At 31.9% G+C, this 59,640-nt stretch overlaps 6 protein-coding genes across 7 annotated transcripts; 5 read left to right on the top strand and 1 right to left on the bottom strand.

Moving 5' to 3' along the window:
* Nucleotides 1-657: 657 nt before the first annotated feature.
* On the top strand, nucleotides 658-1,553 carry LOC100306203 (RING/U-box superfamily protein). The gene has a single exon (NM_001248433.2). It carries the CDS (start codon nucleotides 834-836, stop codon nucleotides 1,350-1,352), a length of 519 nt encoding a protein of 172 aa, NP_001235362.2. The 5' UTR covers nucleotides 658-833; the 3' UTR covers nucleotides 1,353-1,553.
* A 4,060-nt stretch (nucleotides 1,554-5,613) lies between these two features.
* On the top strand, nucleotides 5,614-23,034 carry LOC100782540 (brefeldin A-inhibited guanine nucleotide-exchange protein 5). Its single transcript, XM_006600360.4, has 33 exons — nucleotides 5,614-6,112; nucleotides 6,306-6,378; nucleotides 6,549-6,777; nucleotides 6,886-7,007; nucleotides 7,092-7,150; nucleotides 8,485-8,542; nucleotides 8,623-8,707; nucleotides 8,806-9,009; nucleotides 9,084-9,142; nucleotides 9,236-9,305; nucleotides 9,385-9,453; nucleotides 11,320-11,442; nucleotides 11,523-11,576; nucleotides 11,662-11,750; nucleotides 11,875-11,971; nucleotides 12,084-12,182; nucleotides 12,291-12,482; nucleotides 12,609-12,719; nucleotides 12,808-12,992; nucleotides 13,186-13,809; nucleotides 14,001-14,418; nucleotides 14,960-15,199; nucleotides 15,299-15,422; nucleotides 15,515-15,663; nucleotides 16,340-16,696; nucleotides 16,955-17,121; nucleotides 17,207-17,469; nucleotides 19,247-19,419; nucleotides 19,499-19,612; nucleotides 20,107-20,243; nucleotides 20,347-20,677; nucleotides 21,496-21,591; nucleotides 22,561-23,034. The coding sequence occupies exons 1-33, from the start codon at nucleotides 5,998-6,000 to the stop codon at nucleotides 22,621-22,623; spliced, it is 5,349 nt and encodes a 1,782-aa protein (XP_006600423.1). The 5' UTR covers nucleotides 5,614-5,997; the 3' UTR covers nucleotides 22,624-23,034.
* A 1,718-nt stretch (nucleotides 23,035-24,752) lies between these two features.
* On the top strand, nucleotides 24,753-26,973 carry LOC100783080 (glucan endo-1,3-beta-glucosidase 5). Its single transcript, XM_003550539.5, has 2 exons — nucleotides 24,753-25,155; nucleotides 25,600-26,973. Exons 1-2 carry the CDS (start codon nucleotides 24,809-24,811, stop codon nucleotides 26,738-26,740), a joined length of 1,488 nt encoding a protein of 495 aa, XP_003550587.1. The 5' UTR covers nucleotides 24,753-24,808; the 3' UTR covers nucleotides 26,741-26,973.
* A 2,115-nt stretch (nucleotides 26,974-29,088) lies between these two features.
* LOC100783615 (uncharacterized) lies at nucleotides 29,089-32,794 on the top strand. Its single transcript, XM_003550540.5, has 6 exons — nucleotides 29,089-30,444; nucleotides 31,241-31,338; nucleotides 31,541-31,565; nucleotides 31,701-31,821; nucleotides 31,906-32,040; nucleotides 32,205-32,794. Exons 1-6 carry the CDS (start codon nucleotides 29,916-29,918, stop codon nucleotides 32,407-32,409), a joined length of 1,113 nt encoding a protein of 370 aa, XP_003550588.2. The 5' UTR covers nucleotides 29,089-29,915; the 3' UTR covers nucleotides 32,410-32,794.
* Nucleotides 32,795-33,541: 747 nt separating this feature from the next.
* On the bottom strand, nucleotides 33,542-43,010 carry LOC100811246 (alpha-aminoadipic semialdehyde synthase). Its single transcript, XM_003550974.5, has 25 exons — nucleotides 42,712-43,010; nucleotides 42,335-42,585; nucleotides 42,154-42,240; nucleotides 41,908-42,037; nucleotides 41,626-41,799; nucleotides 41,369-41,451; nucleotides 40,631-40,741; nucleotides 40,359-40,434; nucleotides 39,629-39,800; nucleotides 39,331-39,427; nucleotides 39,066-39,232; nucleotides 38,866-38,923; nucleotides 38,583-38,723; nucleotides 37,908-38,255; nucleotides 37,718-37,798; nucleotides 37,351-37,416; nucleotides 36,835-36,952; nucleotides 36,263-36,392; nucleotides 35,930-36,009; nucleotides 35,514-35,669; nucleotides 35,123-35,360; nucleotides 34,934-35,042; nucleotides 34,338-34,499; nucleotides 34,191-34,260; nucleotides 33,542-33,824 (listed from the first exon to the last, which is right to left on the bottom strand). Exons 2-25 carry the CDS (start codon nucleotides 42,572-42,574, stop codon nucleotides 33,772-33,774), a joined length of 3,147 nt encoding a protein of 1,048 aa, XP_003551022.1. The 5' UTR covers nucleotides 42,575-42,585; nucleotides 42,712-43,010; the 3' UTR covers nucleotides 33,542-33,771.
* A 2,093-nt stretch (nucleotides 43,011-45,103) lies between these two features.
* LOC100813383 (TP53-regulating kinase-like) lies at nucleotides 45,104-48,773 on the top strand. Of its 2 annotated transcripts, NM_001253085.3 has the most exons (6): nucleotides 45,232-45,609; nucleotides 46,809-46,922; nucleotides 47,031-47,309; nucleotides 47,423-47,536; nucleotides 48,291-48,363; nucleotides 48,449-48,773. In NM_001253085.3, exons 1-6 carry the CDS (start codon nucleotides 45,559-45,561, stop codon nucleotides 48,484-48,486), a joined length of 669 nt encoding a protein of 222 aa, NP_001240014.1. In that variant the 5' UTR covers nucleotides 45,232-45,558; the 3' UTR covers nucleotides 48,487-48,773. The 2 variants fall into 2 exon arrangements, with proteins under 2 accessions (XP_006600217.1, NP_001240014.1); XM_006600154.4 differs by lacking the exon at nucleotides 46,809-46,922 and having other exon boundaries at nucleotides 45,104-45,609; nucleotides 48,449-48,648.
* Nucleotides 48,774-59,640: the final 10,867 nt, after the last annotated feature.

Raw genomic sequence — 59,640 nt, forward strand, 5'->3', positions numbered from 1 at the left:
AAGCGTTAAACAAATTAATTTATATGCATCATTGGTATATACAGTTAACTAATTATTTGGAGGTTTTTTAAGGTAATTATTATAAAAATCTAATAAATTTATGATTGAATGGAAAAATAGAATATTTCCCCTTAAAACTGAGTTGAATGAAATTCATTCAGATACTATTTCATATGCAGAAGCGTAATATCTAAAAATAGAGAAGCAAAAAGATATTAATAATAATTAATAGAATCTGAAGATCCATTACCATACCTGATGATGCAACTGTATTAGTTGTATTGATAAAGAAAAATACCATGCGTTAACCCATCCCTCCTCACAATGGCCCCTAATCACACGCGGAAGAGTCTGAACGACTAGTCGGTGATGAGGACCCTTTATTCCTAATCACAAAAGGACGGTGGATAAAACATTTAATAACAAAAATAACAACGATAATTTGAAAAGGCAAAGCAAGCAAAAGGAAAGGCCACAGTCTAAATGTGTAAGATGCTAACGTGTTTACACGATAAAATAATTTATTTAATCATTTAATTTTTATTGTGTAAAAAAAATTAAATTAATAATAATTTGATCAATTAAATTAATATTTAATTCAATAAGTTAGATAATATTCTGTATTATATCTAACAGGAAAAGCAAAGAAGAAAGAGCGTAGAAGAGAGTGAAAGTAAAAGGAAAGCTAAAAAGAGCAGAGTAGCCTCCACTGCACCACCATCATATTTTGGCTTTATAAAAAAGCCATAGAACTCATTAGAACTTCCCCCTTTCCCCTTTCTTCTTCTTCTTCTTCTCTCTAATTTCATTTCCTTGATTATAGCTTTCAATTAATGGGCTTCTACGCTGAAGATCCTCTCTCAGGCTTGACAATAGGCCAGGCCATATATGAGGTAGCTCTCATGATTGCAGTTCTGAGATGGGTCTTGTGCTTGATCTTCAGAGTGATCAACGACAGAAGAACAACACAATCCGACGAGACCCCAACACCAGAACCATGTTCTCAGATGACAAGGGACAAGGACAGCATTCTTTTGCTGACGACTTTCGGAGAGATTAAGGAGAGGCTTCCAGAGACAGAGGAGACGTGTGCGGTGTGCCTGAGCCAGCTGAGCGTGGAGGACGAGGTTAGGGAGCTCATGAACTGCTACCACGTGTTCCACAGAGAGTGCATAGACAGATGGTTGGAACACGAACACGAGAATCACAGCGCCACGTGTCCTATCTGCAGGGCTCCTTTGCTCAGTTCTTCTTGCCACCACAGCTCTGCCACGTGTCTGCCTCCTCCTCAGCCTAGTTGGGCTGTGGAGAGACTCCTCTATCTCTTTGGAGATGATCTGCTTCCTTGTTAGTTACTTGTTTTCTTTGTAGATTGTGCAGAAAAAAAATAGTTTAGGGGATTCATTATTTGTTATGTTTATCATCTGAGCCTTGTAATTGTTGCTTGCTGCCACAAAATAACTAAACTAAGACACAAACTAGCTTCCTGTTTGTGTGTGTGTATATACATATATTTTTCACATTTGACTAATATTAATGTTGCCTTTAATCTCTTCAATTCTTCAGCTTTATGGCTTGTCTGTTTATTGTAAAAGGAACAAATGGCCTTCTTGTGCTGTTTTCCTTTTGCCCCTCCGTTTGATCACACTGGCTTAGAGGCTTAGACTAGTTTTTTTTTTTTCCTTGTCTGTTCTGTTATAGTACGTTTAATTAAATCACAATTTAAGGTGTATCAAAGTGAAAATAGTGTTATTGAAGTTGTATTGGATAGGCCAATTCACTTGGTGAATCAGTTTAGTGACCAATTCCTGTAGCCCGGTGGATAAATCGGTTAGAACTCAACTAACTGTAATTCGGGTTGCACTAGTTTGTGGTGAGGAACTTGTAAAACGAACCAGGTTTTAGTGCAAGTCTCATTAACTACTAATATACCTACCACTCTAAAGCCATCTCCAAACGTGATTCTAAGAGGAGTTTTTAGAAATTGGAATTTCGTTTTGAGTTTCTATCATTGTAACTTATTGATGTGGCTGTCAGATGTAGAACCGAAACTGGAACCTTCTCATCAGTCATCATTCTAATGGTGTTTTACTGGTAGAGCTAGTGGGGATAACGCAGTATCTTAATTAGATTAACGATTAGATTGAATAATACCAGGTGAAGGAGTAATATTTTTCATATAACAACTCATACAAGACATACAACATTTTTTGTGTCTATTTTACATGTCATATTTTTCTCTCTTAATTGTAATACAAATAACATTTTTAATAAATGAAATACACTCTCCAAGACAAAGGTTCGGTTATGAAAATGCACCATTTGCTGGAATGACAAAATCACTTTTTATTTGAAGGGTTAACACTGTCAGGTGTAGGTAATTTATCAGCACTAGCACACATTCCTTTCACAATTCTGATTTTCTCTCTCTCTTTTTCTTAGTGTCTTTTTACGATCATCCTCTCTTTATATTTCTTTTTTTCCCTTTCCATTGCATTATCCATCACATCTCTCGTTTTTTTTCTTCCTTTTCTTTCTTCCTCACATGTATGATCTATCTCACAAGTCACACCCACAAAGGGACATCATAGGTGATAGGACCATTCTTCCTTTTTAACACATTGTTTTATTTCTCAAGTGCTGCATTGCATGTAGTTCCACTAAATGGAGTAAGTAATGAAATTTAGGTGTAATTCACAAAATAACAGAGAATGTAATGAAAGTGTTAAAGAAGTATTCCTCTTTCTTTTGCTAAACTTGTTTGTGACTGATAAAATTTAGAAGCTTGAATCTGTTAACGGCTCAATAGAGATAGGTAATATGATAGGTAACTCTTCTCGAGCTTTTTGGAATAAAGCAAATGATTCATTTCTTCAATTATTGAGCAAGAGTACTAACATAATGACATAAGAAAAGAACAAAACTTAGACACTCACTGACATATCGCTCTTGGTTCGATGTCTAAAAAGTTCATATGCGCATCATATTCTAATTTCTAACCATAGTAGATAAAAAGAGATCGTACAAAATATAAGAATGCTACTTTGTTGGTATGATATTGGCATCATACTCCAGCACGTAAATATAACCCACCCCGTCCCACGCATAACTATAAACACTTAAGGATATGTTTGGATATAAGCTAGAAGTATTTTTGAGAATTTTTTATTTATTGAAAATATAGAGTTCATAGAGAAGCTCTTGAGAACATTTTGAGCTTTATATCAAAACATACTCTTAATGTCCTGTTTGTAGTCTTTTTTTTTCATCCATTTTTTCCTTGCTTTCTATGAATTGAAAATCATACTGACTCGACTCAATCAACTATTTTATAATTTTGTCTGATTAATAGTAGTATATTAAATGTTTTATTTGTAGTATTATTTTACGTTTCAGCAATAATGATTTAGTTTATATCCCGATGACATTCTGCTTTCTAAGATGAAAGTGTAAGTGCTTGATGACATTTAAAAATATGAATGTGCAACAGCAGCTCAATAGACATAAGCAAATCTTTTTTCCCCTGCTTTTGGAGCAAATAAAATAAAATGACGAGCAAGAGTTCAGTATGTTGGGATAATAACAAAAGTAAAAAATCAGACAGCCACCAAATCACATTTAATCAACGGCTTGGCAAAGCCATTCCATAAAAAATAGAGAGGTTATTACGTTAGTGTTTGACACGCCAACAAAAATATAATAAAATGAAGTATAATGGGGTATTCTTGTTTTATTATGTCTTTTTTTTTTTGTGAAAATATTCTTGTTTTATATACTATATAATTTTTTTAGTTTCTCAAGATATCCCGAAGTTAAAATTTAGGTAAGAAGATTTTTATTTAAGGAATTGATATTTTCAAATAAATACTGATTCATACATGCCTAAATATTAAATTTTTATCACTTATTTAAAGGACAATTAATTGCTAATCATAATACACCGTGTTATCAAATTATCCTATTATTTCTACAGGTCTTGATTTTTTGACTCATTATAAGATTAATGATTAGTTTGAGATTTAATCACATTTAATATATATATATATATATATATATATATATATATATATATATATATATATATATATATATATATATGTATGTATGTGTATGGTACATCATATATTTGGTTAAGTTCTGTTCCATTGAAACCTAGGCTACTTTAATTGAGTATTGCGTTTAGTGTGGGGCTAGTCCAGCCACACCGTTTTAATATATGTTAAATGACTTACATCAATAATTAAATGATAATCACAATTCTAATAGAGGCTTCTACTTTTTGTCTCAACGACTCAACGTCAGATACCTAAACGCCTTTTCTAATTCTTAGTACGTCATCTTCACCTTCTCACTCAATATTTATATCTATATTTCAAATAATTAATCAACTAACAAACTACGGCTTATGTAAGTCCCGCTGCATTGTAGACTGTGGTGGTATTGTATGATATATCAAGAATGCAAACCACACGGTGTTGTCACTTAATTAACCTTTTTCAACACAAATCATCTTTTAATCTTTAAAAAAGATTATCATTATTGTTGTTAGTCATTTCATAATATCAATTGCCAGCATAAAATAAATCTTCACCCGATCGCATATAAAAATCCAGATAGTTGTATGATGACATTTCGGACATAATGAAAAAATAAATTTCATGTTCATTCCATTAACAAAATTGTGGCTATATATCATAATTACAAGAGAGATCCTAGACTATATACAAAAATATATTGACATATATTCTAACACATAAAATTAAGTCTTCACCTGATCCCCAGTAAAATTTTACATATGCATGAATTGTTCATAAGAAATAAAATAAAAAAATATTGGTTTAAGTTATAATAATTTTTATCTATAATATTAGTTATCTAAGTTAACAATAAATAAATAAGAGAACAAGATAAAAGTTAAAAACGAGAATAAATAAACAAAATTGATGAAACCTGAGTAATGACTAAAGACTCGTCCGTTTTAAATCGTGTTTTTAAATCCATCATTAATTAGTTTCACGTTATCAACTATTTTAAAAATATAATTTTTACAGAGGATTAAGAAACCATGTATTCTAATTTATAATTTATAATATAGAAGCAAAATTTAAATATGAAGGTTAATGAAATGGGTTAAAAGAATATACCTAAAAATAGGTTTTGCATGAATAATATTATTTTAATACTTAATAACAAAAAAAAATATACTACATTTCTTAACACAAAATAAAAAAAAGTTAATCTTAATACAAACACCAGAATAAAAAAAAAGTTAATCTTAATACAAACACCTCCTTAATTTTATATATTGGATTCTCGGGTGTTTCTTTCTGTGCTTCCGGAATTGCTTCCTGCACTTCTTTCTGGAATTCCGGAAGCAAAATGGAAAGTGCGGTAAGAAATTTGGAGTGTGCAGGAAGCAATTGCCTGGATTCTCACGTTGGTGGTGGCCATGCATGATCTATACAAAAGCCCAAAGCCCCAAACACAGATCCGGAATGAATCTGATCAATCTCTAATACATTGTTGGCTCAAAATGAGAGAAAAAAATTAGACCAAAAAAATAATAATTAAAAGGTGAAAAAAAAAACACAAAAAGTGTATTGCACAGTAGCCCCCGTCTTCCAAAATTTAGCTACGACTACGAGACATGTTCTAAAATTTTCAGCTTGGGGAAAAATTAGAATAGTTTTGTTGGTTTTGGCTCTGCGTTACTAATACAGACATAAAAACATTTAAAGACAGATCTACGCCCTTCTTTCTCTCCATTTTCTCAGATCTCTCTCTCAGTCTTCCCAGCTTCAATTCTCCCTCTCCTCCGGCATCCAATTCCGTCGCCGCCGGACAACTCACATTCCCCGTCACAATACGATCTCGTTTCCGATTTCGGATCATCTTCAATTGCGATTCGCCCGCATTCCGCTTCCCAATTCCACGTCATCCGTGATCTGAACGCGCGTTGCACCGTAGCGCAATTTCGCCGCCTGAGAGTGAGACAAAATGGCCGGAGGTGCCGCCGGGGGTTTCGTCACTCGAGCATTCGATTCAATTCTCAAGGAGTGTTCTTCTGCCAAGAAGTTTCCCGAACTTGAGAAAGCTATTCAGAATTACACAGGTCACAGCCCTAGATCCACTGCTTCCTTCTCTATCTTACGCTTTCAATTCTATTTGATGCTTTCTCTTTTCGATTGTGATAAGATAGCCATCCGCTCCGTTGTTCGATTGCTGGCATTGATTCTTTAGTTCATGTAGTTGTGATGTCATTGATTATTTAGTTATGTTTTGTGTGTGCTCTGTTATCGTTACAGATATAACGAAAGAGCTCAGCCAGAAAAAGCAGAGTGAGGTCAATCAAGCTGCCCCTTCAGCTGAATCTGGGAGGTAAGATTTTTAGAATAAGCATACTTAGGATGATGTTGCGTTTTGAAATTTTGTAGTTGTAGGTTTGGTAAATTTGGGTATGGCAAATGGGTAATGGATAGTCCTTAGTTAGTGGAATGGGATCGAGCTTTCTGTTAATTCAATGCTTGGATTATATTGGTTTGTACTAGCATGAATGAAACTGAAGGTGGAGTGGCAACTAGGACAGAAGCAGATCAGTCACAGAAGGCTGAGCATGCTTCAGATGACAGGGCTAAGATTGGAAACATTAATGTTGTTTTGGCTAGTGCTGGGAATACACTTGAAGGAGCTGATGCAGAGCTTATTTTAAATCCTCTCCGTCTCGCGTTTGAGACTAAGAACTTGAAAATCCTTGAATCTGCTTTGGATTGTCTTCATGTACGTGCATGCTTTCTTGACTCTGATCAATAAGATGTTCAACCAGTCCTTATGGCACTTCTTCATGCTAAATAGTTCACTTACTATGCGTAACTGTTGTGAATACAGAAACTTATTGCGTATGACCATTTGGAGGGAGATCCTGGGTTAGAGGGTGGTAAAAATGTTCCATTGTTTACAGACATTCTAAACATGGTTTGCAGTTGTGTTGACAATTCATCACCTGACAGGTATGCAAACCACTACGGGTATTTAATGCTTACGAGATATATATTTCCTGTTATAACTATTCATTTTTAAAAACCAACATGCAGTACTATTCTCCAAGTGCTGAAGGTTCTTCTTACTGCGGTGGCTTCTACTAAATTCAGAGGTATGTTTTTTGTAAAATAAAAAGAATCCATTGTTTTGTTATCTATGTCTTCTGATAACATGTGTAACAGACATAAAATCTGTAATCAATAATATAAATTTCTGTTCAAGGTATCTTTCAATTTCTAGTGTGTGGTAAATAAAATAGAAATTCTTTAAATGCAATTTAAATTATTAATGCAATGTTTATTTAAAGCTTAGATGAAGGTTTTAGCTAAAGGAGCTTAATATGCATTTTTTTCTCTTCTGCTAATGAGAATTTTGCACACATTTGATGACCATAGCAGAGTTAGTTGGAAACGATGGTAAAAGAGTAGGCTCAGAATTGCATGTAATCTATCGGAAGGGCTAATTTACTTTGGTTTGGCTGCTTTTTTATTCAAGGGGAAATTCAATTTACTCGTTTCCTTATTTTTTATGTTATAGTACTGTTTTTTTCTCTGAGAAAGTCATAAGGGCTTTTGTCTAGAATTTGGCCATTAATCTACTTTGTGTTCCGTCTTGGAAGTATATCTCTCAGGGATTCACTTCCTTTAGACCACATATTTCTGTACCTTTTGATAATGTTTATCTCTTTGGGTTGGGAAGGATGTTTGAGGGGAAGTGTCTCTTTTTTAGAGGCCTTTGTTTTCCTTTAGAATATGTTTCTGGGATATAAACATGGTTTATAGTTGCAATTGAAGATTGACAATAGTTATTATGATTTCATGTTACTCAGGCAATTATTGATGGGTTGACTTGTTTGAAGAATTAGCTTGGATAATTTAATGAGCTAGGGCCTCTTTTTCCCCTTTATGCTGTTAGCTTCAGGGTTCTGCTGCTTGCCTCTAGGTTTTTGTTTGACTTGATTCTCTTCATTTTCTGGTACTTTTTTTTTTTTTTTTTTTATCAAATTCAAGTACTATGAGATTGGAAGTTGAGACTTGCAAGTGCTCCAATTAGGCATGATTGGAAATCAGTTGGTGCCAAACTATTTGTGTCAAGAAAAAGGGAAACAATCACTAATATAAAAACAAGATTACTAATGCATTCTTGTCTTCTTTCATGCATTATATAAAATAGAAAGATGTGTACATTTGAGGCTTAGACCAATGTTTGTGTACAAATTATTTGTACTGTACTGCATACATTTGTTGTGCTTTTCCTGCCCTTTTTCTATGCCAGCCTAGTCATTTATATTGGTGTTGTGGTTAAAAAACCCCCTGTTGATACCAGAAGATGTTTATAGTATTCTAAGATGCTTTGGACTGCTTTTCCTTTCTCTGTTTTTAATATATATATTTCTTTTTTCCTTCTTTTTTGTATGATTTTTGAATTTTTATTTACACCATTCAGTACATGGCGAACCTTTACTGGGAGTTATCAGAGTATGCTACAATATTGCTCTGAATAGGTATTAATCATTTCTATTCTGTCTTCAAGTGTTGTTATTGTTAATCTATAATACTGAGATTCATTGTTTTGGATTTGTAGCAAGAGTCCTATAAACCAAGCAACGTCAAAGGCAATGCTGACACAGATGATCAGCATCACTTTCAGGAGAATGGAAACTGATCCGGTGGGGCTTCTAAAATTCCTTAGTATTAAGCATATTAGCATATTTGACTTATGGCTTTTGTAGTAATTTTTTTTAGTATTGCCTAACAAAATTTCCAGGTTGAAGCGTCATCTGGTTCCGGTGGGCATGCAATTTCAAAGGCAGCTTCAGCAGAGAATTTAAACACAAAATCCGATGAATCTTCAATGGGAGACTCAAATGAAAAAGAAATGACTTTAGGTGATGCACTTAGTCAAGCCAAGGATGCATCTCCAACATCTCTTGAGGAACTTCAGAATCTTGCTGGAGGTGCTGATATAAAGGTAAATCAATTGTATAGTTATATATTGAACCCTAGCATGTCCTTATTATGACAAGATTGTGTTGTCTTGTATAGGGCCTAGAAGCGGTACTGGACAAGGCTGTACATACTGAAGATGGTAAAAAGATTACACGGTATGAAATATGAATATGATATAGTACCTTGAGATATCCATTGTATGATTTACTCTGAATAGTTGATTAACTATCAATCTTACTTTTGTCAAGTGGGATTGATTTGGAGAGCATGAGTATAGTACAACGTGATGCTTTGTTGGTATTCCGCACTCTTTGCAAGGTTGGTTCTCTAACTTTAACTATAGCTTTGTGGTTAATTTCTTGTGAACATTATATATACTTCTTAATTTATTTGACAGATGGGTATGAAGGAAGATAATGATGAAGTTACAACGAAGACGAGGATATTGTCTCTTGAGCTTCTTCAGGTTATTCAGTGATTTCAGCTTCAGTTACTAGTTAGTTAATAGGTGCAGGATAATGCATTGGAATATTTTATTACTTGTAGTCACGCAGAAGTAATTATTTGCTTTATTTTAGTAATTATGAGCCAACTTGTTGGTGCATGGTACATTTTATTTTATGTGGCAGACTTTGGCCCTGTTTGGATAAGCTTCTTTGTAAGCGCTTATAGGAGACAAAAATAAGAAGAATTTTTTTTCCCACAGTTAAAATCAGTTTTTTGGAGAAGTTAAAATTGTTTAGTTTATCCAAAAATCTAATTTTAATTTATACATAAGCTAATTTTAGTTTATGAGACAATCTTATTTAATCTTTTTTGGAGATTCTTAACCAAATAAGGCCTTTGTGTTGTTCAATGATGTTACCCTTGGTTGAGATCTAGAACGATATATTGTAGTTAGAAACTGAGCGAACCACCTAAATAACTGTGTCATCTGGCAGCTGGTTAACTTTCAGGTTAACTGTGGAACTGCCAACAAAACCTAAGAGTAACTCAAGCATTGTTATAATGCACTCTAACACAGAGAAACAAAATTTATAATATTTTGTCTTGGTGTTGTTATTTGTATTTAATGCAGAGCCTTATGCAAGGATGACATCATAATTTTTATTTTTTTATCATTCTTTGAAATATGTCATCTTTCTATTTCTTCTTTTATTAAATTACTGTAGTATACTAGTTTATATACGGGAAGTGGTTTGCTTGAAAGAAATGCTATGTGTGCTGGCATATGATATTTATTATGGGAAGTCTAATTCTATATGAGTTGGGGTGGACTAGTTTGAACCAGTTCATGAAACTGTTATTACTGCAATCCTTGTGTGGTAGAGACCAAAGACCATGCAAAAGAAGATAAAGTAGTATTACTCAATATTAGCAAACAAAACATGAGTATTTCTCTCTCTCCCCTCGGCGTAATAATCATCTCCTAAACATGAATATTGAATACCCATTCCAGCATAACTAACTTGCCAAGTCAGCAACTTCTCATAGCTTCTCTCCATGTTACCCCTGTTTATCTCTTCAGGTATACTGTATACATTACATCTTCCATACCCTGAGCCCTTGATCTGGTCCGTTAACCAGCTAGTCTTGATTTTTCCCAATAGTCTCTTTTTTCACATCATTGGGCCCAACATTGTAGCTAGTAGTTGATTTCTTTACCTAAATGATAAGTAAATACAGAAATTCCCTTCTGGATTCTTTCAATAAATTATATTATCTATTAAAGTTAAAACCAGAAATAGGTGAATCAATATACATATGGAAATGCAAGTATAGTCTTGTACTCTTGTTATAGAAATTGTAAGGGTTGGGAAAGGTTACTGCTTGTATAAGTAACCTAGTATTATTGAATAGTTAGTTATTAATTTTAATTTTTTATTAATTAAAAATAAGAAGAAAGCTTCCATGTGAATGATTCCTAGTAGGTAGACACAGAGATTCCTTCAAGAGAAAATACATAATGTAAACGAATACAAAATGAAAGGCGAAGAATACAAGAGATGGCCTCAATAATTCAGTGGGTCAAGATCTTAAAAGGCTCTCAAAAAAGAATCCACTGTACCACTACCAGCTACTGCTATTGTACTGTTGGTTCAAGAAATGATTTGTTGAGCAGAAAATAGATGACACAACTGGTTTTTTATTGTTGATTAATATAATTTTCAGTTCTGCCCATTATAAGGCTAGACTATATCATTAAGTGGGAATAGATAGGATAGGAGCATATATTCCATCCTTGTTCTTCACATTTGATATTCAAGCTTTTCATTCTTTGACAGTTACTATTTTGACTGTTCAGTCACATGCTTGTTATGTTATTTTTCAGGGTTTGCTGGAGGGAGTCAGCCACTCATTTACAAAGAACTTCCATTTTATTGATTCAGTGAAGGCATATCTTTCATATGCATTGTTACGAGCTTCAGTTTCACAATCCCCTGTTATATTTCAGGTTTTCTTGAATTGCATTACCTTTCTTTACGTAAAGTATCTATATGTGTAAATTGTGATATTCATGTTCTTTCTTGGCAGTATGCAACTGGAATATTCTTGGTGCTGTTATTGCAATTCAGGGAGAGTCTCAAAGTATGTATGCCATTCTGTAGATTTTGCAGAAGCTTCTTAATGTTAATTTGATGTCTCATTTGTTTTTACACTGTTTTGTTTCCAGGGTGAAATAGGCATCTTCTTTCCATTGATTGTTCTTAGACCACTGGATGGATTAGAATTTCCTGTCAACCAAAAACTTAGTGTTCTTCGGTATAATGTTCTTCCTGGTTGATTAAAATATTGCTTGTGTTATAAACTTTTTGTTAATGAACTTTCTTGTGTTGTTTGCCATTTCTTTTCCTCATTGTTAATTTGGTTTAGTGTGGGTTTGCAGGATGTTAGAGAAAGTATGTAAGGACCCACAGATGCTTGTTGACATCTTTGTGAATTATGATTGTGATCTTGAGGCACCAAACTTGTTTGAACGAATGGTATTATCTTACAGAGCAATCTTTTATGGCATTATAGACAGCATGAAAATTAGTTATGTCCTCTTTGGTAAATATAATAATAATCTCTGTTATTTTCCAATTCAATTTGTAGGTTACTACTCTGTCCAAAATAGCTCAAGGAACTCAAAATACCGATCCAAATTCTGCTGCTGTTTCTCAAACAGCTTCAATTAAAGGCTCATCACTTCAAGTAGGTTTAGTTGTTGCCTTTTTGTTTGAAATCAAATAATTCATTGAGTGGATTCTTTTTTTCTTAATAAAGTTGCTGATTGATCCCATTTTCTTTTATCCTTCCCAGGGTCTTGTGAGTGTGCTTAAATCACTAGTTGATTGGGAGCAATCACATAAGGAGTTGGAAAAGTTAAAGAATAATCAACAAGAAGGGATTTCAGCTGGAGATTCTTCTGAAATAAGATCCAGGGAAGATGTAACCAGTGATTTTGAGAAGGCTAAGGCTCATAAATCCACATTGGAGGCTGCCATTGCTGAGGTATTGATCATGTTTTCTTTAATCTTTTTTAACAGGGAAGAGATTTGTCTTGACTTTTCACCTTCTGTTGCATAATATGATCAGGCTATTGTTGGGGGCTGACTTATGGTTTTAATAATCTTTTAGTTCAACAGAAAACCAATGAAGGGGGTGGAATATCTAATATCAAATAAGTTGGTGGAAAACACACCTGCTTCAGTTGCTCAATTTTTTAAAAACACTCCCAATTTGGACAAGGTTGTGACTCTTCTCTTGTACTGCAATTTAATTTTTTATCTACACATCCAAGTTTGGTCTGGAATATATAACTGTTGGTTGCTTTCAGGCTACAATTGGTGACTATTTAGGTCAACATGAAGAGTTTCCCCTTGCTGTGATGCATGCTTATGTAGATTCCATGAAATTTTCTGGATTTAAATTTGATACTGCAATCAGGGAGTTTCTTAAAGGGTTCCGACTTCCTGGGGAAGCTCAAAAGATAGATCGAATCATGGAAAAGTTTGCAGAGAGGTAATGGCTTTTCTGTACTTGCAAGTGTCTCAGGGTGTTTTATAAGGTGTCAAATCTTGGTTGATTGTCATGTCATAATGTCTACTTACACTTTATATTTCGTGGGCATGATACCTTGCATGGTTGTACCTGTACTGATAATTTATATCTTTTGTACTAATAGCAGTGTCTTTGTGCATGTTGTCTATGACAGATACTGTGCAGACAATCCTGGCCTTTTTAAAAATGCAGATACAGCTTATGTTCTAGCTTATGCTGTTATTATGTTAAATACTGATGCTCATAACCCAATGGTGTGGCCCAAGATGTCCAAGTCAGATTTTGTTCGCATGAATGCCAGGGATGATCCGGATGAATGTGCTCCTAAAGAACTACTAGAAGAGATCTATGATTCCATTGTCAAAGAGGAGATTAAAATGAAAGATGACACATCTTTAATAGGAAAAAGCAGCAGACAGAAACCAGAGGGTGAAGAAGGACGCCTTGTCAGTATTCTTAACCTAGCACTCCCAAAGAGGAAGTCATCCGGAGATGCGAAGTCTGAAAGTGAGGACATCATTAAGAAAACACAAGCTATATTCAGGAATAAAGGGGTGAAAAGAGGAGTTTTCTACACTGCCCAGCAGATTGAACTTGTAAGGCCTATGGTTGAAGCCGTCGGGTGGCCTTTGCTTGCTACTTTTTCTGTAACTATGGAGGAAGGTGAAAATAAGTCTCGTGTTGTTTTGTTGATGGAGGGATTTAAAGCTGGCATACATATTACGTTTGTGCTTGGAATGGATACCATGCGTTATGCATTTCTAACATCTCTGGTCAGGTATATGTGTTCCTGTACCCCCCATCCCACATCCCTCAAAAAACTGTCGCTTTGATTATCGTAAGTTATTTGCTTTTTCTTTATTTTGACATGCTAGGGAAGTAGCATGCTTTGTGCATGAGTACAGGATGACAACTTTGATGTTTGGTGCAGTTGACAATATTCATTTAGTTTCTTTGTTGACACCTCAGGTTTACTTTCTTGCATGCCCCCAAGGAAATGCGCAGTAAAAATGTGGAAGCTTTGCGGACACTGTTGGTTCTATGTGACTCAGACATGAACTCTCTTCAAGACACATGGAATGCAGTTCTGGAATGTGTTTCTCGCCTCGAATTTATAACGTCATCTCCTTCAATTTCTGCCACTGTTATGCATGGGTCAAACCAAATCTCCAAGGATGGTGTTGTTCAATCTCTGAAAGAATTAGCTGCGAAACCTGCGGAACAAATTTTCATGAATAGTGTTAAACTACCTAGCGATTCAGTTGTGGAATTCTTCACTGCTCTCTGTGGTGTATCAGCTGAAGAGCTAAAACAAACTCCAGCTCGTGTCTTCAGCTTGCAGAAGCTTGTTGAAATTAGTTATTACAATATGGCTCGTATACGAATGGTATATATTTTATCAACTTACAAGTGCATATTTTTCCTTGATCATTTTGACATTTCATGTCTTATAAATTGCATTTGGTAGGGTTTTCTGCTTACTTTATCTTTTGAGCTATTGGACTTATATTATTATTAATTTTTGTTTTCAATGTCTTGGCTCAAATGTATTGTTTTCCTAGTGGAAAAGCCTTTTACATTTATTAATTGGATATAGTTTCTGCAATATATAATGTTGGGAAAAACCCAAGTCTTGGCTAGAGATGGTGTCAAGATAGAGTATATAAGTGGGGACAACCCTCACCCTATTAGCTAGCTTTCGGGGTTGAGTTAGATCCGAACTCACATTCTAAGATAAAATGAGTGCACAATTGCACATATATGTACATGTGTATGAATTTTTTATAACTTCTGAGGAAGGATTTGAAAATGTGATTTTGCTCAAGCTATCTGTTACCAATATCATTGTGCTTCCATCTCCTGTAATAATATTTTCTTTTGATGCTGCTCTGAATGCATTTCTAAGCTCTCGTTATTATGCTTTTCAGGTCTGGGCTAGAATCTGGTCTGTCCTAGCAAATCACTTTATATCAGCAGGGAGTCATCATGATGAGAAAATTGCTATGTATGCCATAGATTCTCTAAGACAACTTAGTATGAAGTATTTGGAGCGTGCTGAACTGGCCAATTTCTCTTTCCAAAATGATATTCTTAAACCATTTGTTGTTCTTATGCGGAATAGTCAAAGTGAATCCAAAAGGAGGCTAATTGTTGACTGCATTGTCCAGGTGTAGTGGGCATTAGTTCTGAGTCCTGATTCTTGCATTTGAGCTCAATATCATTGGATATATTTACTAAAATTTAGCCAGCACTGTTTCCTATCGCAGATGATAAAATGTAAGGTTGGAAGCATAAAGTCTGGGTGGCGTAGTGTATTTATGATTTTTACAGCTTCTGCAGATGATGAAATGGAATCAATTGTTGATAGTGCATTTGAAAATGTTGAGCAGGGTAAGAATAATTTTCTTTGTCTGTGTCATTGCAGTCTAAGTCTAAGTCTACTATTGCATTTGTGGTGTATCTAACGCATGGACATTTTACAGTCATCTTAGAACACTTTGATCAAGTAGTGGGAGACTGTTTCATGGATTGCGTGAATTGTCTGATCAGGTTTGCCAACAATAAAACTTCGCATCGTATTAGCTTGAAGGCTATTGCACTCCTGCGGATCTGTGAGGACCGTCTTGCAGAGGTTTGTTGGGTTATCTGTAGGAAATTACTTTTCTGAATAGGAAGATTACACACACCCATTCATACATGCACACATCAAAAGAATGAAACTGGGTAGACGTTTATATCAATGTCCATCCACTACCCTTATCTAGGATCTATTTCTATGGTATGTTTTTCTGGGGGTTTGATTTCTCAAAGTACAGAGATGATACAATGTTTGAATATTATTTTTCCAAATCATTGATCTTTTCATAAGATGAGACCTTTTAGTGATATTGTAAATGCTGTATAGGTCCTATTGTAAGTAGTATAGACCTGTGAGCAGCTTAGTGCTACTACCTATGCACTTTATGAATACCTTTCTGTAAAATGTAAACATAAATCATTAACAATGAAAACATTCGTATTACTCTTTCTAAATTTTCTGAACTTCTGCATGGTATCAGAGTTAACACAAGAAAAAAAAAAAGCTCTGGCTTGATATTGCATTTATATCTGCCATTGTTCAAAACAGATTTTTATGGGAAAACTAAAGGGATCATGCTAACTTTGCTCCTGATTTTGTGTAATGTATGCTGAAATGTACATTGTTTCAGGATTTGGAAAATATTTATTTATTTTACTGTCAATTATTGGTTCCTTTCCTTGCGTTGATGCCCCTTTTTTAAGTGGTTTTAATTGTTTGTCTGCTTAAGGGTCTTATTCCTGGAGGTGCTTTAATGCCTATTGATGCTACTTTGGATGCAACTTTCGATGTAACTGAGCATTATTGGTTCCCAATGCTGGCTGGTTTATCTGATCTAACATCAGATCAAAGGCCAGAGGTCAGAAGTTGTGCACTTGAAGTCTTGTTTGATTTACTGAATGAAAGAGGTAGCAAGTTCTCCACAGCATTTTGGGAGAGTATTTTTCATCGAGTTCTATTTCCAATTTTTGATCATGTGAGACATGCTGGGAAAGAGGGCTTTGTTTCTCCTGATGATGATTGGTTTCGTGAAACAAGCATACATTCGCTTCAGCTGCTATGCAACCTTTTCAACACATTCTATAAGGTAAAGAATTAACAGTATTGTTTTCTATTCCAGTAACTTTAACAAGCATACATTTGAAATTTTTGCTTATAAAAAAGTTAGCAGACATGGTCTTACAGTTTTAATTGGAAAATTGCCTGAGTTGACTTTGTTAGTTTCTTGTATTAGATGCTTTTGTTATCTTATAAATTATGTATGAAATTTAGGCCATTCTGTTCAGCATTTATCTGATTGCTGTTAAATTTTAAAAAGATTACTCATGAGGAATCTTGTTTCCAGGAGGTTTGTTTTATGTTGCCTCCACTACTGGGTCTGCTGTTAGATTGTGCCAAAAAGACAGATCAAACAGTGGTCTCAATATCTCTTGGTGCTTTGGTGCATCTCATTGAAGTTGGTGGACATCAATTCAGTGAAAATGACTGGGATACGTTGCTTAAAAGCATAAGGTGTAAATTTTTTCCTATTTTCTGAAGATCCATTTTTGTTATTCTAATATCAACTGTAAAACATTTATTTAATCTTGATCTCCAGAGATGCTTCATACACTACACAACCTCTAGAGCTGCTTAATGTGTTAAGTTTTGAAAATCTGAGGAACCATGGAAGCATTATTAGTGATTCTGAAGGCAACACAGGTGACAGTGGGACCACGAGGTCTATTGACAATGAGGTAATTGGTGACCATCAACTTGATGTCAATAGTAATGAGAAATTGTCCCCACTGGCATCCTCAAATACAAATGCTGATGGAGTGGAAGATTCTGTATCACAGACAATTGTAGATCAGTCTGAAGGTTAGTTTATTTATTTATTTTTTTGTTTCTAATTTTTAGTTGGGTGCGTATTTAAACATGTGCATGTCTTTAGTCAGATAAGTGAGAAGTGATATCAATTATCAAATAGATTAGTCTCACAAAAATTAGCTTACTGAAAAAAAGAATAAAAAAGTGAAATATTGCATTCAAAATTGCCACATCTCATGGTGGGGCCTCAGTGACTACTTTTAGGGGTGGTTATGAGTCGGATTGGATTGGAACCATTACATTTTTTATCCAATCCAATTAATTTTAATCAATTTGGATAAGATTTTGTCTAGTTTAAGTCTGTAATCCGATCCAAACCAATCCGATTATAAATGGATTAGATCGGATCGGGTCATCGAATTTATTATTAAAATAATAAAAATAAAAAAATATAAAAAATTAGGAAAGTGATTCTAATAGTATGCAATTTAATACATTTAACTCAACTATTTTTTTACTAATAGTCTAATATTAAACATGTTCCATTCCAAGTTAAAAATTAAACTATGTTATAATTATATTAATAAACTAATGATTGATCAGTAGCATTAAAATGAAAAAAATACAATGAAATTGGGTGGATCAGATTGGATTTTCAAAAGCAAAATTCGAGAGCCTATTTGAACTCACTGGATTTGAAAATTTTCAATCGGATCCGAACGTTGGATTGGTTTGGATTCACCGGGTTATCGGATTCATCCGAATTCGTGGCTGCCCCTAACTACTTTAAATAGAAAAATGAAGTGTGGATTGGACATTAAATGATGAGAAAGTCTTGTATAGACACAGCCCTACCACATCATCTTTAGACACATCCAATAAAAAATTTACACATCATTAAAAGTTAAAAATTACACACCATCCAAAAATAAAAACAATATCTCTCTCTCCAATCCAACTGTTTTTGTCTCTTTCTCTCTCGCACACTCTCTCCTCTTACTTCCTCCATCCATGAAAGCAAAACTTCACAGGCACCAATGTCCTCACAACATCAGACAGAGAGTAAAAAATGTAAATCATCCTCCTTGGTGCCTCCCAGGCCCCCTTTCCTCTTCGTTTACTCTCTTGGACACAAGAGGCATTCCTCTTCCAGCATCATTTACCAATTTTTGTGTGGACGTTGGCTGAGTTCTGGAACCCGAATCAGAGAACGAGAAGAGGAAAATTGGGAGCACTAAGTTGGAGTGGTTGGGGATGGATTTGAACACCGTGATGGGAAGTCAATTGAGGGAATTCCGAAATTAATTTGGGAATTTTGTTCAAAATGGGTCTGGTAATTCACCTTTTCTCACTATGAGGCTGAGAATTATTTTTAAGGCCAAAAAGCTTCAATGAATACTAATAAATAGCTGTAACATCAAGATCTGAACTGTAAATTAACATGAAACTGAAATATGCGGTCTAAATATAAAAAAACAACATATTCTATGAGAGTAAAACTCAGAATGACAGCAACTATTGTATTTAACCATGTGTCTGGTGTATCGAGCAGAAATTTGGTGATAATCCTTTGCAATGGTGAATACCGGAAATTACGAATACCATTTTTTGTTGTTTGGATATGAAATGGGATGTGAGAGAAAGCGAAAGAGACAAAAGGATTGGAGAGAAGGATATTTTATTTTATTTTAGATGTTGTGTAAATTTTTTATTGGATGTGTCTAAAGATGATGTGGTAGAGTTGTGTCTATACAAGACTTTCTCTTAAATGATACCCAAGAACAAATGAGTTTGCTTGATGGTATTAAGGAATTGTTTATTATTGTAGGCCTTCCATCTCCATCAGGAAGAACTCCCAAAGCTGCAGATGGAGGAGGTTTCCAGCGGAGCCAAACCTTAGGTCAACGGATTATGGGAAATATGGAAAATCTCTTCCTTCGAAATCTTACAAAATCTAAAAGCCATATATCTGATGCTTCTCAACCATCTTCTCCAGTTAAGGTATCATGATATCTATAGTGACAACGTAAACTGACTTTTATTATCATGTGAATACATCTCTTATTTTACTCCATTTTAGGCTGCTGATGCTGTAGAGCTTGATACCAAGAATGAGGAGAGTCCTTTGCTGGTAACTGTCAGGGGAAAGTGCATTACACAGTTATTGCTTCTTGGTGCAATTGATGGTATTCAGGTTTGTATGTTTATTTCTTTTCTTTGTTCAGATCTCACATTTTGAGGGTCCCCTAAATTTGTTTGTGTTAAAAAAGGTTGGTAACCTGAAAAGTTTTCAAGGTTTTTGCATTTGTATTAGAAGTGAAATTTTTTATTGACTTTGCTGCCAACTATTTGATTGCTCAAGGTTCTGTGTAGAGTAAGGGCAAAATGTTTTCCCTCTTTTTCCCCCTCTTTCATACAAGGTCTTAGAAAAATGTCAGTATGAGGAAGTACCTCTTCACACTCCGCATGTGAGGAAAAGAGGGAGAAAGTAATTTGAGACCCATCCATTTAAATTTTGGTGGTGGAGGAAGTTTTGGAACCCATCTCCTAGCCTAGCAAAAAATTTCTAATGGGGAGTTTGATAGTCAGATGAAATTTTTGTTTTTAACCTGGCTGTGATGGTCAATGTCAGTTTTGGAGAGAAGCTTAAATATCTTCTTCCAACTATTTTTTTCTAATTATTTGCAGAAGAAATACTGGACAAAATTAAAAGCACAACAGAAGGTTTCTATAATGGACATTTTGCTGTCTTTGTTGGAGTTTGCTGCTTCATATAACTCGTCCACCAATCTTAGAACTCGTATGCACCAAATTCTTGATGAAAGGTAATACAATACTCAGTATCTAATTGTCTTAATTTTGTTCTGGTGGAGTTTCTTTACAATTGGAATATAGGACTTTAAGGATCACTGAATTATTCTTGGACAGGCCACCACTAAATCTTCTTCGTCAGGAATTAGCTGGTACTGGCATATATCTGGACATCTTACAAAAAGCAACTTATGGTTTTGAGACAAAAAAAGAAAAAATTCCAGAGTCTGATGGATTTCAAGATGTGGACTCTACAGAAGTTAATGACTTGAGTATTACTCAAGATTCTGATGCAGAAGTGAAATTTGAAAGGTTAGCTGAGGACAAACTGGTGTCTTTCTGTGAACAGGTGCTCAGGGAGGCATCTGACCTCCAGTCAATTACTGGAGAAACCACTAACATGGATATTCATCGTGTCTTGGAACTTCGTGCTCCCATCATTGTTAAGGTTTGAAGTTTATTCTCCATGAGAATATATGAAAGTTCACCTGCCTTCTATTCAGTGTCATAGTGTTGCCCGTCGTTTAATTGATTAGGGCATATCGTAAATGTTGCAGCTTAATGCGTAAATAAAATTTATTATAAAGAGTCATTATTTATCTGTGTAAAGGTTTTTACACTACCCATGAACCAGATTATGCCACCTGTTTAGAACCTGTTTTAAACTTCTATTGTTGATGAAAAGCCTTAATATTACCATGGTGTGGCACTTGCTTGCATAAACTGGTAGTGGATCACGGATCACCTTTAATCTCAAAATTATATATATATATATATATATATATATATATATATATATATATATATATATAATGCATTTGTAGACTGATTTTAGTTTTATATCTCAAAAAATTGCTAAATCTTCCTTCCATACCATGAGAAGCATAATCTCTCGAGTCTCTAGCTGTCTGTCTTGATTGGCATGCATTGCCACCTTAAAAAAATGCTGCCTTATAATCAATTATGCTCTGCCTGTGGCTGTTTTAAGGTAGTTGCTATGTCCTATATATAAAAAGACTGATTGAATCCAACTTCTACATTCTTGGTTTTCTTCTCATTTTTTTTAGTTTTTTTCTCTTATTATTATTTTTCAAATGCTTTGGATACCTTACATGTCTTTATTTCTTTTCCTATAACAAATCAATTAAAGGAGTACTCGGCTTGAGTTTTTATCTGCTTGTTTTTCAATCTAATTGGATGAATTTCATTGCAGCCTAAGTTTATGCATTCATTTCTGTGCTAATATTTATTTATTAACCTTTTCAGGTGCTTCAAAGCATGTGTTTTATGAACAATAAGATTTTCAGAAGACACCTAAGAGAATTCTACCCATTGCTAACAAAACTTGTTTGCTGTGACCAGGTAATTTCTTGTTTATACAATTATTTAAGACTGCATTTAATTGATAGTTTTGCTTTGTGTGCAATCTGTAATGTATGGATGAAGATTTAAGGGAATGGATGCTCACTGTATAAAACGGAAGTTATTTTTTATTCCATCAGAAGCAGTATTGAGACAGGGACAGTTGAAAGAAAAGGAACTTTTGATATATTCAGTATGTTTCTAATACAAGCTCTAATCTCCCTTTTATAGGGTAAACAACCAAGCCTAAAAAGGGAAATGAGTAAACAATATAAAAAAAAGGATGAATAATCAAGATACAAAGGGATCTTTTTCACATTCTAAAATATCTATGATATTTACAATAGGGACAAACCTAAAAAAAATTCTAATTGATTTTCACCAGTGGATTGTTCAACTTACTTTTTGGAAAGAAAAATAGTTATTATTTTGGATGGATAAGTAATTTTTGGGATTCCTCAGCTGCTGCTATATGTATGCCTTTCCTAGGTCGTTATTTGGTTGTTTGCTATATGCTTGTGTCAATACAAATAGAACAATTGAATATGATTTTCATTAAATGCTTTAAATATCCTTTTTACCTGAGGAACACAAATATCAGAATTGGCCTGAAATTGAAAGATGGAAAGGTAATTGTTTGGCTCCTTTAGGTGTGTGCCTTTGTTTAACCATTATTTTGTTGCAATTGCTAATGATACTATGGTTTAATTATAAATTTGGTTCTTACACTTGACAACATCTTTGGTTTTAGTTCTTACACAAAAACCACATTAAAATAGATTAAATGTTCTAATGACAATGTGTATATATCCTTTTCTCATTTAAGGAAATTACTATGTATTGCCAGTAAAAGATAATTCCTCTAAAATACTGGATTCCATTAAAGAACCTGGCTCTTTTTTGTTTTGTTGGGAGGGGGAGTTAAGAAATGCCTCATGTGATGAACTGATAATCCTTTGTTTTGATCAGATGGATGTTCGGGGAGCTCTTGGTGATTTATTCCAAGCACAACTGAAACCTCTTTTACCATAACCGTCTTATAAGCCACTGTTAGGATTCTCAGATATAAACTTCAGGGCATTGCGGATATCAGTTTTAGCTGGCTTGGAAAGAAGAAATATGGTAGCATTTTTTTGTATTAATCTTTTTATGGAAATTTTGTGGTCGTACTAACAGTTTTGTAGAAAAGCAATAGAAATGTAATTTTGGTTTCATCTGACCTCCCAATATTCGTTTGCACTTGACTCAATTTGTTTGTGCAGTATTTGGACAATAGGTGAAAGCTCTGATTGAGGTTTTGAATCAGTCTTTTGTTGTATGATAATAGATGTATACCATGTGAAACCCTTGTCTTTCATGAGAAGGAATATCAAATATTTGCTATTCATAATGTACACTAGAATAAAAAAAAAAAAGGTAGCAGTTATCCCTCTTTTCTCGTTACTTCGTTTTTTTTTTTTTTGACATGTTCAAACTTCAGGCCTTTATTATGGACGTTACACCTTTACGAGCCCATTTGATTTCTCACTGCCAGTTTTTTATATTTTATCTTTGCCTTTTAATGAATGTGTTCGTGCTAAAACAAGGCAGATGATACGTTGTAAGAAATAAAAATAAAAAACTCAAGCTTGCCTTCGGCATAGTAGATATTAAGCACGATTAGTTGCTTTTCGTTCCAATCTATTTTTTAAATTTAATTAGTTTATGATTTTATTCTCTCTTTGTTAAAAAAAAGTTTAGATTTTGTATTTTTAAAGTTAAGCAAATTGTCTTTCATTTATTTATTTCACTTAATATTCTGAAATCATTATTTCTTATTCAAATATTCAGAGGCTTACAATGATTTCGGGATACAAAATAATTTTAAAAGTTTAGAAAATAGATAATTTAATGAAAATTTTAGAAGATTTTATAAGGTATGCCATTGGGATTTAAAGAGTGGAAATTTAAGTGCCTATATGAATGGAGGGTTTAAAATAAAAGGTTTAAAATGATTTATTTTAAAAAAATTGAGTGAAAAATTAAGAATTTAAATTTTTAATGCCGAGTATAATTAATTACAGAAACAGTTTTACTTTATTTTAAAAATGCAGGAGTTTAATTAACTCAAACAATTAAAAAGATTAAAACTGCCCACAATTTAAATAAAGAGGGTAAAAAAATGTAATAAAGTCATTATTTTATTTACCGTATTTGCAATTTTGTTAATTTCAATTCACCATGGCAAACTTAATATATAGATTGTTACATTTATGATAGATCTGTGCAAAATTTGAACAAAGGCGTTACACAAGTATATTTGATTGTTTTTTAGTTTTATCATCTGTTCGATTTTTTTCAAAAAAAAGTATTTTTAGTTTTAAAAAAACTTATTTTATGGGTGAAAATTGTTTGTCTACTCTGAAGATCGACTTTTTTACGTTACAGGCGGTAATTTTTCAAAAAAATTACTAAAATGATCATTTTTTGAATTTGTTATGGGAAATGGGCCAGTCATATTTTTAAACACAACTTTATTTAAAACAGAAAATGATCATTAATGAAGCTAACGCCTTTTGTTATGGCGTGATGGAAAATAAGTAGTTTTATCTTTCAACATATCTTTATCAACAACGAAAAATAAACTTTCAACATATCTGTATAATGAAATTCGGTTCGATACTAGATATAAATTGATGTTAAATTAAAAAAAAAAAAGCCCGATGATACGTCGACGACATAGAAATGGGGAAAACAATATAATAAGATAAAGTTCAGCTGTTCTTGCATTATCAAATAAAAAGTTTCTTTTTTCTTTTCCGTTCTTAAAAGTCTGGCTTCTTAGTTAGGAATGAAACTTGATTCTGCCAAGATCCATAGACAATCGGATCATAAACCCAGTAGGGAATAATTGTAATTAAAAAAATAAACTTTGGCATACCCTTGTAGATTGCATTTTAATTTTTCGGTTGCCTTTTAGTTTGACTCTACCTTTCTTTGCTAGATTGTTCTCCCTCTCCTACCACGTACGCATTTTCAATAATAGAAAAAAATGTTATGCCTTGGCTTGGAATCATCCAACGGGTTTAGGAATCTAATTCTTTACGTAACTTTCTACTGAATAAAAGTACATTATTTTTTTCCCCACTTTGAGAATAATCATCTTCATATAGGTGAATGTTGCGGACAGAGGGGACTCAGAAACATATGTAAGAAACAAAAAAACTAAAAAGATAACATGGGACTCCAACATTTTACTGCGTGCGTTTTGTTAGCTCTTTGCATTCTAAGCCAAGGTTTGGCAAAGGGTGCTAATGGCTTTGCATGCAACTGGGGAACGCGTTTAACACACCCCCTTACACCTCAAATAACCGTGAAACTCATGAAGGACAATGGATTCAAGCAAGTGAAGCTCTTTGAGGCTGATCCCGCAGCACTCAAGGCTCTAGGAAATTCTGGAATTCAGGTTATGGTTGGCATACCAAATGACCTCTTAGCAACCCTTGCTTCCAATGTCGACGCTGCTATTGCATGGGTCAACCAAAACGTGTCCTCCTACATATCCAAAAATGGGGTTGATATAAGGTAATTAATATAACAGTACTACACGATCACTTTATTCCAATCCATATGCTATCATTTCTAAAGAGTAATAATGATGATGCACGTAAAAAGTTTTATACTCTCGTCTCATCATTAGTCACATCGATATGATTTTAAGGATATTTTTATTAAAAATCAATAAAGACGATATGTTTTTTAGGTCAATAATAATTACGAACTATGAACAAAATTAATTTCTGATCTAATAGATTGGGAGACATTCGTAATCTTTGATCCAACACAAAAAAAATAAACTTATTATATATGATGAATTATGATTGAATTATATATGATAAATTATGATTGAATGACGTAAAATTATTTTACATGATTAGTTCATAACCTATTTGTTTCATTTTAAAAGGGTAAAATCTATTTGTGTTGTAAATAAATTGTATTTTTAACTAGTGTTTGCAAAATTGCTAGGTATGTTGCTGTGGGGAATGAGGCTTTCCTCAAAACTTACAATGGCCGGTTTGTGAATTCAACCTTTCCAGCCATCCAAAACATCCAAGCAGCCCTTATAAAAGCAGGATTAGGCAGGCAAGTGAAGGTGACAACCCCTCTAAATGCTGATGTCTACCAAAGTGACAGTGGTCTTCCATCAGGTGGAAACTTCAGGCCAGACATTCAAGACCAAATGATCTCAATAATAAAGTTCCTAAGCCAAAATGGTGGCCCTCTAACCTTCAACATCTATCCATTCCTCAGCCTTGATGCTGATCCCCACTTCCCAAAAGAGTTTGCCTTCTTTGATGGCTCAGCTGCTCCTGTTGTTGATGGCTCCATAACCTACACCAATGTGTTTGATGCAAACTATGACACACTCATCACAGCCCTCGAGAAGAATGGTTTTAGCCAAATGCCTGTCATCATTGGAGAGGTTGGATGGCCAACAGATGGAACAGCCAATGCCAACATAAAAAATGCTCAAAGGTTCAACCAAGGCCTAATTGACAGAATAGTGAAAAGACAAGGAAGCCCCAAAAGACCTTCCCCACCAGATATCTACTTGTTTGGATTCATAGATGAGGATGCCAAGAGCATTGAGCCGGGCCCTTTTGAGAGGCATTGGGGTGTCTTCAACTTTGATGGATCCATAAAATACCCTTTGAATTTGGGTGGTGGAAAGCAACTAGTTGGTGCAAAAGGGGTGAGGTATTTGCCAAAGCAATGGTGTGTGATGTCTACTCAAGCAAATGTTGACCCTAATGCTTTAGCTGAGAGCATGAGCAAAGCATGCACGTATGCTGATTGCACAAGCCTCTCTCCGGGGTCTTCTTGCAGTGGATTAGACACAAGAGGCAATGCTTCATATGCATTCAACATGTACTTTCAGACCATGAATCAGCAAAAAGATGCATGCAATTTCAATGGTCTCTCTGTCATCACTAACATAAACCCTTCACCACCTCAAAGCTCTTGCAAATTTGAGATCATGATTGATCTTGGCAAGCATGAAAAGAAGTCCACACCTTCTTCGGTTGCTCCAGAAAGGAAACTACACTCAATGGTCATGCTGGTCTCAAGCTTCATTTTCACTGTCATGTTCTTGCTTTGTGTTTAGTTTAGTTTTTTTTTTTTTTTTCATTTGTGTTATGCAGAGTTTCATAAGTAGATGCCGCCAATTTTTTTATTTATTCATTTTCTTTGTAATTGTTTGTATTCTCACCAATGAGTAGATTTTCAATCTCATACATGGCCAAATGAATGAATAATTGGTCTTATTCTGTAGCTGACTCAATTTTTAATCTCCGGCCCTGTTAATTATTATCTCAATTTTCTGCAACTCATTTTTTTGAAAAAACATCAACGTGCCTTTGGAAATTATCCACCTAGTTGGAAAGTTAACTATATTAAAATTTTAAGGCACAATTAATATTTTTTTAGTATTAGAAAAGTTTGGAAAGAAAAATTATAGAAAGAGTTAACATTACATTTGTTTTTATGAGCAAATAATTGTTTTTGAAGAGCGTAAGAAGGGATCCACAAAATTTTAAAAATCCATGAAATAAAATGTGAGATTTACAAAAATTTATATTATTTAATAAATTTTAAATAATTAGAGAGTGTTATAAAAAAATTACTATATTAATAAAATTAAATTGTCCATATAACTAATCCGTGACATTTTTTATATCTTCAAAAATTAAATTCGAAGAATAAAAATATCCAAATTTACATTTACATGTATATGCACATTTAAAATGAGAGAAATATAATTTTTTTACCCAATTAATATAAATTAATTAATTATTAAATCAAATAATGCATTTAAAAAATTATTTATATGAATGATACAAAATATTATTTAAGGTAAGAAATTAAATTTTTTCAGATTGATTTCTCACCTTTTATTTTTTTACTTACTTAAAAACTCAGTTTTCTACAAACTGATTTTAAGTACATTTTTTTGTTTTTTTATATGAGAAACCCATTTATAAATGCTTATTTTTTTAAAAAAAAATCAAGTTAAGAAATTAATTCTTGGGGAACCAATTTTTTAATTTCTTTTCTTCTTCTTCTTTTTGTTTTTAAATTTTTTTTGTATCTTTTTATTAATTATCTATATTTATGTTTTATTTAAACTAAAAAAAATTATTTTACATATGTTGTTAATTTTTTTTTTGCATATTTTATGTTTTATTATTTTTTGAAGAGATGAAATCTTTAGTATTTTCATTTTATTTGATTATTAAAATATATAATTAATCAATAACTTAATTGAAATTAAAAATAATATTTAACTAACAATTTGAATTAAACTAAAATTTTAAATTATAAAATAAATATAAAATTACAAAACAATACAACAAAATATTTATATTTGAAATAAAAAAAATTAAAATACAAACAATATGTTTAGAACAACTTGAGAAAATCAGACAAAATAAAACAACTTGAGAAACGAATGTAAGATCGATATTTTCACGTTAAATTATGAAAAAAACGTAGAATTTACTATGTATAGCTTTGAGGTCCACATTCAGTATTTGAGAACGTAAAAACAAATATATGAATAAATATTTTGTTCTATTGTTTACTTTTTTATTATTTTTAATTTAAATATTTTTTATTGTTTGCAATTTTATATTTATTTTTTTAATTTAAATATTTAATTCAATTTAACTTGTTGATTAACTTTTTTTTTTAATTTCAATTAAGTTTTTGATTAGTTATGTATTTAATAATCAAATAAAATAAAAATACAAAAAAATTAACTCTTCAAAAAATGATAAAACATAAAATATCAAAAAAGTTTAACAATAACTTATGCCAAATGATATTATTTTCCGTTTAAACAAAATATAAATATACACCATCAATAACACAAAAAAATAAAAATAAAAAACAAATTAAAATACAAAAACAATTTTAAAAGAAAAAAAATAGTTAAGAAATCGATTTCTTCTCGGTATAAAAAAAACGAAGTAACATTTAGAAATCGCATAAACCAATTTCTAAACATATGAAAAAACAAAAAAATTACTTAAGAAATCAAATTTTTAGGAATGTAAAAAAAAAAAAAGAATAGAAGCTCACCTGTATTTTGTATCATTCATATAAATAATTTGTATGTATTATTTAAGTAATTAATTAATTAATTAATTAATATTATTTGGATAAAAAAAACTCGATAAATACTCAGTTAATAAAATCTACAAAAAAAAAAACTTCATTTTTCACTTAATATTTGAATAAAATAACTACACGTACAATAATGAGACTACTTTCTGATGTGCATCCTCGAGCCCACCGCCTAAAATAATTACACGCACAATCGACAAGTCACTTGCAGGAGAATGAGAGGCCTACAAAAATAAAATAAAACAGAAAAATGGGAAAGACACAAACTTTTTTCACAAAAATAAATCTAAATAGAAAAAAAAAAGTTGGTAAGAAAGAAAGTGTAGTAGGGTGGGCAATCGTACCCAAATTTAATTAATGTACAAGAAAGAGACGAAAGGAGAATCGAAAATGATGCCCTAATTTCCGTATTAACCAACAATTAGCTTTCCACGTTTGTTTTCAACTACTTTCTCTTTAAATTTTCCATTTTATCAACCAACGAAAAAGAAAGATTAATTAATCTATTGAAATAGTCTCAGATTCAGTGCATGTCGTCTATTTTTCTACACACCGAATCATTCTTATATAACGAAGAAAACCACAAATTTGAATCTACTAACTCTTAAACACTACGGATAGATTGAAGGCAATCAAATCATCTTTATACAAAGATTCTTCTTCATCGTCTATGTTTTCCTGCATATTCAGTTTTAAGGTTCAAGCATCTTCTTGAAACTCTTCTCAAGCTCGACGGGAATTTCTCAGCTTTTCTCTCGTTACCTCACCCATCAAAGTTTCCTCTTCTGGGTGTTTGTTTATCGGATCCGGGGCATTGCAAGATTTGATCATTTCACGAATCATATCATTATCAAACACTCCCATTTTCTGGGTACTTAATTGGGATGGGTTGCCTCGGATTTCGCACTCTCATTTCTAGGGTTTATGTCGGTTGCGTTTGGTGGATACCCCTTTGACTCCGAATGAGCTTGACCACGAAAAGATTGGTTCTTGGTGATCGCAGTGTTCAATTCAATAAGTTCGGGGATTGATTCTTTTACAAAGGGGAATATTGCCTTTTTTTTTGCTCTGAGATTTATCCGTTCAATTTTTTTTTTTATTTCTTTTCTTTTAGTGGTGATGCTTGAATATCAGAGCAAGATTCTGGTGTTATTATGTTTAGATTAAGGAGTTGTGAAGGCCCTGTGCGCTACTTGTATCAGCAAACTCGGCATCACCTTCACCATAACAACAATATTATGGCTTATTTAGTTGGTTATGATCCTTGTTCCCACTTGAGCAAGGCCTTTTCTCAGTATCCTTCTCTTGCTTCTTCTGATCGTGGTAGCTACCTGTCTTTCCGATTTCTCCATAATCTTGTTTATGCTGATGTTTTTGGGGTTAGCAGAAGCATTGCTTTTGGTCCTAGAAGTTGTAGCTTTGACACTAGTGGTAGCTGTAGTAGTACTAATAGTGATAGGATCTTTGTGAGGGCAAAGGCAAGGTCCCGTGGCTTTGCATCGAATTGCCGCCAGCCGATGCTGGCTGATTTGGAGCAAAGGAATTTTGTTAGGAGTGATGAGAGTGATGCTACTTTGGTTAAGGTTGATAATGGATCTATAAATGGATGTCCTGCCAAGCCTCCTTGTTTCAATGATCATCGATTGTCCCAGAAACTTGTGGTTGCTGTTGATGTTGATGAGGGTATGTATGCAAATGCGTATGCATGTGCCACTCTTTTTATTATATTATTTTGTTTCTTCAGAGTTCTTTATATTTTGTCATTTAACTTAATAGATTATATGAATTTTGTAGACCTCGTGCAGAATCTTGATTATGATGCTCCAAACAAGGAGAATTGCTTACTTGATGTCTTTTCCGTTTTTTTTTAATCTGTTTGAAACTATTACATACAATTGAAGAATTAAGAAACTAAAGTCAAAGTCCTCTCTCTGGGTCCATGAAACGGACAGATTATATCTCACTTTATTATATAAGCTTCATGCATGTTGCATGTGATTTACTTGAATCTTACCTGGTCCATATCTGGGTTGAAGCATTATTCTTTGGAATTCTTTTCAGAATGCGGCTGAGATCCCCTTTTGGAATTCCGTTTATTAAATAGGAACTCATGAAGTTGTTGGAAATTCTTAGAAATTGTGTAGTGACTATAGATTTCTAATAAATAGAATACAAGGAAAGAAGATTATTTTGCCATTGATACATTGATCCCCCCCTCTCCCCTGTCGTGTGATGATTGCTTCAATATTTTTGCCTGGCTCAGAGCATGGTAAAAATATGTCTGAATAAATAATGGTCAACTCCAGGTTTGTATAAGTAATAAATAATCCACTACAGTTTGCAGCGAAATGTCTTGCCTAAAATTAGTAATGTTTCTTTCTTGACAATTGAATCCATTGTAGAATGACTAATACTAATTTTAATTTTTGGATTATCCAGTTTTGTTTTTCTTCTGATGTTTTTCCCCTCATATAAGCAGTATTAGGAAACTTTGTGTCAGCTCTCAACAAGTTCATTGCAGATCGATATTCATCAAATTATTCAGTTTCTGAATATCATGTGTATGAGTTCTGCAAGGTATTATTTGTCTGCTTTGGTAATTCTGTGAGTTCTGCATCAGGTGTATTTTGCTTGTGCACTAGTGGTGCTATTTTAAATAAAATTTCATTGATAAAAAGATAATCAACACTTGTTACAGCCCATTTAGCCCTCATTGTATAGTTGTGAATTTGTGCATGTTTGTATGTGGAGTCTGATGCACCCTTCATTTCTGTTGCAGATATGGAATTGTTCACGTGATGAAGGTAACTGTATCTGTCTGATTTTCACATCACATTTTTGTGAATGGTTTTGCTATTCATTAACTTATGGAATTTGTTGGATATAAATTATTTCCTTCTCTTTTGATTTTCACCAAACCCTTTTATCTTGTTCTGCAGCTGATATCCGTGTTCATGAGTTTTTTAAGACACCATATTTCAAGTCAGGGATCCACCCTCTTCCAGGTGCTCAGATGGCTCTTCAGAAGTTATCAAGATTTTGTAGCCTATCAGTTGTAACGTATGCTTTTGGTATTGAACTTTCTTCAAACTGTAAAAGAATCTTTTCAGCATTGACTAACTGGAGGTATTATTGTATGATCAGATCACGACAGAATGCAATTAAGGACCACACAATTGAGTGGCTAGAGAAGAATTATCCTGGACTGTTTCATGAGATTCACTTTGGTAACCACTTTGCTCTTGATGGTGTGTCAAGACCAAAGTCAGAAATTTGTAGGTAAGTCCCTCGATGCTCTTTAATGTACTGCATGTTTTCTACTTTCTTTCGCAGTATTACTGCATAAACAGAGGAGAATTCCAACTCTCTTTTCCTCACTTAAAGAAGATTGCTGTTTCAAATGTTTAATTAGTGATAGATTCCTGGTGTACTGCCATTGACAGGTCTTTAAATGCCAAGGTTCTTATTGATGATAACCCACGGTATGCCATAGAGTGTGCTGATGTTGGAATTAGAGTCTTACTTTTTGATTATGAAAACTCATATCCTTGGTGCAAGAACGAGTCTGTTGATCAGCATCCACTGGTGACCAGAGTTAAGAACTGGGAAGAAGTGGAACAACAATTAATGTCACTGATAGCTTCTTAGTCGTTAAAACTTGTAACAAGGATTTGTGGAAAACCATCCTTTTTACATGAAGTTCTGCACTACATGTGTTTGAAATATCTAATATATATTCTTGAAAACTTGAACTCACTTAAAGTGGCTGTAAGGAGACCACTCAGAAATGGCTTGAGGCCAAAGAACTATAAATGACAGGACTATATTCTTTTTCCCATTTTGAGCAACATTAAGGAAGATTGGAATAGGGAGTTGTTCATTATGGTGATTTTACCATATGTAGGAGTGAAATCTAAATCATATTGGTTATGCCATCCTACATTCAATCTTAACCGTCAAATTGTATTATCTCTGATGTTGAACAATGATTTTACATGAAATAAAAGTGCAAAACCATCAGGGGTTTTAGTCACTGGATTCTATTGGTCTTGATTTACTGTTTTATCTTTGGTCTAGTTATTTTTTTATCCGTCAATATTATTTGTTAGTTAATGTTAAAATATTAGTGTAGGGGATTCGAACTCCCGACTTTTGTCTCCCTTCTCTCTTCAATCCTTAAACTCTCCTTCTAACCACTATCTTAACCTTATAACTTCTTATCTTTGGTCTAGTTAATTGTTGCTAACCGATGGATTAGTGGGGATTCAAGTCCAATGGTGAAATGTATAAATGGATAGAGATAATATTACTTCTATCTTGCTTAGTCAAAAACATAAAAGCTCATGTCTTAGTTCTACCTTGGTATAATTTGAAAATGACAATAAGTACACGTTGTCTAAAACATTGGTATTAATACACTCGTTTGTAGCTATTTATAATATATAAATTAATGGTGCTTTTTTTTTTATAAGAATTCATGTCTATTGTAATTATTATTTTTAACTAAAATATTCCAAATTAATTGTATGGACAAACAATTAGAAAAAAGAGAAAAAATATTAATGATAATGGTAGTTTTGAAAAAAATATATAAAATTTAGGACATATTTTGTTATCAATTAAATTAATTATTTTTCTTAATCTGATGGAGTGAGTTGATCCATGTAGCCGACCCCACCTAGTGGGATAAGACGTTGTTGTTGTTGTTGTTGATGGAGTGAGTAATTAAGTCTGATAAATAAAAACTGAGGAAGTAGTTCAATTGAACACCAGTTAACAATTTTTCTAGAACCATACTTCATAACTGGTTGGATTGTACTGCTGCAATTGAAATTGGCATCTGCCTAAGTGTTTTAACTATGCTGGTACCGTGTGGTCCATTTCTGACAGTTGCATAGAATGGCAGTTGCAATTCCATGACTGCAGTAATTATTATATTTTATCTTATTCAAATCAAACATTGCATGGTGTACATTAATGTACACCTATACATCAATTCATAGATGCAAATTACTCGGTCTTCTCTATCAACTTGATCCCATAAGCTTCTATAATATCCAGTGCTGCAAAAACCACAGCTCACAAATAAGCGTTGTAAAGTACATACCACAATATAAAATTTATTGATATTAGTTCAATAATGTACATCAATTTTTTTTATTTTTTTTGAAGAAGCAATAATATGCATCCTGTTAAGTGTTAACAACAGTCAATGACAAAATATGTGGTTGAGTAGACTCATTTTCCATTTATTAATCTGATGCAAAACCCTTTCCTAAAAATCCACATAATGCGCATATTTGCAATTCTGTGACCATGTGACTGCCAAGTATGCTAATTATTTTTTATGGTCAAATTTTCCCCTTTAAGTTTAACTATTGAAAAACTATATTCAACAAATGGACAATAAACCAATATATCATGCTCACCTGGATTGTATACTTCAGGTTCGATAGGCCTTAAGACTCCTCTTGTCTGAATTTTGTTTGTCAATAAAAGCTGCAAAAACAAACGTCATTCACCAACAGCATTTTCTTGGAATACAACATAAAAGAACAGAAAGGGACAGAAAATACCAAAGCTCCAACAGCAGCTGGAATACCAACAGTAAGGGCCATGGCAGTTGTGGTTTTTTCATCAAGAGTCTTCCCAAATTCAAGTAAAGTAGCTCTATGCTTCTCTGTAATTTGGCTATCTGGGTATTCTATTTCCACTTCATGATGCAAAAGCACCATATCCTGCTTTCAAATCAGGTAAAAGTTAAGGTATGCTTTAATAAGTAATCTCTGAATATTCCTGCAAATAAGTTGTTTTAGCAGTATTTAAGGTGATACGCGGATACAATTAATTTTTTTTAACTGTTTTTGAAAAAAATTAAATTAAGCAGTCATTTTTGTTTATATAACATTTAGTTATAAAATGTCAAATGGAGATTCAGTTTCTGAAAGCACTAAGCATTTCATATAATTAATAGAAGAGGATTGTTAGCAATATACTCTCTAATAAACTCTATTATTAATTAAAATTTATTGGAAACTATGAAATCATGAGTGAAGCTCATTAAATAAAGAGTGGAACCTAAATAATTTTGTAATATTCAATAAATTTCAGAGTTTAGTAAAGAATATGTTTAAAAGAGTGTCACTAGTATTTTTCATTAATAGAAATATACCTTTTCTGTGCTGGTGTATGATAACCTCTCCTCCATGCGGAAACAAGCAACATCAAAAGCACTTTTGCAGGAAGCAGGGATTTCAGTTTGGTCAAGAAGTCCCAAGAAACTATATGAAAAAAGACAGTCAAGTTAAGACAATAATTTTCCAAATGAAGTATAAGAGAAGGGGTAACTGGTCTACATTACATGATTGTTTTTGCTGTCTCCATTGCCGTTCTTTGATCTTTGCAGTGCCCTTGTATTAATATTTGCTCCATGATGTCATTCTCTCCTATCAATAGTTCATCTGGATTATCACCAACAACTTTGAGAAGTTCAAATAAGAATTTTCTGAAAGTTGGTCTTTGTCCATTCATTAGCAACGAATGGGCTTCATTGTTAAATAAGCTAATCCTAGACAGTGTCCCCATGATCTCACTAAATCCTGTACAACAAGTTACAAGTAAGTTTCAGAAAGATTAATAAATATAGACCCTTTATACTAAACACACCACAAGATTAAACATGCTATAAAGAAAAGTATTAATCAATGTCAAATATTGGCTTGAGAAACCATAGAAACATATATAGACCGTGCCTTCATAGCGGAGGGTTCCACGGAAAATGGTTGATGCTTCAGTTATTCCATACAAATCCCCATAAAGTAATGAATTGCGATTTGGGAGACATTCCAAAGCAAAAGCAGGAAGGTCCGGTAGCCTTAGTCTTGTAGCCGAATCATAAAGATCGTCCCCTGTTCAAAAAACAAGTGTGATGTAGTGAGCTTATGAACAATGCCAAACAAATGATAGAAAGGACTGAGGGGGATGAGACTTGTTCAAAATGAAAAAAAGAAAAGAAAAAAATGAAGTAATCTTTTTTAAATTTAAGCAAGAATCCTCCAGAGATCAAGTATAGAAAATTACATGAATGTTACTAATTTATTATACCTTAAAAGTGGATGCATGCATGCATATTATGGAAACATGTCAGAATTGTTGCTTAAAAGCTTACCATCAATATGTACAGTTTCACCACCCCATTTGTAGGTGGCAGGATTGCGCCCAGCTCGGATGGCTCCTGCAGGATTCCAACTGAAATAATGGGCAACAAATGAGTTTTTATAGTGACAATCATCAAACTTTTTACTACATAAGCAAAATGATTATGTGACATACTATAGTTGAATGGTTAGCCAGATGAAAATACTACAAAGCAGAGAGTTCAAAAGCATTGGGTTTTGGAAACTTACACTAAGATATTCAAATGTTTTATAAATCATGTCTAATTAAATACATAATTCGGTATCCTTACTCTTGAGTTTGACAAAGACATTCCAAGAAGTACCTGAATTTATATGCTAATGGATTGTTAGCAGCTTCAGGAGATGGAAGTCCACCACAATAAGAAGTGAAAGACTTTATTTTCCCCTTCCTCACATGTGCTTGGTTGATCATCTTCATTGCCATCATATGATCTGGATCATCAAACAAGTACAATCTTATTGCAAGACAGACCCATTTTAGTTGGAAATATGTGAAGCTTCTAGAATTTTCAGAAACTGGTTTTCAGCTAATGTGTTAGGATAAAAGAAGCAAACAAATATTTTTGAAGGATTTTATATAAATTTGATGACATGATATGTTGTAACAGCAGCCCAGTAAATAAAGATTTCCAATAATTTATTTCAACTTTCTCAGAAGAAAAATACCGTAGCCGTCCATGCAATCAGAAAATTAGAATAGGTAATAGTTTAACAGCTGCAATGCTTAGAACTTTAAAGAAAACATCTGAAAAGTGAGAACAATAACTCAAAAACTGACTTTACAATAAGTACATCAATCCAGATGCACTATTATAAACTATTTTATTTTGCTGAAGTCCTGGAAACCGATCACTAATTATCAAATAACTCTTACCAATTCCTGGGTCTAAGCCCATCTCTCCAAGAATTGTTATGCCAGCATCTTTAGCCTTATCATTTAGCATTGACATGGAGCTATCAACATAGCTAGCAGTGACAAGATGTTTTTTCAGCTGCATCAAAAAACATATTCATTTACTAAGCAAGAATAAAGAAAGAATAATTATGTACCAATACTACCCTTGCACTTTTTACCAAAAGTAAAATCTATAGAGATGCTATTTTTGAGATTCTGGAACTAAAGAAAGTAACGGTTCACAAGGGAATAATATTTTCCAAGATTACTTCGATCTTCTCATTTTTTCCCCACAGGATGGCCAATCTATAACTTGATTTAGTCTAAATTCAAGAAGTGACTTCAATCCTTATCACGTCATTCCAGCTTTTACTATAATCTAGTGTGGATATGCTTTGTCCAAAAACCCATTTCATTTTAATCATTTTTTTATTTTTCTAAATATATATCATTTCAGTTCAATATTGAACAGTAACTTGAAATAATGTGAAGCACCTCAATGCAAGCATTTGCTACAATAATATGACAACTTGGGGGCAGCAAACTTATAACAACGTCAACCTGCAGACAAGGAAAAGAAAAACTGTCAAGATAAGGCTGCTAATGCTATCAAGACCCTAAGAACACAAAGCATAGATCATTTGGTGCATGATGTTTCAACAAGGCAAAATCATAGTCAGCATTAACAATGATGGAAAATTCAAAATCATAAGTACACTATATGTTAATAATACCCAAAATGCTTTTGCCAGCCAAATCCCATATCAATTTCTTTCAGGGGTTAGTTAAGGTCATTTTGTGATGCTTTCTAAAGAATCTGTTAAGATAATTGCAGAAGTTATTGACCTAAAGACAAACGTACCTGTGAAATGTACTTACACAAATTGGCACGATCCATCACATCAAGCTGAATTCCGGTTACATTTGGAATGCCCTCAACAGTCTGCATTGATTATCTAATGTCAAATCTACGACCTAGTAATAAACCATTTCTTCTTCCATAGAAGAAAGCAAGAAATTATTATGTGAAAGCAAAATATCAGTCAAAATACCTGCTCTGCATCCTTCAGGTACAGAGATCCCACAATGACTTCTACATCAGTTTGACATTCAAAATCATCTTCCAACAATGTTTTATACCATTGGCTCGATGATGGCCTTCCAAATGATGATAACATTTCAGCAGCTGGTTGACAGACCCGACCAGCTCCAAGAATTAAAACCGCAGCCTTCTTTCTGGGGTCAGATTCCTTCTCTATGCCATTCTCTTCAACTTTACCAAGCTTAAGTGAAATTTTACTTGAATCTTGATTTGAAAATCTATCATGTTCAGTTGGATTAGCAATAGCAGTTAAAGAATCAATGATTTGATCCAGAACAGCCCTGTTATCTGCACCAACCTGTTCAAAACCCAGCATGTTAAGACATCATTGATTATTATAAGTTCTTTAGGTTGGTACAAAAGTCATAGTTTAAAATGTAATTTCCATTAAAAAAATGACTAAAAACAATGTACACTAAGCCATATGGTGAATTCCTTAGGATCTAATATGCTTCGTGTTGAGAAAACTTCATTACTTTAGCTCAAGAGCAATGGAAGGCCTCCCATCTTTCAAGTATATGGAAGACCAGATCATTGAATTATTTAGTAAACATCAAAAGAAAGAGAAAGAACATTTTCTGAGGACATAAACAAATTTTTCAGTTTGAAATAGATAACTACTTACTTCAAGTTCAGAGAATGATACGGCTTCAATGCTCTGACCCACATGGCAGTTGACTAAGTGGAAGGAGCCTCCTGCAGCTTCAATAATATCTAAGGCCTCATTTATCAGAAACTGATCAAATAAGTGACCACTCAGAGACACCTGTAAGTTATATTCAGCAATCAAAATCAAAAGATTAGCTAGCAACTAATGGGACTACCATGAATATTTACTACTCAAGTTAATCTTGGCATATTGTAGGGTTCAATCAATGGAAAATAGTATTTGAAACTGAAGAACACACCGATATATTATACTTCCTTTTGTTAGATAGAGAATTTTCTGAGTTTTCTGATACTTCCCTGCAAGCCAAAAAGACAGTGTGTCTGTTATATAAATGGGAAAATAACAGGAACTGTAAAAGGGGCATAAAATCCAACAACTATACAAATTTACTTTAGGATACAGACAACCAATAACGAAATACATAGATGAGACACATACTCTGAATCAGAACTCCGCATGCGTGGGATATAATCATATAAGGAGGTTAGCACTCCTTTATGGGCTATGCAAGCTCTCCTTAAGTGAGCAGGCAACTTTGTAATGTCTGTAGCAGAAGCCAAATTTACGACAAATTGGGAAAGTATGTTTCCAAAATGTTGGGAAGCCTAGCCATAATGAAATTGCATATTTGATCATTCTCCAAACCTATAGCATTCTCTTCTCAAATGGAAGTATAGGAATTCAAATATAAGAAGGCACCTACCTCCTTTGCAAATTCTGTTGGAAGAATGTCAACAGCTAAGCATATCACTCCATTCCCCTCCATATCATCATGGTAGGAATTTGTTAAGGGATCATATCTAACAACAATGTTTAAACATTACATCATACTAGAAATAAATAAAAAAATTGTAACATAAAAATTTGCAATTGAACTGAAAGTTACAGTGTAAATAATGCAACTCGAGCAAAACTATTATCTCTTTGAGATAAATTCCATGATAGAATAGTGTAGACGAGAGTAAAACAAATGATTTCCCCAAACTAGAAACATGGTATACCTGAAGAAGGGTGAATCAATTGAAGTACTGCGGTTAACAAACTCAATTGAACCCCCTATATCACACGTTATGTCAGCTATTCCAACAAGGGGGCTCCCCCGGCCCATTAAGTCTTGCATCTGCTTATAGCTCAGCAATTGAGGAAATCTTTTCTCCCAATACATGCAATTGACTAAGATATGCAAATGTGAGTAGTGGTTTTTAATAAGAAAAATCAGTTTATCAAGAACCATTTCATGCCAAATGTAACAAAAACTGAATTACTAATATATGGTAAGCTAACTTGACAACTATTACAACTCTTCTTGATCTAGTAACATATGAATTAGATTTATCTTCACCCATGGAAAACACAAGAATTGGGGGGAAATATAATTTTATCAAGAAACATTTAAGGCCAGGGTGTTAAAAAGCAGAACTGTTAATATATGGTGATTTGTGAGGTAACTTGAGACTTCTTAAAAATGCACTTTATCTGAATTACATACATCTTCAACAATGAAAAAGCACTTTGAGACTTGGTTTTTGCTTAATATTTCTTTTTGACAGATGAGAAAGAAAAATTCAAATTTCTGGAACTAGAAATTTAAATTACTTCAAATAATTTTAGGAATTCCTGACAAACAAGGTCAAGACAAAACAAAATTATTAGCTACCCATAACACTGCAGTGTGACAAATAATAGAATATAACTTGCTCCATTATCAGTAGCACTCATGAAGGGACCTACCAATAACAGATGCATATGGTGCTATTTTTTCATGGAAAGTGGGATTGTAATGCTCAGGATGTGCATAGTAGTCTGCCTGAAATTTCCAGATCATGTTATTAGTATACTATTTATAAATCTCACCCCCTGCTTGACATATTTTTTTGCATATCCAATAACAGGTTTCAGATCCAAATTAACATGCCAATTTTTTTGCAACTTAGCAAAGAGGCATTTTTAGCAGACAAATAGATATGAGGAGATCCCAAAACACGAGATCAAGATCAACTAACTTTGTCAAACACTTTCACGGGATCTTTGGGTTCAACCATGTCTTGGGCAGTCACAACACAACCATAAACTTGGAAAACTCTTTTTGAAGCATGCCTTGGTTGATCTGGGTCCTGTTAAACAAAGTAAATACAGGGCAAGGTGTAAGACATCTCAAAAGCTAATCAAATAACTGATAACACTTCAAGATTCTATTATTTTTTTTAATCATATTTAAACTTGAATTCCTATTCCTAATAATTTCATTTATTTATAATTATAATAGACATTTCCTACACACTTGTTTTATTTTTATACGATTATTACTGTGATAAACTTGTGACAAAGTGTTGCATTTTTATCTGTTCAAACTTCAAACTACCCTAACTTTTTGGAATTTCACAATCATCACTCCTTCCACCAGGTGTCACACGTTTGACGTTACCCATCTTGATTATGAGGAACTTCATGTGTTACCTTGTCACTCTTTTGTCTCAATTTAACGAGGCCAAATTTTTTTATGAACCTTCATAAAATCTTGTACCACATTGAAAACTGTCAAAATTATTGGAATTGGATGGAAAAAGAGTTCTACATATCAATAATAAGACTCTGAAATTGAATAATCATTATGTTGTGATATGAAACAGACCTACTAATGGCCTCATTATACTGAAAATCTAGGTCAATCACAAGTGTGGCACAACTAACACGAGCTGAACCCCAAAACACTCTTAACATAATAACACCATAACAATTACCGTTCTATGTAGGTCGCGTAGTTTAGATGGATCAACAAAGGTATGAGGAAGAAGCTTAAATATCTCCTGTGCACCAGAACAAACTACAGGAGATGAAGGATTCAAAAGTCAGCACAAGTGACACTTTTAAACATTTATTAGGCAAAAATAAATGGGATATCAGAAACATTGGTTCATGAATGGATTAGTTTAATTTCATGTCCGCTTAAGAAAGGATAGCATTTATAAAAATAGAGTATCATTTCCTAACACCATACCATTTCCTGAACCAGTAAATAAACAAACCAGGGGACAAATCCCCAATGGCAATCCCTGCGTCGCAATTTCTTCACCAACAGAAATCACAGCAGCCTTAGCAGCAGCCAGGGAAGGGTACATGTAAGATGATCCAAGTGACAAGAAAGGTGTTGAATATCCAAGACTTAAAAACCCTGAAACAATAAAACAGATAAGATGTAAAGCTTGAAGATCACTCACTAGACAAAGCCATTCAACAATGGACATATGACAAATTAAAACCTGTGCTATCAGAAACTTACGCTGTCCTAATCCGCGCAAAAAGTCGATCATTCCAGCTCTACCAGCGAATTTTCCAAATGCAAGTAACCTTTTCCCAGTGTCCCCAACAATTAATTCATAGTCATATAACGATGCCCTCTCAGCTAGAATCTAAGATTATGGAAAATACCAAAAGCGAGTTAGAAGTTGCAAGAAACCACCACAAAATCGAAGTCACATTTCAAGCATTTAAGTATTATATATACAAGTATGTAACATTAACACACCTTATCCAGCAAAGGCATGTTTTCTTTCTGTGCTTTATGTGTATGTGAGAAGAAAGCATAAGCTCTATCTGGTAATATCATCTCCAGCTGCACAAAGCCATATACATCATCAAAATTCTCTGATAAACTAAACACACTCTAGCAGGAACATGATCAATTAATTAAACAAAGAAATAAAAACCTTTGGTTGCTTAATGCCAAGGATGAGACCACATTGTGACAAGTCTTGTGATATTTCAGCACCAACTTCTTCATAGAGAGCATCATGGTGAATTCTCTTAGTGGAAGGCTGCACAATGATCCTAGAAACACCTGTCCCACCATGGAGTAATCGAGCACAATGTGATGGGGTCAAAGGTGCCCTTCTTTCCCATTTATTCACAGATTCTGCCAAGATCCCAACAACCCCGTTCCCAAGCATGATCCTTTTACCTGTTTCAACACACCCAATTGTCCCAACTCTTCATCCATTCACAGCATAACTCGATAACAACACATACAACAGTCAATTTCCTTATCATATTTTCAAATATAAATATATAAAAAATGCTTATTTACCTCCAATATCAGTAAAGTTGAACACGTTTTTGAGATGGATTATGGTTGAAACTGAATTAGAGAAAAGAAGGGAAGTAAGGAACAAACAACGATAAGAGAAGAAGTGATTTCTGACAGGATCATATGAGTGTGTAACAACTGAACTAGAATGAACAAGTTGTGCAGTTCGTTCTTGGTTGGGGTAATGTCAGCACAACAATCTTGTAGTTTTTAAAAAGGTTGAAGTGTTGCATGTGACGTGTACTATGGCTATGTTATAATTAGGCATACGACATTGGAGGAATGGGAAATGGATCCTACTTTTTGCTACTTGTCATTTTCTGTTTGTTTTTTTAATCTAGAATGAGTAGCAGTATCTTATCTAAATTTATAAGAAAATAATAAATAATGAAAAATGTTAGAACTATATTTTCTCATTTATTTTTTTAATATAGTTTTTTATTAATTAAAAATCATAAAATTTAATGTGTTAAAGAATATAATATTAACACTCCTCATAAACAATACATAACATGTTCATATTAACCTCGTGATCGACTGTGAGATGTGACCCTCCTCAAATCCAGAGAAAAGGAAATAATAATAATAATAATAATAATAGTTGGGGCGCCATGTTGACGCCACGTCTTATAAAAAATAGACACGTTACGTAACTTATCAAAATTATATTGTTGTTGTATTGTATCCACAATAGGACGGGATAAGCTTAATGCCCTATCTCTCATCATTTACAGGCACTTAAGTATCGTGACGTGACGTATATATCTTTCACCAAACTTGAAAAAGATACACTGGATAGAGTTGAGACGTGTATTCCTTGAAATATTTTTCTTGGTTTCTTATTGTAATAGTGATGTGAAAGATCCAAAAGATTGAAATATTAGTTGACTTTATTAATTTCTAAAGTCCATATTCTTTTAAATTAAAGACACGTTTAATTTCCTAAAATATTGGTAGAATACATTAATTAATTAATTAAAGAATAAATCAATGTTCAATATATTTTATATTTTATTATTGATGTGAAATATTAATTAATTTTATTTATGGTCAATTTTTATAAATGTTTAGTCATTTTTAATAGAGTCTAAAATTATTATGATTTTTATTCCAAGAGATTCGAACTCAAATTTTGTTTTAAAAAAATTGAGTACAATTTCATTTAAATTAAAAACATGTTTGATTTCTTAAAATATTAGTAGACTACAATAATTAATTAAAGAATTCGATATTATTTATTGTTTAGTGTTTAATTTTTTCATTCTAGATTATATGATGGTTTAGAGGATTTTTTTTTTCTTTCAAAATAGATGCTGTATTCACAAAATCAATGTTGTATTAATTAATTAATTAGAAAGATAAATTAAATAAATTAGAAATTTATCTAATGTTTTATATGAAATTTAATAAATTAATTTTATTTCTTAATTCATGTGTTAAAATTATAAACGTAATATAAAACGGAGGGGTGAAAGTTAAGTATTTATCATTTCTATGTTTTCAATAGATTTATTTTTATCTAATTTTTTAAAAATAAATCATTTCTATATTTTCATCTGTTAACCAAAAAAAAATCAACAGGTATTTTTATTTAATATTTAATGTTTTTTAAATATAAATGTATTTAAATATGCATTTTTATATATTAAATAATTGATTTAATTGTAATTTTATTCTCATAGGTTTCATTATCACCATTTAAATCCATCAACTTTTAACCCTTTTTTTACAAGAGCATCTACTTTTAACCTATTTACAATCAAATCTCTCTATTAATATTTAACAAATTCAGTTTATGTGACACTATTACTACCACAAGAAGAACCACTAGCATCTACGGCATGAATTTTTAATTCATTATCGGTACTAGTTGACTAATTACATAAATTTTGGTAATTTAAATTTTAAAACATGCAAATAAAAAATTTATTACAAGGAGAGTATAAACACATAATTAGATACTGATTCCAATTTGCATCTTCTGATATGGGACTTGTAAGTGGGTGCCCTTTTTGCTTACTAATTGTCATTTGTCAATTGTCGATCGGTCTACTTTTTAGATAATGTTTTGAGATCAGTTGTATACTTGTTTCTTTGTCTGCTTCTTCATTGTGATAATATTTTTTTTCTTCGATATTTATTTAATCCTATAAACAGTAAAAGAAATTAAGATACTTTATATGTTTATGAATGTGATGAAATATTATCCATACATACTCATGCTATAAAGAAAATTTATATGCTAAAAAAAATTGCTGGTGGCAGATTCAGATTCTTTCTAATGTGCTTCTGATCAGTTCCTCAGGCTGGAGTGGACCCCTTAGGCATTATGTGAAGTGTCTTGCTTAGCACTTAAGCCCTCTCATTTATGCACAACCCAACAATCATTGCTCAAGAAAAAAGCACTAGCAATCATTGGACCAAAACATAAGAAATATTGCCAACCCACAATAAGAAAGAACGGTGATTCACTGATTCTTATATTTTGTTATTAAATTATTTTTAACAAATTTTATTCATAGAACAAAATAAATCAAAATCAAATATATAATAACGGAAATACTATGGGTTATTTTAGCGTTGTAAATTTTCAATTTTGGGGAAAATGGGGGCGCGGTAATTTTTTTACAACAGAAACAAGCAGTAACAGAGTGGGCTAGGGTTTTTTACCGGGTCGCAAACCCGACCCGCGGAAAAGCCGAACAGCACTCGAAGCAGAACGGCGCGCCTCACGATCATCGATCTTCCCCGGCGAAAACACGATTTTCACCTCTGGCGAACTCGGACAGGGCACAGAAGATCGTGAACTCGTACGATCTTACGAGACAGATCGCGATTTTGACTTCCATGAACACAAGAGATAGTTCTCTCGTTCTGCTCAAGCAAGGAGCTGAAGCTGTAAGTGTGATCACTCCCTTGATTTGATTTGTAGAAGCAATTAATACCTACCCTTTTCGTAAAATTTCATTCTTTTTCTTCTTTTATTGGTGCACCTATCACTCAATGGCTTTTAATGGTAGCCATTGATTTCTACCATTTGTGTATGTAAAGTTTCTATTTTAGAGGTAATTAGTATCAATTGGTTGCAAGAAGGACTTTATGATGAATATCATCCCTAAGAAAGACACACTCCTTCTTGCATAGGTTTGAAGGCAACTTGCAAGTTCTGGAGAATTGATTCTAAGTCTTATACCTGTAGAATTGTATAGAATTGACTCTAAGTCTCATTCTTGACAGATAGAGACTGGTGAGTCCTTACATCATCATATTTAGTTCATCTTCTCAACTCAGTGGCTTCAATGGCCTTATCATCAAACTTCACTGGCTTTGTCAATATTGGAGCAAGGCCTAACTGTGAAATTGTATCAAAACCATCAAGATTTCCAGAATTTGCAGTGAGCAGTTCACTTTTCATGTCAATGTTGATGTCATTGGTGGAAGAACTAACTCTACAACTGCATTTAGAGGCTAACCCATTAAGCAATTTAGGAACAGTGAACTTATCACACCCAGATGAAACATATTCATGGAGATTGTTTGATTCAGAAGAACTCTTTAAGGAGGAGAGATAATAGTCTGGAGACTGAGGTTGATTTGGCTTAATCCAATTGTTTGTGGAATGACAACTAAAACTTTCTATGACTGGTGAAGAGACAACTGTGGGAGAAGGCTTATAAATGGTTTTTCTCTTAGCCCTTGGATGACCTTCTTGGTGAATCAGTGAATGTGTTGTCCAAGTGTTTAGTGTAAATAGGAGAGTTGTATAACTTACCAGCTTTGTTTGGTTCGATGGAGAAATAATGAGAGCACCTTTGGGATGTTGTGGATGAGGCTACTTTGTTTTTCATAGCATGAGGTGGGATGTTGTTGGTGAGGCTACTTTGGGATGTTCTTCTTCTAAAAGTTTCAATTTTAGAGGAAATCAGTAGCAATTGAGTCCAGTAGCATCATGGGATCCATATAGTCAATCTCACCTAGTAGGATAAGGCTTTTGTTTGTTGTTGTCATTGTACTTGTTCTACCCCCCATTTTAAATGATTCTTTTTTATGAAATTGCACTGACTAAGTTATGATTTTTTTTATGCTTCTTTTTATAGAGGGTTTTTGAGTCTTCTTTTGTGGGAAGGAAATCCGTTGTCAAGGAACGATTCTCAAAGAAGTACAGGCATCCAACTTTAGATTCAAAATTGACCCTCAAGCGCTTAAATATGGTTAGATTTAGAAAAAAAAATGTTTTTGTCCTGCTGAAGCTCTATATTTTGGCAGTGTTTTGTTGCATTTCTTGAATGCTTTGTTTCACCCGTTGGTTTTTTGTGCAGGAGGCTAGGTGCATGACCAAAGCAAGGCGACTTGGGGTTTGGACTCCTGTGCTGTATGCTGTGGATCCTGTGTTGCACACTTTAACATTTGAATATGTTGAGGGCACTTCAGTCAAAGATGTGTTTCTTGAATTCGGGTCACATGGTGTTAATAAAGAGAGGCTGGATGATATTGCATTCCAAATTGGTGATACAATTGGAAAGCTACATGATGGTGGTCTTATTCATGGTGATTTAACAACATCAAACATGTTACTAAAGAGTGATACAAAGCAGTTGGTGAGTTCATTCATATCTTTTTAGGTCCTGTAATATCCAATTATCCATTCATGTTATGTACCATGAGAAATGTTATCAATTTGTGTTACAGAAGTTAAGTGTATTTTGTTTAGGTTCTTATTGATTTTGGTTTGAGCTTCACTTCAACTCTACCTGAAGACAAGGCTGTTGATTTGTATGTTCTAGAAAGAGCTCTTATTTCAATGCATTCATCATGTGGGAATGTGGTAAGCCAACTTTTCATTTTCTCCTAACTGTCATGTCATAGAAAATTAAGGAGATGAAAACAGAGTTTCATTAACCTGAATTAGAGGTCAGTGTACAGAGTCAATGGTAAAAAATAGCATATAATAACATATGTTGTGGTACATTTTACCTATAATTTGCTGTCCAAATTAATTTTAGTACACCAAGTTTAAATCCTTATACTTTACTTCTTGATTTTCATAAGCAAGTACTTTGATTAATATTTTAATTATAGTTGACAGTGAAGAGGTCTTCTGCCATGCTTCCAAAAAATCACCACTGGAATAAAGGCTTTTTCCAGTTTCCTGTTTTCTACTGTTTACAATCAGCATTTTATAGTTTGTGCATTAAAGTTGATTTGGGCAAAAAGATTACAGGATAAAGTTCAATTATTCCTTTTCACACAAGTCAAATTTGAATTCTTATTGTAAGTATGTAAATTGTGAGCAATATCATAGGGTATGTTCGGGCTAAAGAAACAAATACTAGAGTATTGAGTAGAATGAACTCCTTATCTCAGAAATGAACTTCTCATTGACCAACAATCACACTTTCCTTTGTACCAAAGAGGCTGACACTTACTCAACTAGCCCAGAAATCTATGCCATCTAAGTCCACATTCTAGTGAGAGGGAGTGAAGCCTTATTCTTCTATAATATGCTTTCTACTTAGACAAAGTTATGAACAAGTAATCAATTGGCTGACATTTTTTAATATTGGATTTTGTCTGGACAGATGGATCAGATACTTGCTGCATACAGGAAGTCATCAAAGCAGTGGTCATCCACATTGAACAAGCTGGCACAAGGTTATGCCCTCCCTCTCATACTTTGTTTAAATTCAACGTATTTTCTTCAAGACATAGTACTTACATACATTTTCACAACTTGTAGTGCGACAAAGAGGACGGAAGAGGACCATGGTTGGATGAATCTTTATCGAATTTCATTAGAGATATAAAAGAGATGACAACTAAGGATGTTATTAACATAGTGTAATTTTTCTTTACATTGCCTCTCTATTTGCATATTTGTAGTATGGTTATCTCTTCTTACAGTTTATAAAAAATGCGATGACTTTTGAACGTGGTTTATTCCTACTGAGTATGCAACTAACCAACCAAAATTGTTTGAAACTGTTCTGACTGCTTCTGTTGATATGTCCAAGGCTCAAACGTTGTGTTTAGTTGATACTCTATTGGGTGAAGCATCAATAATCATTTTGAAATAGAAAATTGCATTCACTATTCAGAGTCAATTGCTGCACTTAATATATATATTTTTTAAACAGTGCTTTAGGAATATCCCAAACCATAAAAAAATGCAATAGACGTCCTAGGTGAACATGTTTTGAGAAGAAAACATTCAATAATGAAGTGAAATAGTGAGTAAAGACATTTCTAGCTAATTAAATAGTAGTATGATTTAAGATGAGATTATTCCTATGAATCCATATGGACCAAACAGCTGCGGACCATACGAAAATTAGTAATTGAGCTACAGACTAGAGAGGACAGGGCTATGATGCAATCCCAATTTTTGTCTTAGAGATCTAATCTCCACCAAGTTTTCACTTGATACGTTCGTTATATATATTAAAAAGTTTATCATACAATAAGATTGTTTTACTTAACATTCCGGTACCTTTCTTGACAAACTTCTTGCATTTGTATATGGCCAAAATGAGAGCATAAGATGAGTAAACCTTGATCATTGCATTCAATTATATAATAATAATAATATATGCTTATGATTAGAATTTTTAGTTTTGATTTTATCTTTTTCAAACTTTATATTTTTATTTAACTTTAATTTAAAAGTATATCAAATTTAAGAGATTATTGGAATCACACTTAAATTAATGATTTAATTAAATGGAAACAAATGTATTTTAAAAAGTATTTGATCCAAGATATTTCACAAATTTTTTTAATAGTAGACATTCATATGAGTGAGAATGGTTTATTTAGTGGAAGAATCTTTATTTAATTCTTATCGTGTACAAATTTTCTTGGATCAAAAACAATCACGCAACGGGAATAGAACTAATAATATAAATGATTTTTTATATTGTCATTCATTTATCATTGTCATATATAATAATTTTTTCGACTTCAATAATAGTAGTTTACGGTGTAAAAAATTTACACTAATAATACATGAAATTGTTAAACTCGTTTTATAAAATATTTTACTAGAAATTCTCTTTCCTCCTATTTTTCTTTTTCTTTCACCTCAAAATAGTGGGACGTTTATACTTAAGAAGGGGACAAAAATGTTGGGGGCAAATTCTGATCCTTTTTAACATGTGTCTGATCAGGCCCTCAGGTTCGAGTGGATCCCTTAAGGTGTATGTGAAGGTTGTTGTTTCCTATACTTTGTGGCCTTCTGAAGTGACTAATCCAAAATATAAATTTACATTTCAAAATAAGTACAAATTTTAACTTTAAGAATGATGAATCTGGAAAGTTAAAAAAACATTCCAAAAAGTATGTAGGAAACAACTTATTGGTGCGGGAAGCAATAACACTATGTGAAGTGTCTGGCTTGGTACTTAAGTCCTCTCATTTATGGAAAACCCAACCCAACAATTATTGCTATAAAAAAAATACCAACAATCATTGGACGAAAACAAAAGAAATATTGCCAACCCAGAATAAAAAAGAATGCTTATTCTTATATTTTATTTTGTTGCGTTATTAATTTATATATATTCAAAATTACTTTTAACAAATTTTATTGAAAGAATGAGAAAAAATCAAAATAAAACATATAATAACGGTATTAATTCGGCCTTACCTTAAATGATTTTAGTTGAACTTTCATTAAATTCATTTATTAACTGTTCTTAAACTATTAATTGTAAGAATGATATATTTTAAGATTCTATTAATTTTTTATTACAGAGAAGCTTACTACAACTTACACTAACTAAACAAGAGATTGCTCATAAATAAGATCGTAAGAGAATTGAAACAAGATGTTGTTCTTAAATAAGATAGTAAGAGAATTGAATTATTTTAATGTAAATAAAAATCGAGAATCACTTGGAAGTTGAAACTAATCATTTAACAGTAATTTACTTAATTTCAGAAATACAATGATTTAATTGGCTCCAAAAAACAATCTCAAAAAGAACAAAAATGGCACATAATCCAAACACTAAGAAAATAAAAATGCAATTAAACTCTTTTTTCTTTACTTATTTTAAAATTTCTCAAAAAAAGTTATCAAAATATTATTTTATAAGCTTCACGATCAAACTACTTAAAACCAAACGATCTAACATTATAATAAGAATTTAATATTTATGTACGAAAAGTGGAAACAAATTTATATTATTATTTAATTATAAATTACCATTTAGATTATTTTAAGATAATTATTTTAAAAATTAATAAACTTATGATAAATGAATTGAGATATGATGATTGTATAAAACCTTTTATACTATTAAAGTATAATAATATTATAAAATTTTGAAATCAACAATATTTAGTCGCAATCTGATAAGTAATTTTCTCAGATTGTTTAGAGGCGTCGGTGCTACAAAAGTGGGTAGTCATGACAAAGATGATTTGGTGATATTTCCCTTTCGTATTGTGAAAAGCATGCAACAGAATGAACATATACACGCCCCCCATGCAATCTTTCATATTGTGGAAACTTATTGAAAATGGTTAAAAAACAATTTAGAAGGTGTCTCAAATAGCATGATGCATTGACATTCACTCGATTCATTGGTTCAGATGCTTAACTTTTTTAATATATATAATTTCTTAAAAATTCTGTTCAGGTGATATTATTGCTCCTTGATTTGTACCGTAACACAAACAATTGATCAACAAAACAACTGATTTAGTATAGTAATATATTTACGTTCTATCGAGTTAGTTAATAAAGCATGACAGATTGCACACACTAAATTTGTTAATATAGCAGTATCTAAAAAAAGTATCAATTTTCCTTTCAAGAAAAAAAAAAGTATCAACTTCATGGTATGCCACAAATGTCATTTTACGATTTTATACCTTCAAAAAACAAATGTCATTTTACGATTTTGGCGGGCGCACACAGTAAATGAATGTGAAAAAAACCTAAAAAAATCATTCAAAAGTACAAGATGAGACGCAAACCGTAGAAATTAACTTCAAAAACCTTTACACGTGCATGAAAATTAAGCTTATCGTGTGTGTGAAATTAACTTCTCACTTGTATTTATACAATTATATACTTTCATAACTATTTTTATGATTATCTTGTTAAAATAATATCTTAAGGATACGGGTGGATTTGTTTAAACTTTTTTTTAAAATTAAAATAAAAACTTTTTTTAATAGGTAGATAAGATTTGCTTATCAAAATAAACAGAAAATAATTTTTTTAAAACATAAGTAGTTTAGACAAACACATTAATAAAACAGAAAACTATTTTTTTTATTAAAATAAGTATTTTTTTTCAAAAAAAAAGTTTAAACAAACTCACCTTTAATTACATCTTATGATTCTAACACACTATAAGTTATTTGTTTTGGATTAATTTAAAATTATTCTTTTGTGTCATGTTTTTAATCATTTAAAATAAAATTTATTTACAGCCTTTTAACCAAAAAACCAAAAGAATAAATAATATATGTATTGACCATCATATAGTTTTTTTCACAATTATTTAATAATCACCTTAAAAGTGATATAAAAAATATTTCTAATTGGTTGATAACGTAAAAATAAATTATATTCACAATACGTATCTAATAAACACAAAAAAAAAAGTATGAAAATCAAATAATCCAAAATACTTATAATCAAATTAAATTTAATTCATATGCTCGATATTGAATTATATTAGAATTGACGTTGTATACAATATCCATTATTCTTATCTAATAAGGAGTTTGCTAGGGTTAAATATAACTGGCAGGGTTATCATATTTTTAATCCTTACAAAATCAGCTAATTTATATTTTTTTTTATTAACTTTCAATATCTTTAAAGTAACCTAAAATCATTGTTTGGGACAGATTATTTTTTGAGATTTCAACAGTTTGTAAAATAAGATGTATGTTGGTGACAATAGCTGAAATTTGCAAAAAGCCTTTTTTTCTTATCTGAAAAATAAGTTATGTTTTTTAATCTATGATTTTTTTTTCTTATCTGAAAAATAAGTTATGTTTTTTAATCTATGATTTTAAAACTTAAGGTCAACATTTTTTTTCCTAAAAGACATTATTCCCAAATTATCCTAGATTTTCCAATAACTTATTTTCCTTTCATCTTTACACATACCATTTTTCATAATATACTATATATGTAAAATCTGATTTTTGTCATTGTCTCCAAGTGAAATTAATTATCTTACAATTACTTTTCAATAAATTTACTCAAACAGAATCTTATAATTAATTATAATAATAACAATAACAATAAATTATACGTAATTAATTACTAAGATAATTTAATTTTTTAATTATTTCAAACACATCCTCCCGTTGAGTGACAATGTTAATTGCTTAGTTCTTTTAACAAAAGGTTAATTTATCATATGTTAATTACTTAGGTCTTTTGACAAAAGGTTAATTTATCATCCTAGGTGGTATCCACTAATTAGTGTCTATGATGTCATGTCACGTAGAGTAACAATGTTAATTGCTTAGGTCTTTAACACAGGGTTAATTTATCACCCTAAGTGGTATTCACTAGCTAGTGTTTATGATGTCATGTCAGCATCAGAAAACATATAAAATAGATTGAATGGTTACTGAATAAGAAAAAAGAAGAAATGTTTCAAGTTTAATTAGGAATTAACATTTTAATAAACTAACATTCATTGCTAAAAAATATCATGTCACCATGTGACACTTATATATTTTTTTCTTTTAAATCCATAAAACAAATGTTATTTGTGTACCTTAAAATAAATATTAGTGATAAAACAATGATTTTAAATTGAAAAAAAAATTATAGAGACCAAAATCAAATTTTACTTTTTCATAAGAACTGAAAACAGTGATTTTAGATGGATGAAATATTGTAAATCAAAGAACAAATTTAATTTTAAAAAAACAAAATTAAAACTCACTCATTTTACCGGGACTAAAAATATAGCTTAAATTCAATCAATCCCAATTTAAATTAGAACTTGATTTTAAGTTTTTTTTTACACTATTAGTAAATTATAAAATTCCTATATATAATATTTAAAACACTTACTATAAAAATTAATAAACTTATCACATATAATAATTTATAATTAAATAATAATATAAAAAATATTTGCACTATATATCATTACGTTCTAATTAAATTATGGAGAGTTATACCTGTGCTATCATTTGATTGAAATTGGAATGTATCCCAAAAACTGGGATTGCTATAAATGTTTGTGAAGGGCCATGATACCCCAAAAGTTTTTTCTTTAAAATTGCAGTCACAGATTACAGATAGCATATTGACGATCCAATCCAAAGGCCAAGTCAAATGGCCCCCATTGATTTTGATTTTGAGAGATTCTCGACTATGTGGTGTATATAATGGAACCAGCCTTAGCCACAACACGTGCCAGATCCACGAATAGACCATTGAAAGCTCAAATTCCGCGTTTTTATCTTTCCCTTTAATATTTTTTTCTCTTTTATTTTTTCCTTTAGCATTATTTAATAGGAGTAGTGTTGTAGAATAATAATATACGGAAATCCTAAAGCAAAACGGCACGAGAGCAAGCTGTAAACGCGTTTTGTTTTAGCAGTATTAGAATTAGAACTTCTCTAAAGCACGTCGCTTTTGGCTTTATTGCTTTTGAGAATGACACATTTGGGATCTTTTTCCCTTTCGTTTTAATTTATTCTTTCTTGGGATGAGGCTGTGCTTCTGTTCTGTTCTCACAATCAAATCTCCATTGATGTTTTTCTGATGTATAGATCATGGATGGATTTGAGATGATAAGGCTTTTTTTACAATCTTAACTCTTAAGTTTTGCATACACTTGAGTTTAGTTAATTTCATTTAAATATTTCTTAAATTTATAATTGAAAACTCTCAAGAAAAACTATAATTATATTAGATAAAATATTTCAGTTAATTTTTATTTTTTTTAATAAAAAAATTATTTAACTGTTTGATATATAATTGTTAAACATTTTTTAGATGTTGTTTGAAGTGATATTTGTTAAAATTTTAACTTTTAATTTTTTATATTTTCTTTAGTATTTATTTAATTTTATGATTATCCTTTTAAATAAATCATAATTTTTTTATAATTCTACTATTTCAAGAGTTAGTTCTAATGTATATTTATAATTTAATAGGTTAATTTTAATACCAATTACTAGTTAACTTATTTTAACTTTTAGCTAATTTTTTAGTTATTAATTATTTTTTTTAAATTTTATCAAATATAACCTCCAAAAAAGAAAGGGAAAAGACCATCATTTGTGTAGAAACTTATAGGTGACATTTTTTTTTGGGAAGAGGGAAAGAGGAAGACAGAATTCGAAACATTTCTTAGAAATAAAAATTACTAATATAGATAATTGGATTGTGTTTAAATGATTAAGATAAAAAAAAAATATTCACAACTTTTTAAGTGGCTATCGGATTATGTAATCATCAAATGACTTTTAATTTTGATTATTTATGTATAACTATATGATCTAAATTTAAAGTTTTTTACATTTTTAAAAGGAGGATTATATTTAGTTGATATATTCTCCACAAGAAGTATATAACAATGTTCCATTTGGCTATTATTTATTGATTATTGTGAGAAATAACAGTTATAAATCTAGACGTGCTTATACAACTATAAAAAATTTCACATTATTATAAACAAATCATGCTTTAAAAAAGTGTTTAAACAAATCATGTGTATTTTTTTTAAAAAAAATTAACTACGTACTTTTTAACTAAAAATTTAAATTATATAATTATACATAGTTAAAATAAAAAAATACACAGTTAAATTTATAGTTCTTATTTCTTACATTAATTAAATATGCTCTCGTACACGTGAATCCTTTTTACCATGTAGTCATGTACTATCCGAAAGTTGTTGAGGTTGACTGTTTTGACGATGGTGTTTATGGTCATCCCAAAATTAATGTAAATGTTCTTATTTCTTTGGACGTAATTCATTCTCTGACTAAAATTTGACTGCATAATCTGCAATCCTGTTTTACTCCCCAGAATAATTGCTAGATTTGTTGGCATTTTTTCATTGACAATAATGTAAAAGTACCCCCGAAAACCAAGCATATGAAAAATAAAGGAAAAAAAAAAAAAGACAAATTCTCTACCGATCATTGAACGCTAACATCTGACTTCATTAACTTCATCCATGTTAATGATTTGAAAATAAAAATTAGATTGGAATGTGAAATTTTAAATTTTGAATAAAAGCTTACATTATTTAATAATCTTTGACACTTCTCTTTATTATTATTTATTTTTGGACGGCAGGCATTTTCCAAGAACCAATTGAGAAATGACTATGAAATCAAGATTAATGCTAAAAAAAGTGTTCTAATAATCATAAAATCTCACATCACATGAGAATTAAAATAAAAATTAATTTATATACATCATCTTTTCGTAAGCCACCAAATGCACATTTTAACGAGAACAAAATATGGATAAATTTTTTAATACCAAAATAAATAATATTCCAAATGATGTTCTCAATCACTACGGCATACTTGAGGTCCGAAACCAAAGATGATAGGCTATTTAATCATGTAATTTTTTTTAATCCTTTTGTGATACATGTTTCCTTTATAATAATAATAATACACAATTTTACATGATTACTTTTAAACATTTTAAAATAAAAGTTGCAGATGAAACTTTTATAAGCAATACTATTTTTTAAAAATAAATCTTAGTATCACAAAGAATTAGTTTCTAGCTTCTTATCGGGGAGTTTATTCAAAAAAATATTAACGATAAAAGAATATATACTGATTTAAAAAATACTCTTAATTATTATGCAGTCTTTTATATTATTAACCAATTAAAAATGCTCTTGATATGACTTTTGTAAGAGTTTAAAATGACTTTTACGTAGTATAATAATCATCCTAGAAATTAATTGACTTGTTTTAAAGATAGTTGAATGTAAAATAATTATTATAAAAATCAATAATTTTATTATATATATATATATATATATATATATATATATATATATATATATATATATATATATATATATATATATATATAAATGTACCACATGTTTGAATTTAATTAACATCGAGTCTAAATAGGATATGAAACTAGGTTGATTTAATTAATTAAGAGTTAAATAAAATTGCAAGGTGATTTAAATTGTGCTAACTCATATAGCCAATAAATTACTTCATTTAAAACTGAGTATCCAAATTGATCCTTGAAAACAATAACACGAGGGACACTTCAATCCCTCAAAAAAGTGAACCGTGCAATCCCTTGAGATTAAAAACTTAGTATTAGACACTCTAATCCTTAATATTTGAGTTAACTTTTTTCCATGAATCAATCAGGTTACTAATAATTTTTTTAAAAGCTTAAGTCGGTTCACAATTTATTTTTCTATGAATTAGCTTATCGTGATTAGAAACAGAGAAAAATGATTTAATGGTCAAAGTTTGCGGTATTTGAAATAGACAAACCAAATGTTTTCATTTTCTAGGGATCAAAGTGTCCCTATTTTTTTAGTGATTGATTTGAACCTTCATATTTAATTGAGTCAATCTTTTACATTGCATCTTACATGTCACGGGTCTTATTTTATGCCTACCATGTTTATTTAGAATGCAATATATATATAGTGTAAAAAGTCGAAATATATAAAAGTAACACTTTTTTTATAGGAAAAATTAAATTAATCATGCTGAATGTAGGTCACTAGAAAATATAAGGAGAGTTCAAATTGCGTTTTACAAACTTTCGAAAAATTATATCTTAAAAACGTTTTAAAAGGATTGGATCATCTTAGTGATATAAAAAAAAAATCTTAAAAACCAAGTTCGCAAACATCAAATGATGTGTATACAGTTAATTTTTTAGGTTAGTTAAAATAAATAACAAGATAAGGGAAATGATATTCTTTAGGTTTAAATATTAGAATTCAGTAAAAATAAAAAGGGTTTAAATATTAGAATTAATAATAAAAAATTCTAAAAAATAATTTATTAATGACATTGATCGAAAGTGATAAAAAAAATAAATCAAAATGTCGTTGAGAGACATAATCATAATCATTCATTATCATGAAAAAGTTTGTTTATATAAAAACTTTTTAAAAATATAAATATATTTTGACATTTCTTGAAAAAAGAATGTAACTTATTTACCCAATATTATCTTTTGTTTTACTCTTGAATGGTTAGTGCATGTCAGCATCTTTTTTACTAAACGTATTGAAACCGTGTAATTGGAAGGAAACCTTTGGCTGCCTGTAGCGAAAGAAAACAACATTAATTCATGAGCCAGACCCATACTACTTTGTCTAATTACGAGGGAAAAGGACAAGCGCGGGTCGCTTGCATAGGAAACGATAACATTTTTTTTTTCGTTCGTTTCATACGGTGTGGAAGAATAAAGAAGATCCAAATGATGATAAAGTGGACATTTTTTTTTCTTTTTCTTTTATCTGGTGACGGTGGTGGGAAGGAAAATGAAAAACAGAGAAGAGTCGATGCAAATGCAACAAATTGATTCGGTGGAAGCTGTAGTAGTAGCAGTCACAGTGGGTGGGGTGTCAAGAACAGGAATCCAATAACCCAGTCTCGGATTTGGTTCTGCAACCTGTAATTGTGACATGCATGGCTAAGTTACCGCCGACACAGCCCTCCTTTTACGTTTCGCAGCATCTCCTCTCTTGTGAGAAATTGTATTTTTACATTGTTTTTAAATAATAAAATAGAAAAAAAAATGAAAGATAAGTTTATTCAGATCTCTTGACTTAGATGAGACTGTTGGTCTTCTGGGTCCAAGATTTCTTGACTAAGGAGGAGGTAACGGTTCATAAGAGATGGGTTGTTGACTATATAATAAGTGTCAGAGTTGGAAAAATAATATGGATGGGTTAAAATAATTAAGATTTGAATGTATAGATTAATTAAATTTAATAGTTTTGATAAATATTGTTTTTTATGATTATTTTAAACACTTTAAAAAATTATAGTTTGGGGGATGCTCCCTATGTTATAATAAGAAAGCTCCACCCTTGATTGTAAACAAGCACTGAAAAATGTTGATAAAGGTAAGCTTTTGAGTAGATTGATGAGTACAATTGAAAAGAAATACTGAAAAATAAGTGAAGACGCTTAAGTTAGCGAGTATTCCATTAGAGCAACATTTTGTACTAAATAAATACTTACTATATATATAGATAATGACTATATTTATAGATGTCTAATTAAATTGGGTTGAAGCGCATACTATCATGAGGCCTAGAGATAATCTTTCAAGGACTTATTCACCAAAATGGATTATAAAAAAAATTATTTAGTGATTTGTTATAGTTTTTAAATGATTTATTTAATATGAATTATTTTTGTGGCTTAAGATACAAGATACATTATTCTAAATGAAATTTTGTTTTTTTTATCATATAATAAGAAGAATTATCTTAAGTAAAAACTCATTTTTTGGTTGTCATCATTTTCTTTTATATCAGTTGTGTACTTATTATTACATCAGTTATAAATGTAATCGATGACAAAAAAACAACCCTATTAGATAAAATTGTTTTAAAACTATACGAAATTGATAAATAATTTTTTTAACCCATTTTGTTCAATAAGTCATCTTTCAAGAGTTGAGTGATATTCTTCTGTTTGATTCAGCTGCAAAATGAATTTACTTTAAGACTAGGTGTGATTCTCTATACATTATTTCATCTTAGAAATTTTACTCTTGGGTACTAATTCACATTAATTAGTGTTGGATTGAAGTCAAACAATAAAAATGTTGACGCACTAGAGAAAATAGTATTACATAAAAATATGGTTCATCCTTTTATCATTATATTATACTAATAAAAAAAACACTTGTGTTTGAATTTGAAAGTTATTTATATATACTTAACTGTTGAGGATAAAAATGTT

The sequence above is a fragment of the Glycine max genome, chromosome 17, assembly GCF_000004515.6.
Source record: "Glycine max cultivar Williams 82 chromosome 17, Glycine_max_v4.0, whole genome shotgun sequence".
Lineage (NCBI taxonomy): Eukaryota > Viridiplantae > Streptophyta > Magnoliopsida > Fabales > Fabaceae > Glycine > Glycine max.

Bases quoted from the DNA above. Each gene is read 5' to 3' on its own strand.
- LOC100306203 (NM_001248433.2), top strand. From the start codon at position 834: ATGGGCTTCTACGCTGAAGATCCTCTCTCAGGCTTGACAATAGGCCAG.
- LOC100782540 (XM_006600360.4), top strand. From the start codon at position 5,998: ATGGCCGGAGGTGCCGCCGGGGGTTTCGTCACTCGAGCATTCGATTCA. The intron at 11,577-11,661 runs GTATGTATGCCA...TTTTGTTTCCAG, and splicing joins AATTCAGGGAGAGTCTCAAA to GGTGAAATAGGCATCTTCTT. The intron at 12,183-12,290 runs GTAGGTTTAGTT...TATCCTTCCCAG, and splicing joins TTAAAGGCTCATCACTTCAA to GGTCTTGTGAGTGTGCTTAA.
- LOC100783080 (XM_003550539.5), top strand. From the start codon at position 24,809: ATGGGACTCCAACATTTTACTGCGTGCGTTTTGTTAGCTCTTTGCATT. The intron at 25,156-25,599 runs GTAATTAATATA...CAAAATTGCTAG, and splicing joins AAAAATGGGGTTGATATAAG to GTATGTTGCTGTGGGGAATG.
- LOC100783615 (XM_003550540.5), top strand. From the start codon at position 29,916: ATGTTTAGATTAAGGAGTTGTGAAGGCCCTGTGCGCTACTTGTATCAG. The intron at 31,339-31,540 runs GTATTATTTGTC...TTTCTGTTGCAG, and splicing joins ATGTGTATGAGTTCTGCAAG to ATATGGAATTGTTCACGTGA. The intron at 31,822-31,905 runs GTATGCTTTTGG...TTGTATGATCAG, and splicing joins TGTAGCCTATCAGTTGTAAC to ATCACGACAGAATGCAATTA.
- LOC100811246 (XM_003550974.5), bottom strand. From the start codon at position 42,574: ATGCTTGGGAACGGGGTTGTTGGGATCTTGGCAGAATCTGTGAATAAA. The intron at 41,800-41,907 runs GTAAGTTTCTGA...TTATTGTTTCAG, and splicing joins TTTGCGCGGATTAGGACAGC to GGTTTTTAAGTCTTGGATAT. The intron at 36,010-36,262 runs GTACTTCTTGGA...CCATTATTTCAG, and splicing joins CCATTAGCATATAAATTCAG to TTGGAATCCTGCAGGAGCCA.
- LOC100813383 (NM_001253085.3), top strand. From the start codon at position 45,559: ATGAACACAAGAGATAGTTCTCTCGTTCTGCTCAAGCAAGGAGCTGAA. The intron at 45,610-46,808 runs GTAAGTGTGATC...TTCTTTTTATAG, and splicing joins TCAAGCAAGGAGCTGAAGCT to AGGGTTTTTGAGTCTTCTTT. The intron at 47,537-48,290 runs GTAAGCCAACTT...TTGTCTGGACAG, and splicing joins ATTCATCATGTGGGAATGTG to ATGGATCAGATACTTGCTGC.